The sequence below is a fragment of the Ornithorhynchus anatinus genome, chromosome 2 (assembly GCF_004115215.2).
Source record: "Ornithorhynchus anatinus isolate Pmale09 chromosome 2, mOrnAna1.pri.v4, whole genome shotgun sequence".
In the NCBI taxonomy this organism is placed as follows: domain Eukaryota; kingdom Metazoa; phylum Chordata; class Mammalia; order Monotremata; family Ornithorhynchidae; genus Ornithorhynchus; species Ornithorhynchus anatinus.
Window position 1 is genome coordinate 138728531 of NC_041729.1, and position 71141 is coordinate 138799671.

Genomic DNA, 71141 nt, shown 5'->3' on the forward strand with positions numbered 1-71141 from the left:
TAGCTTAAAGTCACCCCACAGGTTTGTATTGGACAGAAATTACCCCTTCCCTCCAGGACCCCAGAACCAAGGTGCAGTCTTAGACCAAGATTAGATCTCGGAAGGGTTTGTCCCTGGAGTCTGTCTCTGGAGTCCTGCTGGGATCCGCCTGGGGACATAAGTTTTCCCATCTTGCACCAGAAGCATCCAACCTTCCAGTCCAGCAGGAAAGACATTGCCTGGCAGACACTACAGGAGGAGAGATGGTTCACGGGACAGACAGTAGGAGATACCGGGAGGGTGAAAAGATGGGCACAGGAGACCAAGGGAAGCTCAACAGAGATAGTGGAAACTCCCAAGGCAGGACAGAGAGGATGGTGGGGCTGACGGAGAGGAAGTGATCCTAAATTTGAAACCCAGGGTTGGGACCCAATTTCCCTAGTGTTCCCCAGTTGAAAAAGTCCATACATTGTGCTTTGCGCATAAAAGGGTTTGCTTGTGTGAGTTTGATTTATGTGTTTGTGTAGCTTTGTGGCAGGTGAGTTTGCTGTGGTATGCTTGCTTTGTGTAGGTCTGGGTGAGGATGCGATGGGACACAGTGCCAGCTTTGGACCCCTCTAAATTTCCAGCTCCAGGAGCAGAATACATTTTTTCCCCTCTGCTGTTTGTGTGGACTCTGGTCCCAGCCACACTCAACCAGAATCTCTGACAATAACTGAGAGCTTCCAGAAAAAGCTGCAAGACCCCCTCAATTGGCTCTTGACAAACCATCAGCTCTTTAAAACTTGCCTGCCATCCCCAAACCCCATTCCACCCTCTCCTTCACTCCAAGTCCCATTCCCTTTTGGTCCCCCTTCCGGACTATATCGATGAATAGTTTGTAGTGTGTGTGTTTGTGTAGTAAGTAATTTGCATTGTGTGTGCTCCTCGGAAATCAAGGGATCACAGCTGTGGGTAATCTCATTCTACTACTCTGTTGTTTGCCTTGCTCCCCCTCTTGGCTGACCTGGCCGGCCTAGGGGTCAGGCAAAGAGAGGAGTCCCCTGCCTCGGGGTTTGCAACTTCTCCTATGGATCCCACACTAACCAACTGGGATCTAAATCCAAATCATATTGTGTTTTGGGGGCCGCCCCTCACCCTCCTTCTTTCCACCCTGTCCATCAGCATGTGCAGATCGAGACTAACTGGGATTTTATCCTCCTATGTAGCTGACTAGTTTTTATGGCAGTATTTGCCAACCAAGGGAACCTGGGAACCTCCCTTTCAGTGGGCTGGGACCTGAACATCTGGTTACTATCCATTTCCAGGTCCCACACATGCTCTGTGTAATCCAAGGTATCAGTGTTCTGAGATGGAGACCTTTCCCCCTGTATCTGGGCTCAAATCCTGGCTCCACTACTTGCCTACTGGGTGACCATGGACAAATCCATTCACTCATTCAATTATATTTATCACTTGACTTCTTTCTATCTTCTGTCTTCTATCACAAATCACTTGACTTCTTTAGACTTCAGTTTCCTCATCTTTAAAATGGCAATTAAATATTTGTTCCTGTTCCCCTTTAAATTGTGAACTCCATGTGAAGCAGGGACTGTGTCCAACCTGATTACCTTGTACCTACCCCAGTTCTTAGTACAGTGCTTGGCACTTAGTAAGCATTTAACAAATACTATTCTTATCATCATCGTTATCATCATTATTATCATTATCATTATTCAGACAACCCCTAACCCCAAAATGATCCTTTAACAGGAAGGTGAGCAAATGATACCTAAGAAATCCAAAATATGAAATGTGGGTTGGTAGATCTGGCAAAATGATAGTGCTCTGGTTCCCCCTCATCATCTCTGCTGCTATTTCCACCATTCTCAAATATAAAAACAACTACAAACTCAAGGGGGCCAGGGCAGGCAGCTGTAAGATGGTCTCCACTCCAACTTGGGAACTGAAATTCACATTTATCATAACACAAACTCAAACGCATCCATTCATAGGTGTACATGTGCGCATGCACACACGCGCGCACACACACACACACGCCACACACACACAATCTCTCTTTCTCTCTCCTCCCTCCATCCCACTCCCACCCAGATTTGAAATTGCTGCTCCTGAGAATGAATTTTATACATGTGTATGCCCCTTAGACTGTAAGCTTATCCTCTAGACTAAGATTGTTGTAGGCAGGGAATGTGTTTGTTATTTTGTTGTATCATACTCTCCCAAGCACTTAGTATAGTGCTCTGCACACAATAAGCCTCAATAAATACGACTGAATAAATGAAAGTCTTTGATGTGCCTGAGAAGTCTAATGGGTGATGAGAAGTCCCTTCCACTGTGCACACATGAAGGAAGACCTTGGGTGCTTTAATAATGGTATTTGTTAAGCACTTACTATCTTTCAGGCACTGTTCTAAGTGCTGGAGAAGATAAGTTTATCAAATTGGAACACAGTCCCTGTATCTCATAGGGATCAAGGTCTAAATAAGAGGGAGAACAGGTATTGAATCCCCATTTTACAGATGAAGAAGCCGAGTTCCAGAGAAGTTTAGTGCCTTGCCCAAGGTCAAACAGAAGACAAGTGGTGAAGCCAAGATAAGAGCCCAGGTCTTATGACACTCAAGTCCTCTGAGTCCCAGGCTCATGTCATGCCACTTTGATACCAGTTACTTGTAGTACTTGGGCAGGTGCCTGGTACTGATTTGGATTCTGTTTCTTTATAGCGTGCTCCTCTTGGAGCTTCTGCTCTCAAAAAATCACCTTGTTTCTAACTTCCATGTGCCTCTGCTGCAGCCTTTTTTTAATCACAAGACATCTTTGAGAATACCATGCTGTTGTGAGTCCCTGACAGAAGGGAGAATGTTGCAGGAGTTGGCTAATTTTACCCTATGAAAAGTTTGCTGATCCCCACAATTAGGAGGGGAGGAAGGAGGTTTCTCTACCCTTGAGTCCAGGTGGGTGGACTGTGGGTGGGAAACTTAAATCCCTCTGTTCTTTGCAGCATTGAGTTCATTGAGCCCTCTTGGAGGCAGAGCCCATAAGGTTGCTTCTCCTTTTGATGGTTCTGCAGGGGAAGGGAAAAGGAGACTCCTCCAAGTTTCTTAGGCTGCATGTGCAGGGGAATGGGAGAATGTACTGGCCAACCCAGAGCTGTTCTAGACTGGACAATGGATAGTAATAAGCACTGTGGCTTAAAGGAAAGAGCCCAGGCTGTGGAAAGAGGTCATGGGATCTAATCCCAGCTCTGCCACTTGTCAGCTGTCTGACCTTGGGCAAGTCACTTAACTTCTCTGTGCCTCAGTAACCACATCTGTAAAATGGGGATGAAGACTGTGAGCCCTACGTGGGACAACCTGATTACCTTGTATCTACCCCAGTGCTTAGAACAGTGCTTGGCACATAGTAAGTGCTAAACAAATACCATCATTATTATTAATAATAATAGTAATAATGGTAGTAGTATTTGTTAAGCTCTTACTATGTGCCAGGTACTATATTAAGTGCAGGGGTGGATACAAGCAAATCTGGTCAAACATAGTCCCTGTCCTACATGGGACTCACAGTCTCAATCCCCATTTTAAAGGAGAGGCAATTGGGGCCCAGAGAAGTGAAGTGAGTTGCCCAAGATCACACAGAATAATAATGATAATGTTGGTATTTGTTAAGCACTTACTATGTGCAAAGCACTGTTCTAAGTGCTGGGGGGGATACAAGGTGATCAGGTTGTCCCACATGGGGCTCACAGTCTTCATCCCCATTTTACAGCTGAGGAAACTGAGGCCCAGAGAAGTTAAGTGACTTGCCCACAGTCACACAGCTGGGAAGCGGCAGAGGGGTGGACATGGGATTAAGATAATATTAATAACTGTGGTATTTGTTAGGCACTTACTAAGTACCAGGCACTGTAGTAAGTGCCGGGGGAGGATTCAAGGAAATCGGGTTGGACACTGCTGCACAGGGCTCACAGTCACAATCTCCATTTTACAGATGAGACAACTGAGGCACAGAGAAATGAAGTGACTTGTCCAAGGCCACACAGCAGACAAGTGGCAGAGCCGGGATTAGAACCCAGGTCCTTCTGACTCCCAGATCCGCGCTCTATCCATTAGGCCACGCTTTTCCACGAGTCCTGCTCTGGGTGGGCTGCAAAGGGAAAGGATGGTGCCATTCATTCAATCATATTTATTGAGTGCTTACTATGTGCAAAGCACTGTACGAAGGGCTTGGAATGTACAATTCGGCAACACATAGAGACAATCCCTGCCCACTAATGGGCTCACAGTGCCACTAAGTCCTCAGTTAGTTTCCCATAGAGTCATGGCCCCAACCTACCTCAAATTCTGACTTTCTGGCTTCGTTCCTGGCCATGATATACCATTGTTGGGAATGGAGGCCGGCAGTGAAGGGTAGATGGGGGGAGGCAGTAAAACAGTCTTCTTGGGTACCGGTGGCTGTCTGTCTGTGGGTGTAATAATAATAATAATAATGTTGGTATTTGTTAAATGCTTACTATGTGCAGAGCACTATTCTAAGCGCTGGGGTAGATACAGGATAATCAGGTTATCCCACGTGAGGCTCAAAGTCTTAATCCCCATTTTACAGATGAGGTAACTGAAGCACAAAGAAGTTAAGTGACTTGCCCACAGTCACATAGCTGACAAGTGGTAGAGCCAGGATTAGAACCCATGACCTCTGACTCCCAAGCCCGTGCTCTTTCTATTGAGCCACGCTGGGTGTATGGATGATGCCACTCCTGAAATCTATCAATCAATCAGTGGCATTTATTGAGGTCTTACCTTGTGCAGAGCATTGTACTAAGTGCTTGGAAGAGTACAGAATAGCAATAAATCTATGGAATTTATTGAGCACTTACTCTGGGTTGGGCACTATGCTAAGCACTTGGGAGAGTAAAACACACTGCCTAACCACAAGGAAGCCTCCATGGGTGGTTCCTCTTGGACTCTAAACAAGTGACTCAGTTTCCCCTTATTGTCCTTCTCTGTCCCTCCCTGCAGGTGACAGAATTATCATGGCCACTCCCAATGGAACGTACAACAACCCACTGTCATTTATCCTGCTGGGAATTCCTGGCCTGGAGTCCCTGCAGCACTGGATCGGGATCCCCTTTTGCGGCATGTTCACTGTGGCTGTCCTAGGGAACTGCACTGTACTGATCGTCATCAAGAGAAACCCAGAACTCCACCAGCCCATGTATCTCCTCCTGGCCATGCTGGCCCTCAATGACCTAGGCATCTGCCCAACCATTGTCCCCAAAACATTGGGCATCTTCTGGTTCAACCTCAGGGAGATCCAGTTCAACTCCTGCCTAGCCCAGATGTTCTTTGTCCACGTCCTGGCAGCATTTGAAACTGGGATCCTGGTGGCCATGGCTCTGGACCGCTATGTGGCCATCTGCCACCCCCTGAGATACTCCAGTATCCTAACCCCCAACGTCCTCCTGGGGATGGGGCTTCTGGTGGTGCTGAGGGGTGTGTTCATGATTTTGCCCTTCCTTTTGCTCATTAAGGCGAGAGTGAACTCCTTCCGCTCCACGGTGGTCCCCCACACTTACTGTGAGCACATGGCCGTGCTGAAGCTGGCCACCGACGACACCAGGGTCAACAGAATCTATGGTCTGGCTGTGGTGTTCATCATCTTCTGGTTCGACAGCTCGTTCATCACCACCTCTTACACTCTGATCTTCAAGGCTGTCTTCCGGCTGCCAGGGAAGGAGGCCCGCCTCAAAGCATTCAACACCTGCACGGCCCACATCATCATCATCATGCTCACTTACACGCTGGCCCTCTTCTCCTTCCTGGGGCACAGGTACGGCCACCACCTCACTCCCTACGTCCACATTCTCCTGGCCAACTTCTACCTTCTGGTGCCCACCGTGGTCAATCCCATCATCTATGGAGCCAAGACCAAGGAGATCCGGGTTCGGGTTATCACCATGTTCTCCCTCCGAGGGACTCTATCCAAGATGTGACTCAGCTCTGTACCGCCATTTACTTCCTTTAGACTTGGAGAGGAGACAGAGTGGGGCTACTGGAAAGGGATCGGGGGACAAGACCTTGGAGTGGGGAGGAGACCATAAGCTTGATCTCGAGATCCAGAGAATCTATTCCTGTAGGTCTGGCACAAGGCATCTGGTCAACCCAGGCATGAGGTCTCTAATAATTATTATTAATAATAACAATGGTATTTGTTAAGTACTCATTATGCACCAAGCACTGTACTAAACGCTGAGGTAGATACAAGATAATCAGGTGGCATAGTGGATAGAGCATGGGCCTTGGAGTCAGAGTTCATGGTTTCTAGTCCCAGCTGAGCCACTTGTCTCCTTTGTGATCTTGGGCAGGTCACTTTGCTTCTCTGTGTCTCAGTTCCTTCACCTTTAAAATGGAGATTGAGACTGTGAGTCCTACGAGGGACAGAGACTATGTCCAACCTGATTTGCCTGTATCCACCCCAGTGCTTAGTACAGTGTCGTGCAGATAGTAAGCACTTCACAAATATCACAGTTGTAACTATTATTACTTGGGGAATGCCAACAGTGTTCTTTGCAGTCCTGAGGCAGTATCTTATGAGTGGAACTGCCTCATTCGGTCAACACCCCTGATGCCAAAGCCCATCCCCAGACTTTTTGCTATGTTTAATAATCCATCAGAAGAGGACTTGACTCTGTCCCTCCATGACATAGCCTTCATATTCAGAAAATTCCTTCCTTGGATTATCTCATACTCTCCTTCCTGAGGTCGTGTCAGATTCCTTCACTCCCGCCCCTGACTGTTCATGCACTCATCAGATGAGGTCTGCTTGGCCTCCTCATTAGCGTGTAAGCTTCCAGGAGGCAGAGACCAAGTTTTTTTTCTTTCTGTGGGTCCTCAAACAGCCTAATATACTGTGCTCCCACAGCAAGTTGTCAGTACAGTTTTTGATGAACAGTAGGTGTCCGGGTCAGAACTCTGTACCTAGTAGATGTTCAGTTCAGCACTGAAGCACACAGAAGGCACCACATGTGTCTTATCCTCAAAACACCTCTGCTGAGTCCCTCTTGGAAAGGCATCTAATAAATACTGATGGCTCTGATTCTGCTTCCTTTGTTTGATGCCTAAGTGACATCACCCAGCACATCACCGGGCCCTAGGATGTTCACTCTAGGAGATGATATGGGATGGCCCAATGTCAGGGAAATTTTCCCAGGACACTGGAGAGAGTTAGTCACCACCTAGAGAACCAGCTTGGCCTGGTGGAAAGACCACACGCCTGGAAACCAGAAAACCTGGGTTCTAATCCTGGCTCCTCTTCTCTTCTGTAGTATGACCTGGGGCAAGTCACTTTACTTCTCTGTGCCTCAGTCTCCTCATCTGTAAAATGGGGATTCAATACTTGTTCTCTCTCCTGCTATGACTGTGCTCCATGTAGAAAAGGGACTGTGTCTGACCTGATTAACTTGTAACTACTCCAGCACTTTGAACAGTGCTTGACATATAGTAAGCACTTAACAAATAAATTAATAATAGTAATAATGATAATAATACTAATGTCATAGTGCCGAGGTGCCGAGGTGACAGTAAGGGGAGTGGGGAGATGAGAGAAGGAAGATGCCTAGGGGAAACCATCCCCTCCTCCTCCATACCTTATCTCACCTTGGTTTCATGGACTCTGTCCTCTCCTGGTTCTCCTCTTACCTCTCTGGCCGGTCATTCTCGGTCTCCTTCGCTGGAGCCTCCTCCCCCTCCCATCCTTTAACTGTTGGAGTTCCTCAAGGGTCAGTTCTTGGCCCTCTTCTGTTCTCCATTTACACTCACTCCCTCGGTGAACTCATTCGCTCTCACGGCTTTGACTACCATCTCTACGCAGATGACACGCAGATCTACATCTCCGCCCCTGTCCTCTCCCCCTCCCTTCAGGCTCACATCTCCTCCTGCCTCCAGGACGTCTCCACCTGGATGTCGGCCCGCCACCTAAAACTCAACATGAGCAAGACTGAGCTCCTCATCTTCCCTCCCAAACCCGGTCCTCTCCCAGACTCCTCTATCACCGTGGATGGCACGACCATCCTTCCCGTCTCTTGGGCCCGCAATCTCGGTGTCATCCTTGACTCGTCTCTCTCGTTCACCCCACACATCCTATCCGTTACCAAGACCTGCCGGTTTCACCTCTACAATATCGCCAAGATCCGCCCTTTCCTCTCCACCCAAATGGCTACCTTACTGTTACGGGCTCTCGTTATATCCCGGCTAGACTACTGTGTCAGCCTTCTCTCTGACCTCCCTTCCTCCTCTCTCACCCCGCTCCAGTCTATTCTTCACTCCGCTGCCCGGCTCATCTTCCTGCAGAAACGATCTGGGCATGTCACTCCCCTTCTTAAACAACTCCAGTGGTTGCCTATCAACCTCCGCTCCAAACAAAAACTCCTCACTCTAGGCTTCAAGGCTCTCCATCACCTTGCCCCTTCCTACCTCTCCTCCCTTCTCTCTTTCTACCGCCCACCCCGCACGCTCCGCTCCTCTGCCGCCCACCTCCTCACTGTCCCTCGGTCTCGCCTATCCCGCCGTCGACCCCCGGTCACGTCCTCCCACGGTCCTGGAACACCCTCCCTCCTCACCTCCACCAAACTGATTCTCTTTCCCTCTTCAAAACCCTACTTAAAACTCACCTCCTTCAAGAGGCGTTCCCAGACTGAGCTCCTCTTCTCCCTCTACTCCCTCTGCCATCCCCCCTTTACCTCTCTGCAGCTAAAGCCTCATTTTCCCCTTTTCCCTCTGCTCCTCCACCTCTCCCTTCCCATCCCCACAGCACTGTACTCGTCCGCTCAACTGTATATATTTTCGTTACCCTATTTATTTTGCTAATGAATTGTACATCGCCTCGATTCTATTTAGTTGCCATTGTTTTTACAAGATGTTCTTCCCCTTGACTCTGTTTATTGCCATTGTTCTTGTCTGTCTGTCTCCCCCGATTAGACCGTAAGCCCGTCAAACGGCAGGGACTGTCTCTATCTGTTGCCGACTTGTTCATCCCAAGCGCTTAGTACAGTGCTCTGCACATAGTAAGCGCTCAATAAATACTATTGAATGAATGAATGAATAATAATAATAATAATTGTGGTATTTATTAAGTGCTTACTATATGCTAGGAACTGTATATGCTGGAGTGGATACAAGCAAATCAGGTTCGACATAGTCCTTGTCCTGCATGGGGCTCACAGTCTTCATCCCTATTTACAGATGAGGTAACTGAGGCACTGAGAAGTGAAGTGACTTGCCCAAGACCACTCAGAAGACAAGTGGAGCTGGGATTAGAACCCTTGACCTCCTGAATCCCAGGCCAGTGCTCTGTCCACTACTCCAAAATTTCAGAAGGACTCTGATGATGGGAAGCCCACTGTTTCTGCCAAATGTGAAGGGGAGGGGGTTTCACTACATATTAACCATTAATTCCTATGGCATATTTCTGAGGAGAAATACCGGAAACACTGGGCCCTTATTAATGTCTTCTTCTTCTTCTTGGTATTTGTTAAGGGCTTACTATGTGCAGAGCACTGTTCTAAACACTGGGGTAGATACAGGGTCATCAGGTTGTCCCACATGAGGCTCACAGTGTTAATCCCCATTTTACAGATGAGGTAACTGAGGCACAGAGAAGTGAAGTGACTTGCCCACAGTCATACAGCTGACAAGTGGTAGAGCTGGAATTCGAACCCATGACCTCTGACTCCGAAGCCTGGGCTCTTTCCACTGAGCCACGCTGTGGTTCCCAGAGGGCGAGTGTTCCTCCAGCTGTCTGGGGAGCTGGACTGGGCAGTAGGACTCCGGGAAACCCAGACAGCTCTCCCCTCCCAGGACATTCAGAGCTGGGAATACAAGGCTGCAGGGTTCCAAAGGCCTGAGTGATGATGCGTTGTGTCCAGTCCTGATCTCTCTGCCTCTCTGCAGTCTCTCATTTCCTCCTGCTTTCAATCAATTCTAGAATTTATCAATTCTAGCTTAATACAACCAAAACAGAACTCCTTATCTTCCTAACCAAACCCTGTCCTCCCCATCACTTTCCCATCATCACTGTAGATGGCATTACCATCCTTCCAGTCTCAAAAACCTGTCGCCTTGGCGTTATTCTTGACTCCTCTCGTTCACCTCACATATTCAATCCATTACTAAATCCTGTCAGTTTCATCTTCAGAACATTGGTAAAATCTGCCCTTTCCTTTCCATCCTCACTGCTACCGTGTTAACATGGTCACTTTCCTATCCCACCAGGATTTCTATATCAGCCTCCTTGCTAAACTTTCAGCCTCTTGTCTCTTCCCACTCCAGTCCATATTTCATTCTGCTGCCCAGCTCATTTTTCTACAAAAACATTCAGTACTTGTTTCCCCACTTCTCAAGAACCTCTAGTGGCTACCCACCCACCTCCAGAACAAACAAAAACTCCTCACCATTGCCTTCAAAGCAGTCAATCACCTTGCTCCCTCCTACCTCCCCTCACTACTCTCCTACTATACCCCTGCCAGCACACTTCGCTCCTCTAATGCTAACCTTCTCACTGTTCCTAGGCCTTGTCTGTCCTGCCACCAACCTCTCGCCCTACATTCAGCCTCTGGCCTAGAACTTCCCCCCTCCCTCAAGTCCCCACTTCAAAGTCTTATTGAAGGCACATCTCTGCCAAGAGGTCTTCCTTGATTAAGGCCCCCTTTCTTCTCCCACTCCCTTTTGCATCACCCTGATTTACTCCCTTCGTTCATTCCCCCTCCCAGCCCCACAACATTTATGTGCATATCTGTCATTTATTTATTTATATTAATGCTTGTCTCCCCATCTAGACTATAAGCTTGTTGTGGGAAGGGAATGTATCTGCTTATTGTTTTGTTGTACTCTCCCAAGTGCTTAATACACTGCTCTGCACCAGTAAACAATAAATATGACTGACTGAGTGACTGACTGAATGAGTGATGGTGTGTTATGTGATGGTGTGTGTGTCCTCACTATAAGGACGCCATCCATGGAATTGATTAATTTTAAAAGGTCCTCATATTTAGACTGGCTGAAGCCAGTCCCAGATTGTATGATTTTACTAATCAAGATAGAGGAACTGCCCCCAAGGAGCTGCCCAGAGAAGATGAGCTCTGCTTATAGAGTGATCGGCTGGGAAGGACAGGAGCAGGGCCCTCAGGAAATCCAAATTTCTGGGAATGGATCCTGGAGAGCGTAAACTCACTGGTGGTCCCCCAGGGTGGCCTATCTCATTTGGGTTGTCTGAGGTGGGCTCTTAAGCCCCCAGGCTATGATGCGCTCCTCCAATGACCTCACATTCGCCACCACCATCTTCCTTGTTGGCATCCCCAGACTGGCTGCCATGCACATCTGGATCTTATGCCCTTTCTGCTCCATGTTCTGCAAGACTGTGGCCAGAACTGACCCCCTGCTCTTGTAAGTCAAGATGGACCGAGACCGGTACAGGCTCTCATAATATCCCAGCTGGATTATTGTGTCAGCCTCTCTCTGATCTCCCTTCCTCCTGTCTCTCCCTGCTCCAGTCTATTCTTCACTCCGCTGCCCGGCTCATCTTCCTGCAGAAACGTTCTGGGCATGTCACTCCCCTTCTTAAAAACCTCCAGTGGTTGCTTATCAACCTCTGCACGAAATAAAAACTTCTCACTCTAGGTTTCAAGGCTCTCCATCACCTTGCCCTCTCCTACCTCTCCTCCCTTCTCTCTTTCTACTGCCCACCCCGCACGCTCTGCTCCTCTGCTGCCCACCTCCTCACCGTCCCCCGTTCTCGCCTATTCCACCGTCGACCCCTGGGCTACCTCCTCCCGCTGTCCTGGAATGCCCTTCCTCCTCACCTCAGCCAAACTAATTCTCTTCCCCTCGTCAAAGCCCTACTGAAACCTCATCTCCTCCAAGAGGCTTTCCCAGACTGAGCTTCCCCTTTTCCCTCTGCTCCCTCTGCTGCCTCTCAACGCCCCCTTCACCTCCCCTCAGCTAAGCCCCCTTTTCCCCCCCTTTCCCTCTGCTCCTCCCCCTCTCCCTTCCCCTCCCCTCAGCACAGTGCTCGTCCGCTCATTTGTATATATTTTTATTACCCTATTTATTTTGTTAATGAAATGTACATCCCCTTGATTCTATTTATTGCTATTGTTTTAATGAGATGCACATCCCCTTGATTTTATTTATTGCTACTGTTTTTGTCTGTCTGTCTCCCTCGATTAGACTGTAAGCCTGTCAATGGACAGGGACAGTCTCTATCTGTTGCTGATTTGGACATTCCAAGCGCTTAGTACAGTGCTCTGCACATAGTAAGCGCTCAATAAATACTATTGGATGAATCCAGAATCCCATATTGTTCTTCTTGACTGCGCTGTCCTTCCAAGGACCTGGTCCATTCCTGCTCCACCCTGCCCCAAGATGCTCTCCATCTTTTGGGTCAGGACACATACCATCAGTGTCTAGGACTGCCTGCTGCAGATGTTAATTGCCCGCTCCTTAGACTAGGAGCCCCATGTGGGACAAGATAAACTTGATAAACTTGTATCTTTCCCAGCAGTTAGAAAAGTGCTTAACAAGTAAAAAGCACTTAAAAAATACCATGGGAAACAGTGTGGCCTAGAGGAAAGAGCATGGGCCTGGGAGTCAGAAGGACCTGAGTTCTAATCCCTGTTTCACCACTTGTCTACTGTGTGGCCTTGGGCAAGTCATTTAACTTCTATGTTCCTCAATTATAATAATAAATAATAATAATAATGATGGCATTTGTTAAGCGCTTACTATGTGCATAGCACTGTTCTAAGCGCTGGGAAGGATAGAAGGTGATCAGGTTGTCCCACGTGGAGCTCAAAGTCTTCATCCCCATTTTACAGATGAGGGACCTGAGGTACAGAGAAGTGAAGTAATTTGCCCAAAGTCACACAGCTGACAAGTGACTGAGTTGGGATTTGAACCCAAGACCATTATCTATGAAATGGAGACTAATCGATCAATCAATTCTATTTACTGAGTGCTTATTATGTGCAGAGCACTCTACTAAGAGCTGGGGAGAGAGCAATACAACAGAACTAACAGACATGTTCCCTGTCCATAATGACCTTATAGTCAAGATGGGAAACAGACATTAATATGAAGCTTGTGAGCCTGATGTGGGAGATGGACTGTGTCCAACCTGATGAGCTTCTATGTGTCTGTACCCCAGAGCTTGTTAGTAAGTCCTCAACAAATACCATAAAAAAAATAGGACATGAACTTTGTCCAACTTGATCTTATACCTACCCCAGCACTCAGCACATCTTGTCTTTTGCCACTGAGTTGTCTTTGACAAATAGCAAGGTCATGGACACATCTCTCCCAGAACGCCCACCTCAATCGGCAATCGTTCTGGTAGTATATCCATTGAGTTTCATTGGTAAAAATACAGAAGTGGTTTACCATTGCCTCCTTCCACACAGTAAACTTGAGTCTTTGCCCTTGATTCTCTCCCATGCCACTGCTGCCCAGCACAGGGGAGTTTTGACTTGTAGCAGATTGCCTTCCATTCGCCAGCCACTGCCCAAGCCAGGAATGGAATGGATATGCCTCTGCCTGCCTCTCCCTCCTGTAGTTGAGACTGGTAGAGTACTAGGAACTCTCCAGGTGTGATCCTGAGAGGGGAGTTAAGCACATAGTAAGTGCTTAATAGATACCATAAAAAAATTAATAAAAGAAGCTCCTTTACCACCATGGAGCCAGGAGGTGTTGGTTGCTATGATTTTGTACCATTACTTAGGCAACTGACCTTCTGCTATATAAGTCAGTGTAATCCCCAGGATTAAGGGGAGCTGGTATTACTCAGGGGTGTGGATTTGGGAACATTTAATTAAAGTGGAAAACTTGGTCCCTACCCTTGAGGAGCTTGCAATCTAATACAGTAGTGGGGTAGAGTAGACAGGTAGATATAGATCTTATACAATTCTGGGAACAAGAGGGAAAACAAAGATATAACTGGAAAGTAGCAGCAGTAGAAGCAATGTGGTCTAGTGGATAGAGCACTGGCCTGGGAGTCAGGAAGACATGGGTTCTAATACCAGCTCTGTCACTTGTCTGCTGTGTGACCTTGGACAAATCACATCTTCTCCATGCCTCAGTTACCTCATTTGGAAAATGGGGATTAAGACTGGCACCCCCACGTGGAGGACAGGGACTGTGTCCAACCTGATTAACTTGTATCTACCCCAATGTTTAGAACAGAACCTGGAACATAGTCAGCACTTAAAAAATACCATAATTTTAAAAATTAGTAATTCCTTGATGTGCACAAAGCAATGTTCTCACTGCTAGGAAAGAGGTACACGGATGAGATGTAGACATGGTCCCTGACCCCCAAGGGCCTCTCAATCCAAATGTAAATTGGGAAAGGGTTGGCAACCGTCACATGATGATATTCGATTGTGGCATTTGTTAAACGCTTACTATGTTCCAAAAACTGTGCTAAGCTCTGGGGTAGACACATGGCAATCAGATGGTACACAGTCTCTGTCCCACACAGGGCTCACTGTCTAAGGGGGAGGGAGAGAAGCCTTTAATCCCCATTTGTCAGAAAACTGAAGCTCTGAGAACTGAAGCACCTTCCCCAGGTTTATACAGCAGACAAGTGGTGAAGCCAGAATTATTAACCAGGTCTCTTGACTTCCTGGCCTGTGCTTTTTCTGCAAAGTCACGTGGCTTCATAAGGAAAATACAAAAATATATGACAAAGGACCATGATGAATTTGAGTAGCAGGATTTCAGGCTCCTCTAGGCTCAAACTAACTGTCATAGAAGTCATCTTCCCAACATTCTCAAAATTGAGAAGGCCACAAATGTTGCTGTGTGAGTCCTTCTTGGGCTGGAGCAGGGCTGATGGGAGTCCCGTTGGCATGGGTTAAGTCTTAAGGCTGCTGAGACTGGAAATGACATAGTTGGAAATGGTGAAACGGCATGAGAGGAGGTGCTAGAGGACCCCAAATGCCAGTACTTCCCTTGCTTCATAGACAACTCAGCTCTGTAACCCTTTCACTCTCTCAACCCAATGATGATAATTGCAGAAACCACTGTGTGGCTTGGGGCAGGTATCCAAGGCAGCTGAGATTCAGGGTGAACTACAGATTGGTGTTGGAGAGAATGCCTATATGGCTACCTGCAAAACTGGCTGAACCATTCACCTCAGGCTGAGGTCAATCAACAGAATTTGTTGAGCACTTAACAGGTACAGGGCATAGTAACCACTTGGGAGAGTACAATACAACAGAATTAGAGAAACAGCATGGATCAGTGGAAAAAGCACGGGCTTGGGAGTCCGAGGTGGTGGGTTCTAATCTTGACTCTGCTACTTACCAGCTGTGTGACTTTGGGCAAGTCACTTAAGTTCTCTTTGACTCTGTTACCTCATCTGGAAAATGGGGATTCATTCATTCAATAGTATTTGATAACAATAATAATAATAATAATGTTGGTATTTGTTAAGCGCTTACTATGTGCAGAGCACTGTTTTAAGCGCTGGGGTAGACACAGGGGAATCAGGTTGTTCCACGTGGGGCTCACAGTCTTAATCCCCATTTTACAGATGAGGTAACTGAGGCACGGAGAAGTTAAGTGACTTGCCCACAGTCACACAGCTGACAAGTGGCAGAGCTGGGAGTCGAACTGATAATCTCTGACTCCAAAGCCCATGCTCTTTCCACTGAGCCACACTGCTTCCTCTGATAATGTTGGTATTTGTTAAGCGCTTACTATGTGCAGAACACTGTTCTAAGCGCTGGGGTAGATACAGGGTAATCAGGTTGTCCCACGTGAGGCTCACAGTTAATCCCCTTTTACAGATGAGGTAACTGAGGCACAGAGAAGTGAAGTGACTTGCCCACAGTCACACAGCTGACAAGTGGCAGAGCTGGGATTTGAACCCATGACCTCTGACTCCAAAGCCCGGGTTCTTTCCACTAAGCCACGCTGCTTCTCTAGCACTTGGAATGTACAATTCGGCAACAGATAGAGATAATTCCTGCCCAATGATGGATTTACAGTTTAATTGGATTAAGACTGTGAGCCCCAAGTGGGACAACCTGATTATCTTATATCTACCCAGCACTTAGAATAGTGCTTGGCACATAGTAAGTGCTTAACAAATACCAAAATTATTATTATTATTATTATTAATTAGCAGACATGTTCCCTGCCGCAGCAAACTTACAGACTACATTCCACAGTTCAGTGTTGGGTATGAGCAGCTGCAATAGACAACCGCTCCCGGAGTCTGTCTGCCCTCTGCCCCTGCCCTCTCAGCCTTCCACCCCCCCAGATGGAGCAGCTTCAGCCCCAGGGCCCCCTGGGGTGCAAAAGCCCTCAGTGAGGCTGGCAGCCCCATCCTCACCTCCAGCAGCAGGCTGTGGCAGGGACCACAGGGTTGGGCTGGCCGAGCAGGCAGTCACCTCCTCCCCACAGCACCAAAGGGCCTGTTATCATTTTCAGGGCTGGCCTCGGGTAAGCCATAATGGCAAAGACACTTGGGTGACCCAAGAGAGTCCCACTTGGACCAGCCACATCTTTGGGAGGGGAGAGAAATGTCCCGTGCCCTCTGGGGCTGGGATCAGAGAGGTATTTTCTTCCAGACTTAGGGACCTCAGGTTTCCACCACTCTAGGAGGCAAGATGCGGGCTGCACGAAGGGTTGGGAAGTGGGAGGCAGGAAGGAAGACCCCACTGAGGTAGATACAAGGTAATCAGATGGGCCCAGGTGGGGCTTACTGTCTTGGTCCCCATTTTGTAGATGGGGTAACTGAAGCCCAGAGACATGGAGTGAGTTGCCCAAAGTCACACAGCGGACAAGAGGCAGAGCTGTGATTGGAACCCACGTCCTCTGATTCCCAAGCCTGTGCTCTCGCCACTAGGTTCATGTAATGCTGTGGCACCTATGTGTACAAGCATGCATGGTTGGTGCAGAAATGCAGACATTCCTTGAGGGTAAATAAATTAGTCGGAGAATGCTTCCTGGAGGAGGGGTGATTTCCACAGGGCTTTGCTACTGAGGAAAACTGTGGTTTGTTGGATTTGAAGGTGAAGGAATTTCCAGGCAGAGGGAAGGGGCCAACCAGGAGCCACCAGTGAGAGAGATGTGACGCAGCATGGCCTAGTGGCAAGAGCCCAGGCTTGGGAATCAGATGATGTAGGTTCTAACCCAGCTCTGTCACTTGTGTGCTGTGTGACCTTGGGCAAGTCACTTCACTTCTCTGGGCCTCAGTTACCTCATCTGGAAAATGTGAACTAAGACTATGAGCCCCTCATGGGACAACCTGATTACCTTGCATCTACCCTAGCACTTAGAACAGTGTTTGGCACAAAGTAAGCAGTTAACAAATATTATATTATTATTATTACCCAACTGAGAGCTCAGCTGGGGTTAAACACGCACTCACTGATGAGAAGGAGAAAGTTTTTCCATGTTAAGTCTTTATTGGTGACGGGCACTGCCCTCAGACACTCCAAAAATGCCACCGTTGTTTCTGCTAAGAATATTAGAGAGATTCCCAAACCCAAATTATTATTTTTCTTTTTTAAGGCATCATGTCAGGAGAACTTTAGATCAAACTGGGTTAACGCACAGGTATTTTAGATTCATTTGATAAACTCGATGTAAACCACTCACCCAAACCACATGGCACCCCCTGGATGGCATCTAGCCAAGAGTTCTGGAGATGTTTGGAATTTCTCTTCCAAACATGTGAACATGTTTGAACACATGGTGCACATAGTGAACATGTGTGACTCATTGCTTGAACAGCAATGTACCAGAAGACTGGTGGATCGCACATGTGAGGACCTAGAGGTGTTTCAGAATTGTAGACTGGTAAGTCTCATATCCTTGACAAATATGTGGACTCGATAATTAAGTTTAGGGTCAGAGAGCCCAGCTTTTCTTGGGGAAAAGATAAAGTGCTTTCTGTAAGAGGAAATCCTGCCTTCCTTACAATTCCTCTACAGTCCATGAAATTCTTCCCGGACAGACAGCTGGGTAGGCAGTCTCGCAATTTCTGGTGCTAAGGGGCAGTAGGGTTGGGAAGCTCACAGAGTCCGGGTTTGTCCACACTGTATAGTGAACTGGGGAGAGGAGCACCCAAGAGTCTTCATGTAAAGAGAGCATTTTCCGTAGTGAATGAACATGCATACACAAACACACACACACATAAATATACATTTACACTCACACAGATACAACTCTCTTTGTTTTGTTGTGGTATTTTTAATGGTATTTGTTAAGCACGTCGGACACTGTATGCAAGATAATTTAGTTGGACACCATGCAGCGTGGCTCAGTGGAAAGAGCACGGGCTTTGGAGTCAGGGCTCATGAGTTCGAATCCCAGCTCTGCCACTTGTCGGCTGTGTGACTGTGGGCAAGTCACTTAACTTCTCTGTGCCTCAGTTCCCTCATCTGTAAAATGGGGACTAAGACTGTGAGCCCCACGTGGGACAAACTGATTCCCCTATGTCTACCCCAGTGCTTAGAACAGTGCTCGGCACATAGTAAGCGCTTAACAAATACCAACATTATTATAATTTAGTTGGACACCATGCATGTCCTGCATGGGGCTCACAGTCTTAGTCCCCATTTTATAGATAAGGTCACTGAGGCACAGAGAAGTTAAGTGACCTGCCTAAGGCCACATAGCATACAAGTGATGGAGCTGAGATTTTAACCTGGTCCTCTGACTCCCAGGCAGGCTCTTTCCACTAGGCCATGCTGCTTCTCCATTTAATATAGGGTTGGCACTGGAATCAGCATGTCTTAATGGAAAGAGCACAGGCTTGGAATTCAGAGGACATGGGTTCTAGTCTCAGCTCTGCCACTGGTCTGTTCTGTAGCCTTGGGCAAGTCACTTCACTTCTCTGTACCTCAGTTCCCTCATCTATAAAATCAGATTAAAACTGTGAACCCCAATGTGGGACAACCCGATTAACCTGTATCTACCCCAGTTCTTAGAACAGTGCTTGGCACATAGTAAGCACTTAACAAATACCATTATCATTATTATTATTATTATTACTATTATTAACAGCCAAGTCATCATGTGGGTTTGGGGGAGAGGGGGCTAGCTGTGACCGAAAAGACAAACATGTGACCAACAGAACCTTCCACACTGCTCAGCTTAGAAATAGTAAGATGGGGTATGGCTCCTACAGTCTCCTGCTTCACCTGATTCAAGTGTTGACCCACCTGCACGTGCACCTATTTACACTTACACACATAGAAATCATACATGAACATAGCCCATATACCTGCATATTTATGCACTTATACTCAGGTACGTATGTCATTCTGGCTCAGATCAATGATCCATTCAGTCTCTAAACACTTAAAGGGTGGAGATTGTGTCTTTTACCTCTATCAAACTCTCCCAAGTGCTCAGCACTGTGCTCTGCATGCTGTGGAGAGCCATTGCCATTATTGCCATTGTTCTTGTCTGTTTTATTGCCATTGTTCTTGTCTGTCCATCTCCCCCGATTAGACTGTGAGCCCGTCAAACGGCAGGGACTGTCTCTATCTGTTGCTGACTTGTTCATCCCAAGCGCTTAGTACAGTGCTCTGCACATAGTAAGCGCTCAATAAATACTATTGAATGAATGAATGAATGAATGAATGGATGCTCCATAAATATTATAAATTGATCGATATCCTGCAGGAACAAATCCAAACCTTACCATCTGCTTCGTGAAGTATTGTTTCCTATGATAAGTCTTGAACCTACCATCTTCTAATTAAATGAGTATCCCATTTTTTTAAGGGAGTGGGATTTGGTAAATAACAATTTTGTGTCCACCGCTCTACATTAGTGGTAGTAATAGTAGTAGCAATAGCAGTTGCAGTAATAGTAGTAGTAATAATAATAATAATTGTCGTAGTAAAATCGTTTATTGAAAATCTACTAATGTATTGCACAAATCCTCGGCAGGTACAAGTCAAGCAAGTGACACATTCCCTGCCTACAAGGAGCTTACAATCTAATGAGGAAAATAGACATGACAGAATTTCCAGAATTATCTAAACAAAGAATTGAATGCAAAATTGAATATACCTATAAACATAAGTGCTAGATATTAAGCAATTTCATTTTAATTATGTCTCAGTCATTATCTTTCTGGAAGGAAGAGTGCAATTTTTTCAGTCTCTCCTCAAAAGGAAATTATTCCATCCCCTTTATCAATATGGTAACTTTTTGTTGGGAAGTATAGGAAAATTGAAGGGGCGAAGACTAGAGGCATAGAGTCATAGATCAGTGCCAGTGTTTGGAAGTGATCAGAAGAGTCACAAGCAACACATCCACAGTGCAACATGAACCATGCCCATAGTATGTGGAAAAATCCAATGAGTCACCTACAATATCCTTCGTAGAGCAGCAACCCAGATGAGATTAGCCCGACCGGATAATAAACGAATACACCTATAGCTCAACATTAGAGTGAGCACACTGGAAGCCTCAATGAGGTCTTGTTCCTCCTACCCTCATATGTAGGAGAATTATGGCTCCCAGACAGACAGTCTCAGGAATTGAGGGGCCTGAAGAAGGAGAGTAGAATTAAAATGTTTATGATAATCAGTCTTACTGTGTGCAAAGCACTGCACTAAACACTTGGGGAGAGTACACTATAATAGACATGGTAGAGGTGATCAAGGATCAAGGAGCTGGTAGTCTACAGGAATGCCCAAAGGTTCATTGGGCATGATGGTAGAGGGTCTTGTTTGGTGTTAAGATATAACAAATAAAGTGTATGTGAATATAGCAAGTACAATAGTGTGTAATATCATGCCCAAGAGGAGAGTGGGTCCTGCATCAATCAATCGATCAATCAATCAATGACATATATTGAGTGCTTACTCTGTGCTGAGCACTCTGCACTAACCATCTGGGAGAGTACAATATGACAGAAATGGTAGACAGATTCCCTGCCCATAGTGAGCTCACAGTCCACAGGACTTTCTTGCATGCAAAAGATTGGGAGCCTAAATATGGAGGTGCTGTATTATATATAAAGAAGAGTTCTGGCAGATAGAGTTGGAAGGCTATTGGCTGAATCACTCAATTGATAGACTGTGGGGGAATAGCATGAGTGAAAGGCTGCGGGCAGGAGAGTGGAGAGTGAGGAGTGTTTAGAAAGTAAGGTTCAGTGGAATGAAGAACACAATGAGAAGCAGTGTGGCCTAGTGGATAGAGCATGGGTCTGGAAGTCAGAAGGAGCTGCGTTCTAATCCCAACTCCTCCACCTGATCGCTGTGTGACTCTGGGCAAGTCACTTCACTTCTCTGTGCTTCCGTTATGTCATCTGTGAAATGGAAATTAAAATTGTGAGCCCTATGTGGGACAGGGACTGTGTCCAATCCAATTTGCTTGTATCCATCTGTTCCAAGGTAAACCAGGGTACCCAACATCTCAAGGTCAAATGCTATCTTGTGACTGCCCAATCCATCAGAGTGGAATTTGGAAGTGTGGACGGGACACCGACCCTCCAACCCAAATGGATAGATTGATAGGCCAGGCCAAGAATACAGAAGGTGTCCCTGGCCTCCGTACCAACCAAATAAGTTATGGGGGCAAGGGGCAAGGATTGGATAAGCAGAGGCCGGAAGCTGAAATGACCTGGGAGCACAGGTAATAAATACCTGCCATCTTTGAAGAAGAGAGAGGCATGATATATCCTTGGCACGAGCCTCTGTGGGATCCCCTGTCCATAAGGAGTTTACATTTGAGAGAGGGAGGCAGAAAAAAATATATTAGAGATATGGATGGAGTGCTTACTATGTGCAGAGCACTGTACTAAGTGCTTGGAATGTACAATTTGGCAACAGTTAGAGACAATCTCTGCCTAAAGGCGGGCTCACAATCTAAAAGGGGGAGACAGCAAAGCAAAACAGAACAAAACAAAACAAGTCAACATCATCAAGATAAATAGAATCAAGGAGATATACACCTCATTAACAAAATAAATAGGGAAAAAAATAATGTATACAAATGAGCACAGTGCTAAGGGGAGAGGAAGGGGGAAAGAGCAGAAGGTGGGGGGGAGGGGAAGGGGGAGAAGAGGGAAAGGGAGGACTCAGTTTGAGAAGGCCTCCTGGAGGAGGCAAGCTCTCAGTAGGGCTTTGAAGAGAAGAGAGTTAGTTTGGCAGATGTGAGGAGGGAGGGCATTCCAGGACAACAGTAGGACATGGGCCAGGGGTCGACGGCAGGATAGGCGTGAAAGTGGACCGTGAACTTACTGTGTGCACAGCACTGTACTAAGCTCTTGGGAAGTACATTTCAGCAACACATCCCTGCCCACACTGGACTTACAGTCTAGAAAGGGGGAGACAGACATCAAAACAAGCAAAAAAGCATCAGTAAAAAATAAATAGAATTATAGCTATGTACTTATATAGTAATAATAATCATGGCATTTGTTAAGCGCTTACTATGTGCCAAGCACTGTTCTAAGCACTAGGGGGGGATATAAGGTAATCAGGTTGTCCCACGTGGGGTTCAAAGTCTTAATCCCCATTTTACAGATGAGGTAACTGAGGCACAGAGAAGTTAAGTGACTTGCCCAAAGTCACAAAGTGGCAGAGCCGGGATTAGAACCCATGACCTCTGACTCCCAAGCCTGTGCACTTTCCACTGAGCCACGCTGCTTCTCTAACACTTATACAGAGTGCTTTGGGGTGGGGGCGGGGCGTAGAGCAGAGGAAGGGAGTCAGGGTGATGGGGAGGGAAGGGGGAACTGAGGAAAAGAGGGGCTTAGTCTAGGAAGGCCTCATGAAGGAAGTGAGCCTCCAGTAGGGCTTTGAAGGGAGGAAGTGTGCAAGTTTGGCAGTTTTGAGGAGGGAGGGCATTCCAAGCCAGAGGAAAGACGTGGGCCAGGGATGGACGGCAGGACAGGCAAGAATGGGGCACAGTGAGAAGGTTAGCACAGAGGAGGAGAGTGTGTGGATATAGAAGGAGAGAAGGGAAGTAAGGTAAGTGGGGGCAAGTTGATGGAGAGCTTTGAAGCTAATAGTGAGGAGCTTTTGCTTGATACGGAGGTTGATGGGCAACCACTGAAGATTTTTGAGGATGAGGGTGACAGGCCGAGAGTGTTTCTGTAGAAAGGTAATCTAGGCAGCAGAGTGTAGTATGAACTGAAGTGCAAAGAGATAAGAGGTTGGGAGATCAGAAAGGAGGCTGATATAGCAATCCAGTCAGGATAGGATGAGTGATGTAACTGCTGTGGGGCTGGGGTAGGGTGAATAAAAGGTGAAAATCCAAGTGTAAGAGTGACAGAGAAAGGAGAAGGAGTGGGAGAAATGAGGGCCAAGTTGGGGAAGGCCTCTTGGAAGAGGTATGATTTTAATAAGGCTGTGAATCGTCTGTCAGATATGAAAGAGGATGGAGTTCCAGGCCAGAAGCAGGGCATGGGTGAGGGGTCTAGAGAAGTGGAGAAACAGGGAACACATCTACCAACTCTGTTATATTGTACTCTCCCAAGTGCTTAGTATAGTGCTCCACACACAGTAAGCGTTCAATAAATATGATTGATTAGTTGACTGATTTTAGTGATGCTGTGAAGTAGAACGGATAGGATTTGGTATTGGTTAAGTGCTTACTATGAGGAAGGCACTGAACTAAACACTGGGGTAGACACAAAATAATCAGTTTGGGCACAGTTCCTGTCCCACCTAGGGCTCACAGTTTTAATCCCCGTTTTATAGATGAGGCAGTTGAGTCACAGAGAAGTTAAGTGACTTGCCCAAGGTCATACAGCAGACAAATGGTAGAGCTGGGGTGGGAACCAAGATCCTCTGACTACCAGCTCAAGCTCTTTCCACTGAGCCAACCTACTGCTCTGGTTTCCCCCACTCCTCCCCCAACCCAACCCTGATTGTTTCCTTCTTTCCTTCCTCAGTTCCTGACCATTGTGGAAAGGGATTATGTTCTCTTGTGGTCACCTTCCTCTCTTGAGCAATTCAAAGTTGCTCTATAAATCTTCCCATCTGTTCTGGATGTGGTGACGCTGGCTCCAGTCTCCTTTGGACTCTGACTCAACCACCCTCCCCTGCCCTCCATTTCTCAGCAGGTCAGTCTGGGACCAGGCAGGTGAAGGGCAAAAGACAGAATGGGGAAAAGCGCAGCTCAGAAGCCTATGGATTCAGGTGAAAGTTAGAGTTGGAGTAGAGCTTGCTGGTCCTGATGGTTCCAGGATATTTCGACTATTGTTGAAGGCTGAACTGAAAGGAGGACTGATTTGAATCCTTTTTCCCAGTGAAATATTAGACAAGACGCTAGATCAAAAACAGTCCCCAAGGAAAGACCATCCTCCCAAGAGCAGTAGCGGAGGACCCAGCAGAAAGAAGACACTGCTGATCTGGCCTCTGTGAGGGAGAAGCTTCACCAGGGATAGAGCACTCTTGTGGGGTATGTATGCCATTGTATATGTGTGTATGTGTGTGTATTTGTGTGTATGTGAGCGCGTGGGTGTGCGTGAACCACTCTCTCCTCCTAGACACCCTGTTCAGCCTTAGTTTTGCTGGCATGACTCTCTCCTGTTTTACTTCCTGCTGCTCTGACTTCTCTTTCTCAGACCCTTTTCTTAGCTCTTCATTCTCTCACTCTTTAGTCAATCACTGGTATTTATTGTGTTCAGTGCAGTATATTAAGCAATGGGAAAAGTACAACACAATTGAGTCAGTAGATATAATCCCTGCCCACCAGGAGTTTACAGTTCACAGGGGAAGAAAGACATTGAAATTGATTACAGAGGCAAAAACTGAACTTTCCTTTGCCCCCCAAAGCAACTCCCTCTTACCATTCCCATCACAGACACCCCCATCCCCATTCTTTCTGTCCTCAAAGCTCACAACCTTGATGTCACTGTTGACTTAGTAGGAGCCATAGTATTTATTAAGTGCTCACTTGTGTTAAGCATTCGAAAGAGCATACAGGTAGGAACTAGCCACAGACTTTGTCCCTGGAGGGGTTTCACAATCTATCACTTTACTCCATCTTTCACTTTTCATATTTAGCCTGTCTCAAACTCCTGCCATTTTCCCTCTGCAGTATTGGGTGGATCAGTCCCTTTCTCTTCCCTGATCCAAATCTTCATCGCCTCCCAGCTGAACTGCTGCATCATCCTTCTTACTCAGTTTCCTTGCCTCCAGCTTCTCCCTTCATGAGTCTAGTCTAGATTCTACTGCCCAGATCATCTTCCTGAAATATTGTTCAGAACAAAACAACACTCTGTTCTTTCAAGGCCTCTGGCTTAGTGGAAAAAGCATGGGCTTGGGAGTCAGAACTCGAGGGTTCTAATCCCAGCTCCACCACTTATCAGCCGTGTGACTTTAGGCAAGTCACTTCACTTCTCTGTGTCTCCATTACCTCATCTGTTAAATGAGGATTAAGAATGTGAGCCCCATGTGGGACAACCTGATTACCTTGTATCTATCCCAGCTCTTAAAACAGTGCTTGCCACATAGTACCATACTACCAAATACCATAGTTATTATTAGTATGGCTATCCACATTATTCTATTCTGATCATTTCATTTGAGACTCCCTCCCACCTGTTTCTTTCTCACTTCTCCCCCTTTTCTTTTGCTCCGTCCCACCAATGATTCCTTCCTCTGCCCAAGCTCAACTGCTAGTTTTACTCTGCTTTGAAGTCGCCTTTCTTCAATCTATTGTTCATGTCATTCCTTCAAATGGAAACCTCTTGCCCCTCAAACTGGCAAACCACAGTTTGCCCTGCCTTCTAAGCCTCTTATCATAGAGCCTCTGTAATAAACGTAGAAAGACTTCTGAGCTTTGGAGGGGAGGCCGCTTCTCTGACTTTAGAAACCATTAGGCCTAACAGATAGTTCAGGATCTGCATGATCAACACATTTCTGGATGCTTCCTCCAGGAGATAACCCTTAAATAATCTCCCATTCCCCCAGATCATTCCAGTCCATCAACCATGCTTAACACTCATGTGTAGATCTGTGTATTCCATTTCTCTATGTTTTTTATGGTATTTGTTAAATGCTTACTATGTGCCTGGCAGTCTACTAAGTTCTGGAGTAGAAACAACATAATTAGGTAGGACACAGTGCATGAGTTGTATGAAAGGAGAGAAGGTTAGACTCCCCTTAAGAAGGATGGAAGAGGTCCTAGTAGCCTTTACAACACATATGGTTAAGGCATTCTCCGCCCCTGTCCTCTCCCCCTCCCTTCAGGCTCGCATCTCCTCCTGCCTCCGGGACGTCTCCACCTGGATGTCGGCCCGCCACCTAAAACTCAACATGAGCAAGACTGAGCTCCTCATCTTCCCTCCCAAGCCCGGTCCGCTCCCAGACTTCTCCATCACCGTGGATGGCACGACCATCCTTCCCGTCCCGCAGGCCCGCAATCTCGGTGTCATCCTTGACTTGTCCCTCTCGTTCACCCCACACATCCTATCCGTTACCAAGACCTGCCGGTTTCACCTCTACAATATCGCCAAGATCCGCCCTTTCCTCTCCACCCAAACGGCTACCTTACTATTACGGGCTCTCGTTATATCCCAGCTAGACTACTGTGTCAGCCTTCTCTCTGACCTCCCTTCCTCCTCTCTCGCCCCGCTCCGGTCTATTCTTCACTCCGCTGCCCGGCTCATCTTCCTGCAGAAACGATCTGGGCATGTCACTCCCCTTCTTAAACAACTCCAGTGGTTGCCTATCGACCTCCGCTCCAAACAAAAACTCCTCACTCTAGGCTTCAAGGCTCTCCATCACCTTGCCCCTTCCTACCTCTCCTCCCTTCTCTCTTTCTACCGCCCACCCCGCACGCTCCGCTCCTCTGCCGCCCACCTCCTCACCGTCCCTCGGTCTCGCCTATCCCGCCGTCGACCCCTGGGTCACGTCCTCCCGCGGTCCTGGAACGCCCTCCCTCCTCACCTCCGCCAAACTGATTCTCTTTCCCTCTTCAAAACCTTACTTAAAAATCACCTCCTCCAAGAGGCCTTCCCAGACTGAGCTCCTCTTCCCCCTCTACTCCCTCTGCCATCCCCCCTTTACCTCTCCGCAGCTAAACCCTCATTTTCCCCTTTTCCCTCTGCTCCTCCACCTCTCCCTTCCCATCCCCACAGCACTGTACTCGTCCGCTCAACTGTATATATTTTCGTTACCCTATTTATTTTGTTAATGAATTGTACATCGCCTTGATTCTATTTAGTTGCCATTGTTTTTACGAGATGTTCTTCCCCTTGACGCTGTTTAGTGCCATTGTTCTTGTCTGTCCGTCTCCCCCGATTAGACTGTAAGCCCGTCAAACGGGAGGGACTGTCTCTATCTGTTGCCGACTTGTTCATCCCAAGCGCTTAGAACAGTGCTCTGCACATAGTAAGCGCTCAATAAATACTATTGAATGAATGCATTGTCACCTTCTTCAAGGCATCTGACCAAGTTTTTTTATCCCTCTAGACTGTGATCTCATTGTCGGAAGGGAATGTGTCTGTTGTTTTATTGTACTCTCCCAAGGGCTTACTATAGTGCTTTGCACACAGTAAACGCCCAATAAATATGATTGAATGAATGAATGTCCTTCATGGGACTCACAGTTTTAATCCAAAGATCACACACAGAAGAAAAGGGGCGAAGCCGGCATTAGAATCCGTGCTCTGTCCACTAGGCTAGCCTGCTTTATTTATTCATTTTTCTGCTGACTTTTAGTTTTACCATTGACATCCGCATTTTACTCCTATTTCTTTTGCCTGGACACAATTTCAGTCTCCCTTTTTACCCCATTAGCTCCTTCAAGTCAAGGACCATGCCTCCTATCTTTATTGTTTGCTCGCAAGCACCTAGTACAATAAGCTGCACATAGTAGGGGATCAGTAAATACTGATGATAATGATCAGCAGAGAGTAAGCATTCAATAAATAACATTGATGATGATGATAATAATGATAATGATGGCATTTGTTAAGCACTTACTATGTGCCAAGCACTGTTCTAAGTGTTGGGGTAGATACAAGGTAATCAGGTTGTTCCATGTGGGGCTCACAGTCTTAATCCCCATTTTACAGATGAAATAACTGAGGCTCAGAGAAGTTAAATGACTTGTCCAAAGTCACACAGCTGACAGGTCGTGGAGCTGGGATTAGAACTCATGACCTCTGAGTCCCAGGTCTGTGCTCTTTCCAGTAGACCATGCTGATGTGGGGAGATAAAGTGATCTAAAGAAAAAAGGTTTTGGGTTGAAGGATCTGAATCTCCTTCAACTGGTAGAGTTCAGGGAAGGGAATTCCATCAGCCAGTCAACTGTATTTATTGAACACTTATTGTGTGCAGAGCACTGTTTTAAGCACTTGGGAATGTGACTGTTTATTGTTACATAGTATTGTCCTAAGCGCTTAGTACAGTATTCTGCATATAGTAAGTATTCAATAAATATGACAATGAATGAATGCAATATAACAATATAACAGACACATTCCCTGCCCACCATGAGCTTACAGTCTAGAGGGAGAGACAGACATTAATATACATAGATTACAGATATGTACATAAATGCTGTGGGGCTGGGAGGGGAGATGAATAAAGGGAGCAAGTCAGGGTGACGCAGAGGCAGTGGGAGAAGAGGAAAGGAGGGCTTAGTCAGGGAAGGCCTTATGGAGATGTGCCTTCAATAAGGCTTTGAAAGTAGGGAGAGTAATTGTCTGTCAGATATGAGGAGGGAGGGCATTCCAGACCAGAGGCAGGATGTAGGAAAGAGGTCAGTGGAAAGATAGACAAAACTGAGGAACTATGAGGTTAGCATTAGAGGAGTGAAGTATACAGCCTGGGTTGGAGTAGGAGAATAGCGAGGTGAGGTAAGAGGGGGCAAGGTGATTGAGTGCTTTAAAGCCATTGGTGAGGGGTTTCTGTTTCCCTCTTCAAAGTCCTACTGAAAGCTCACCTCCTCCAGGAGGCCTTCCCAGGCTGAGCCCTCCCTTTCCCTCTGCCCCTCCTCCCCTCATTGCCCCTACTCCCTCCTTTGCTCAACCCCCTTCTCATCCCCACAGCACTTGTGTATATGTATATATATTATTTATTACTCTATTTTATTAATGATGTGTATATATCTATGATTCTATTTATCTATCTTGATGGTATGATGCCTGTCTACTTGTTTTGTTTTTCTGTCTGTCTCCCCCTTTTAGACTGTGAGCCCATTATTGGGCAGGGATTGTCTCTATCTGTTGCCAAATTGTCCGTTCCAAGTGCTTAGCACAGTGCTCTGCGCACAGTAAGTGCTCAATAAATACTATTGAATGAATGAATGTTTGTCAGGGAGGTGGTTGGGTAACCACTGGAGTTTCTTGACAAGTGGGGGTGGCCTGAACCTTTTTGTAGAAAAATGAGCTGGGAAGCAGAGTGAAGTATGGACTGAAGTGGGGAAACAGGAGGCAGGGAGGTCAGCAAGGAGGCCGATACAGTAATAAAGGATAGGATAAGTGACTGGATAAATGTGGTAGCAGTGGGATTGTGAGTTGACATTGCTTTGCATTTGTTGAGGAATCGGCAACCCTCTGCTAAGAATGGATTCCTTCCTTACTAAGACTCTGGCTGAAACAGTGTGCCCTGCAGGGTTCAGGAGAATTAAAATGAAAAGATGAGGGAATGTCAGCAATTGGGAAATAAATACATTTAACAGGTTGGAGCCTTTTGGTTGGGAGTGCGTTATGTGGCGCTAAATGGGGGAGGAGGTGCTATCTGAGTTTGCTATCTGAGTTTGAGGGAGAAAAGCCTGAATTAATTTTGCATGATTGCAGGCTCAGGGAGGAGCCATCTGGGCAAGGCAGTCATAATCCTTCTGGGAGATGGATTGAGGGAGAGGGCCAAGGAAATCTGTGGAAAGAGTAGGTGGGGTCAGAAGGAGATAGGGGAGGGAGAGATCAAGGTTGAAGTTGAAGCAAAGGGGCACCTGTTTACAGTGATGATGCCCTTAGTCTGGTACTGAGAAAAAGTTCTCCTCCAAAAGGCATTGTTTGGCACATCCAAATTCCCCAAAAAGAGCTAGGCTGACAGAGGCAGTCTGAGATGGGCCCCTGGAACAGAAAGTTCATCTCCAGAAGACCCACCCTGACCGTTTGGTAACACAAATTCCCCCCTCTACACTGGAAGCTCCTTGTGGGCAGGGAATATGTCTACCATCTGCGTTGTACTGTGCTCTCCCGAGCACTAAGGATAGTTCTCTGCACACAACAAACACTTGATAAATGTCACTGATTGATTGATTAATCTGGTCGGACACACAGAACCAGATGCATGTGGATAGAGCACAGGCCTGTGAAGCAGAGGGTCATGGGCTCTAAGGTCATGGGCTCTAATCCAGGCTCTTCCACATGTATGTTGTGTGTCCTTGGGCAAGTCACTTAATTTATCCGGGCCTTATTTACCTCATCGGTAAAATGGGGAGTGAGACTGTGAGTCCTATGTGGGAAAGGGACTGTGTCCAATCTGATTAACTTATATCTATGACAGCGTTTAGAACAGTGCTTGGCAGACACTAAGCAACTGACAAGTACCGTAATTATTATTATTATAGGAAACAGGAGAGGCTTTGGGAGCCGCTGCACCCGACATGGGGGATCCCAACCAGAGCAGCCTCTACCCAGCCTCGTTTACCCTGCTGGGCATTCCAGGCCTGGAGGAGGCCCACACCTGGATCGCCTTCCTCATCTGTCTCATGTACGTTACGGCCCTTGCAGGTAACAGCATCATGCTCCTGGTCATCGGGAGGGAGCCCGGCCTCCACTCCCCCATGTTCTTCTTCATCTGCTTCCTGTCAACCACCGACATCTTCCTGTCTTCGGCGACCATCCCCAAGATGCTTGCTATCATGTGGCTCCAGGCTAGAGAGATCAGTTTTGACTCCTGCATAGCCCAGATGGTTTTCATCCACTTGTTTACAGGGGTAGAGTCCGGGATCCTGGTGGCCATGGCATTTGACCGCTACATGGCCATCTGCCGCCCCCTGAGATACAGAGTGATCTTGACCGACAGGCTTGTGGTCAAGCTGGGACTGACAGCCCTCTTGAGGCCTCTGCTGATCGTCCTTCCTTTCATCTTGCTCATCAAGCGTCTCCACTTCTGCAAAGCCACCATTCTCCCTCACTCCTACTGTGAGCACATGGGCATCGCCAAGCTGGCATGCTCGGATATCAGAGTAAATGTTGTGTATGGGCTAACTGGAGCCCTGCTGGTCTTTTCTGTGGACTTAGTCTTGATTGGGCTATCCTATTCCTTGATCCTCCGGGCAGTTTTGAGACTTCCCACCAAAGAGGCCAGGGTCAAAGCCTTCAGCACCTGTGGCTCCCATGTCAGCGTCATGATGGTGTTCTACACTCCAGCCCTGTTCTCCTTCCTGACCCACCGCTTCGGCCACCACGTCCCCCGCTTTGTCCACATCCTGCTGGCAAATTTCTACGTTGTCCTGCCGCCCATGCTCAACCCCATCATCTATGGTGTGAAGACCAAGCAAATTCGCGAGAGCATCCTGAGAACTTTCCAGAAGAAGAGAAGCAACTAACTTTAGTTCCACTAGGTTCACTGACTGGCTGCCATCTGGGGAAGGAGAATGTAGGAGAGTATGTGGGTGAGGGAAGGGAGATGGGTGTGTGTGCAGGAATGTAGGAAGAACTTCAGAGGAAGTGAGGAAAAACCTGTCACTGAAGGACTTACATGACACAGCTGAGACCTGTCTAGAGGTTACAGCAATCTGTGGAAACTCATCTCCTTGGTAAAAATTACAACCTCCCTCCCCGTCTCCACGGTACCCCTCCAATTGCAGCTGCTCCTTCTCTTCCCTCCTCCATTCCCTCCTTATGTGTTTCCCCCTCTGAACTGTGACTTTGTGGTAACTTTCCAGCACTTACCAAGATGGTTATGTTCCACATCCCCAGTGGATACCTGGTGATGTTTCTAGCAGTGTGGACATATGCGTTTTGTTTTGGAAAGTCAGTCCAATCATGAGCACAGGTTCACAGGGATACACCTCTAGCAGCCTCCACTCTAAGGGTGGCCACAGACCCATAAGCACTAAGTAGAGGCTCCCTAATTACTGGAGGAGAGGGCATTAATAAAAAAAAAAAAGTTTTCCTTCCATCTGTCTTATGTTTGGTTCTTCCAACTGCCGATGAATGGTTGGGAGGGGCGTGCACATTTTGGAAAGAGAGAATGATGAGGCCTATGGTAATGGTGGTGGAGAGAGAGGAAAGAACCTTCTATGGGGTTCCAGACATTGGCTCTTGCTCAGAGAATGGAGATAACTCTGGGAGACAATTTCTCGGGAATCCTTAGGCCTTTTCAGTCTGGTTACAATTAAATAGAGGCTCATCACTCAATAGGCAGAGAGGAATCACCTGCTTTGAGTCCACAGAGATCATTCACGAGGCAGAAATGAAATATCCCGGATGGTATTTCTGGGTCCTGAGAGTCTTCCTCAAGACCAGAAGAAAGGATGTTTAACCTGAAGGCAAGAACTCTAGCTCAGGGTTAGTTTTAGATGATCCACCACCCCCACATTCTTCATGATACCACCACATTATACTACACCAGCATAGTAATGCAGTGATGTCACATACAGCACTTTGTAGAAATCTTTCTCCCGGGCCACCTCACCAGTCAAGCTGTCTTGGAGAGAAACTATGTGGTAGCCATCTTTGAAAAGCCCACTATCATGGCATCTCTGAGAGAAGTCACAAAAGTCTCACATCTTTAAGAAGGGCATCGGCCTTGCCGATTTTGAAGAAACCACGCAGTAGTGAGGAAGTAGAGTGACCAGAACCTTGCATTTTCCCCCTTCTCTCTCTGACCTTCCCCTCTGAGCTGTTTCACCTCTAGACCTACTTGAATGCCTCAAAACAAGAAAACTAAATACTGCTGAATGGGTTACTCAAGATGGGCACATCACATATCCTCTTCCCTGTGTCTATTTTGCCTGTTTGATCAGGGAGATTAGCATATCAACTCATGACAGGATGAAGCTGCTCCTCTGATAGTGAAGACAGGACCCCTGGCCCACTTATCAGTAGTATTTGATCACCAGGAGAACAAAGCATGGCAGAAAATTGGCCAAATTAGAAATTATTGCTGCCCATCTTAAAATATGTATCACATATTGAACTCTCTGATCACTTGTGGATGCTGAGCCAAATGTATGTATGGAAGCCCTGTATTGCATAAAGTTGAGCTGGCCTTGTCTAGAAGAGGAAACTGTTTCTGTCAACCACCCACCATTCCCTACAAGAGCTAGGGGAAGTACTAGTAAAATAATAATAATAATTGTGGCATTTAAGAGCTTCCTATATGCCAAGCATTGTACTAAATTCTGGGGTGGATACAAGCCAATCCGGTAGGACACAGTCCCTGTCCCCTGTGGGGTTCACAGTCTCAATCCCAATTTTACAGGTGAGGTCACTGAGGCACAGAGAAGTAAAGTGACTTGTCCAAGGTCACACAGAAAACATGTGGCAGAGCCAGAATTTAGAATCCATGTCTTTCTGACTCCCAGGCTCATGCTCTATCCACTACATCATACTGCTTCTCTAAAAAAACTTGCCTCTGACATACCCTCTTGAACACAACCAAACTCCATGAGATGTTCTTTGAGACCAGCCATATTTGAGAAGGGCCCGTAGGCTGCCATCTTGGAGAGAAGCCACTCAGCAGTCACGCTTGAGAAGGGCACTGGTGTTGCCATTTTTGGAAGGTCTTATTCTGCCCCCACCCTTTCCCCATAGTACAACTTCCTGAGGTAATAGCTTACCCTGCTTGCTATCTGAAGGCTGCCCTCTTCTGCTCACTGGCCACTATTCATTCATTCAATAGTATTTATTGAGCGCTTACTATGTGCAGAGCACTGTTCTAAGCGCTTGGGATGAACAAGTCGGCAACAGATAGAGACAGTCCCTGCCGTTTGACGGGCTTACAGTCTAATCGCGGGAGATGGACAGACAAGAACAATGACACTAAACAGCGTCAAGGGGAAGAATATCTCATAAAAACAATGGCAACTAAATAGAATCAAGGCGATGTACAATTCATTAACAAAATAAATAGGGTAACGAAAATATATACAGTTGAGCGGACGGGTACAGTGCTGTGGGGATGGGAAGGGAGAGGTGGAGGAGCAGAGGGAAAAGGGGAAAATGAGGGTTTAGCTGCGGAGAGGTAAAGGGGGGATGGCAGAGGGAGTAGAGGGGGAAGAGGAGCTCAGTCTGGAAACGCCTCTTGGAGGAGGTGATTTTTAAGTAAGGTTTTGAAGAGGGAAAGAGAATCAGTTTGGCGGAGGTGAGGAGGGAGGGCGTTCCAGGACCGCGGGAGGACGTGACCCAGGGGTCGACGGCGGGATAGGCGAGACCGAGGGACGGTGAGGAGGTGGGTGGCAGAGGAGCGGAGCGTGCGGGGTGGGCGGTAGAAAGAGAGAAGGGAGGAGAGGTAGGAAGGGGCAAGGTGATGGAGAGCCTTGAAGCCTAGAGTGAGGAGTTTTTGTTTGGAGCGGAGGTCGATAGGCAACCAGTGGAGTTGTTTAAGAAGGGGAGTGACATGCCCAGATCGTTTCTGCAGGAAGATGAGCCGGGCAGCGGAGTGAAGAATAGACCGGAGCGGGGCGAGAAAGGAGGAAGGGAGGTCAGAGAGAAGGCTGACACAGTAGTCTAGCCGGGATATAACGAGAGCCCGTAATAGTAAGGTAGCCGTTTGGGTGGAGAGGAAAGGGCGGATCTTGGCGATATTGTAGAGGTGAAACCGGCAGGTCTTGGTAACGGACAGGATGTGTGGGGTGAACGAGAGGGACGAGTCAAGGATGACACCGAGATTGCGGGCCTGCGGGACGGGAAGGATGGTCGTGCCATCCACGGTGATAGAGAAGTCTGGGAGAGGACCGGGTTTGGGAGGGAAGATGAGGAGCTCAGTCTTGCTCGTGTTGAGTTTTAGGTGGCGGGCCGACATCCAGGTGGAGACGTCCCGGAGGCGGGAGGAGATGCGAGCCTGAAGGGAGGGGGAGAGGACAGGGGCGGAGATGTAGATCTGCGTGTCATCTGCGTAGAGATGGTAGTCAAAGCCGTGAGAGCGGATGAGTTCACCGAGGGAGTGAGTGTAAATGGAGAACAGAAGAGGGCCAAGAACTGACCCTTGAGGAACTCCAACAGTTAAAGGACGGGAGGGGGAGGAGGCTCCAGCGTAGGAGACCGAGAATGATCGGCCAGAGAGGTAAGAGGAGAACCAGGAGAGGACAGAGTCCGTGAAGCCAAGGTGAGATAAGGTATGGAGGAGGAGGGGATGGTCGACAGTGTCAAAGGCAGCAGAGAGGTCAAGGAGGATCAGAATGGAGTAGGAGCCATTGGATTTGGCAAGAAGGAGGTCATGGGTGACCTCAGAGAGAGCAGTCTCGGTAGAGTGGAGGGGACGGAAGCCAGATTGGAGGGGGTCTAGGAGAGAATGGGAGTTAAGGAATTCTAGGCATCGATTGTAGACGACTCGTTCTAGGATTTTGGAAAGGAAGGGTAGTAGGGAGATAGGACGATAACTGGAGGGGGAAGTGGGGTCAAGAGCGGGTTTTTTTAGGATGGGGGAGACGTGGGCATGTTTGAAGGCAGAGGGGAAGGAGCCCTTGGAGATCGAGTGGTTAAAAATAGAAGTTAAGGAAGGGAGGAGGGCAGGGGCGATGGTTTTAAGAAGGTGAGAGGGAATGGGGTCCGAGGCGCAGGTGGAGGGGGTGGCACTTGCGAGGAGGGAGGAGATCTCCTCTGAGGATACTGCAGGGAAGGATGGGAAAGTAGGGGAGGGGGTTGTTGGGGGAGGGGAGAGGCGGAGGGGTGACTTTGGGGAGCTCAGACCTGATCGTGTTGATTTTCGTGAGGAAATAGGTGGCCAGATCATTGGGGGTGAGAGATGGGGGAGGGGGAGGAACAGGGGGCCTAAGGAGAGAGTTAAAGGTCCGGAACAATCGGCGGGGGTGACGGGCATGGGTGTCGATGAGGGAGGAGAAGAAGCTTTGCCTGGCGGAGGAGAGGGCAGAGTTAAGGCAGGAAAGGATAAATTTGAAGTGTGTGAGGTCGGCTTGGTGCTTGGACTTTCGCCAGCAGCGCTCGGCAGCTCGAGCATAGGAGCGTAGGAGGCGGACGGAGGAGGTGATCCAGGGCTGTGGGTTAGTGGAGCGAGAGCGGCGGAGGGAAAGGGGGGCGAGAGAGTCGAGATGAGTAGAGAGGGTGGAGTTGAGAGCGGAGACCCGCTCGTCGAGAGTGGGAAGAGAGGACAGGGCGGCAAGGTGAGGCGAGATGCTATTGGAAAGACGGATGGGATCGAGAGAGCGGAGGTCTCTGTGGGGCAGTAGCAAAGATTTGCATGGGGAGGGAGTGTGAGAGATGAGGCAGGTGAGAAGGTCACTAGAACTCTGACCTCCACCATCTTAGCTGAAGGGAGTAGGAGAGTGATTGGGCCTGAAGCATTTGAGACTGTGACTGAGAGGGTTATGGGGGTGAAGTCTGTGGGGATTTGGGTTGCAAACCAGGGCGAGGATTGGGTCTGTGAATGTGGGACTCATGGGGTGGAGCTGGTTATCAGTGGAAGAAGAACAGAGATGTTTTGGCTACAGTCTTGAGGTTGGCACTCTAACTCCCCTGGATTCTTGGAAGATGGGGGAAGCAGCATGGCTCAGTGGAAAGAGCCGGGGCTTCGGAGTCAGGGGTCATGGGTTCGACTCCTGGCTCTGCCACTTGTCAGCTGTGTGACTGTGGGCAAGTCACTTAACTTCTCTGTGCCTCAGTTACCTCATCTGTAAAATGGGGATTAACTGTGAGCCTCGCGTGGGGCAACCTGATTACCCTGTATCTACTCCAACACTTAGAACAGTGCTCTGCACATAGTAAGTGCTTAACAAATACCAACATTATTACTGAGGTAGGGGAGAGATGGAACAGAGTTGGGTAACCAATAGTCGCATGAAATAAATGTTGAGAGAAGGAGTTGCTCCTCTGAAGCCTAGTTACAGGTGGGTCCAGGTAGACTTTCAAGCTCCTTGGTGAGCAGCTGAAAGGGGAAACTGGGACACCAACTGATGAGGAGTGCAGAGATATCAGAGAAAGCAGAGAGATAATCCTGAACTGATAGTGAGAATAATGATGATAACTGTAGCATTTAAGTGCTTTCTCGGTGCCCAGCTCTGTGCCAAATACTGGGATGCCACACCTGTAATATGTGCTGAATAATTGGCTAGGGGATGGGGAGCAGCTACGGAAAACAAAATCAAATTAAAAGCCCAAGATTGATTTTGAGGGGGTGAGAAGGTGGTATCAGAGGGAAGTTTTTGAACAACAGCACTCATTCATTCATTCATTCAATCAATCAGTCATATTTATTAAGCACTTACTGTGTGCAGAGCACTGAACTAACCACTTGGGAAGGTAAAACACAACAATAAACAGTGACATTCCCTGCCCACAAAGAACTCACAGTCTAGAGCTGGGAAGACAGATATCAATACGAATAAATAAAACTACAGATATATACATAAGTGTTGTGGGGCTAGACAGAGGGGGAAGAACAAAGGGAGAAAGTCAGAGTGAGGCAGAAGGGAGTGGGAGATGAGGAAAAGTGGGGCTTAGTCTGGGAAGACCTTTTGGAGGCGATGTGAAGGCTTTGAAGGAGGGGAGAGTAAATGTCGATTTTGAGGAGGGAGGGCATTCCAGGCCAGAGGCAGGCAGTGGGCCAGGGGTCAACAGCGAGACCAACGACTGTGAGAAGGTTAGCACTAGAGGAGTGAAGTAAGCAGGCTGAGTTGTAGAAGGAGAGAAGCAAGGCAAGGTAGAAGGGGGCAAGGTGATGGAGGCCTGGCCCTTCAATGGGCAGGGACTGTCTCTATCTTTTGCCAAATTGTACATTCCAAGCGCTTAGTACAGTGCTCTGCACATAGCACTCAATGAATACTATTGAATGAATGAATTAATTAATTAATTAATGGAGTGCTCCTGAACTACTGTGAATCCCCCACCCCTTAATCAATTCTAGAAAATAAAAAAAATAGACAACTGCTTCTCTTTTTTTATGGTATTTGTTAAGTGCTTACTATGTGCCATGCACTGTTCTAAGCACTAGGGAAGATACAAGGTAATCAGTTTGAAAACAGTGCATGTCCCACATGGGGCTCACAGTCGTAATCACCATTTTACAGGTGAGATAACAGGCATAGAGAAGTGAAGTGACTTGCCCAAGGTCACACAAAAGACATCCTACTTCTTTGCTGATGGACTGTTAGGTCACATGTTAGGTCACATGTCAGTTGTTTAATGGTACCATTCCCACAAATTTGTCCAACTAGCATCTTACCACATTGGGAAGAACTGAAACAGCCAGAGGGAGGAGAATGTCTTCTGGGGCTGGGTCATCAGCGGTGAAGTCTTCTGTCCAAAGAGACTCCTAGGGCATCACACATGGTGGACAGATCTAGCAGGAATCTTAAAGCTAGTTGGCTAAAGTGGGCAGCAAAGATCGCTGGGTCTTTGAGGGGGTTACTCTGGCTGCTTAGAAACAACACTGGGGCCAGTGGAGACGTATGGTGGGATGAATCACCTAAAACTGCAGGCTACATTCCCGGGGGGGATGTCCTGATGAGGGCTTGTAACCCTGGAAACCCTGGACAGAGTTTCTGCAGAGATATTGTGAAGTCTTCTAATACGACAATGCCCAATTTTAAAATTCCAGCTCCCAAAGAAAGTCATAGTTCAGACATCTTGTATCGAACCCAACGTCTAGACTATGCGCCTCTCTTTCCAAAGGCCCCTCTCTTTCCTCAGGCCTGGAACTCCTTCCCCCTTCTTATCCAACAGTCCACCATTCTCTCCAGCCTCAAAGCCCTCCTAAACATCATGTTTGGCACATAGTAAGTGCTCAGCAAATATCATTATTATTGGTATTAGTATTATTCCTAGCAGATTGTTAGTGCTCCATAAATTCCACTGATTGATTGGAATGAAGAAAACTCGTTCAGTCCCATACTTGCAGTCTGAGTCAATCTATCAATCAATTATATTTATTGAGTGCTTACTGTGTGCCAAGCACTGTACTAGGTGCCTGGAAGAGAATAATAGAGTAGAGCTGATGTTGTGTCATTATTCCTGATGGATCATCTGGACAGTCACCATGTCAGAGGCATCTTGAAGGGGGTCCCCTGCATGGTACTGGGCAGGAAGCCCGGGAGAGACTTCATTCGTTCATTCAATTATATTTACTGAGCACTGAGAGACCTGGCTCCAGAACACATGGAGTGGGGGAAGAAGGATAAAGGGAGGATTTAAAACCAGGGCTCAGATATCTGATGAGAAGGGGAAGGAGATGCCAGGCCCACAGCAAACCTCTGTGTGGTGCATGTGCCTGCCTCATTTCCACCAGCACCCCAGACCCAGGGACACCCTGCTGTGTTAGACTGAGCTCTCCATGCATGGTTCAGTGATATCTAGGGGTGAGACATTGTACAGGAAGGTGTGGGGGGGTGGCGGGGACCAGTGTCAGCTCCATGATGGAAGCAGCCTGGGGCTCATCAATCTGCCACAGAGCCTGATTCCCAGGAAGGCAAGGGAAACCGTACACTTTGCTCATCTAACACAAAGCACGATCTCCTCCTTCTTGCCATTGATCTCTTACCCCTCTCTTTCCTCAGAACTGGCACTCCCTCCCCCTTCTTATCCAACAGTCCACCATTCTGCCCAATTTCAAAGCCCTCCTAAAATCACAACTTCTCCAAGAAGCTTTTCCTGACTAAACCTTCATTTTCCCAATGAGCCTTCCCCTCTGTGTCACCTAAGCAATTGGCTGTGGTTCCCTTCAGAACTCTGATACATACCCCAGCCTCACAGCACTGATATGTGTAGCCTCATACTCTACTCTTTCTCCTGTCTGTATTTTATCTCAATGTCTACCCCTGTAGACTGTAAGCTCTTTGTGGGCTGGGATCTTGCCTATCAACTCTACTGTAGTTTCTTCAGGGTTTAGTACAGTGTTTTACACACAGTAAGTGCTCAATAAATACCATGATTGATTGACTGAGACAACAATGCTACAAATGGTAATAGCAGGAGAATGGAAAGATGAATAAAGGAGGAATGAAGTAATATATACTAAAAGGCCGAGGGCTGTTGTATTAGCATAAGTGACTTCTGTCTTGACATGACCTGGGGGCTGGAATTAATTAGGGAAAACTTTCTGGAGAAATTGGAATTTCAGGCTTCAAAGATGGGGAATGCTTTGGTCTGGAAGATTTGAAGGAGGATGGGACTCCAGTCACGGGAGAGGGTGTGAGAAAGGGGTCAATGTCAGGAGAGTCAAAAGCAAGAGATACCAGAAAAAGTTGATCTTGGGGGGAATTGAGAGTGAAGCCTGGGGAGTACTGGGTAGGCAACTTGAAAGAACATGGGACTTGTACTTAGGACACTTGAGTTCTAATCTAGCTCTGCCACTGGCCTGCTCTGTGAACTCAGACAAATCATTTACCCTCCCTGGGCCTCAATATTTTCATCTGGAAAATAGGATATAGCAATAGTAATAATAATGCCATTTGTTAAGTGCTTAACTATGTGCCAAACACTGTTATAAGTGCTGGGGTAAATACAAGGTAATCAGGTTGTCCCATGTGGGGCTCCAGTCTTAATCCCCATATTACAGATTTGATAACTGAGGCCCAGAGAAGTTAAGTGGCTTGCCCAGAGTCACACAGCTAAGTGGCGGAGTCAGAATTAGAACACATGACCTCTGACTCCCAAGCCCACGCTCTTTCCACTAAGCCATGCTGCTTCTCCTGATACCTGCTCAGTCTTCCTCCCTCTTAGACTGTGACCCCAGGGTATCCAGTCTGCTGATCTGATTATCTTGAAGCAGAGTGGTCTAGTGGAAAAAGCCTGGACCTGAGAGTCAGAGGACCTAGTTTCTAATTTCAGCTCTGCCAACTTACCTGCTAAGTGATCTTGGGTAAGTCACTTAACTTCACTTCGCCTCAGTTCCCTCATCTGCAAAATGGGGATTCAATACCTGCTTTCCCTCCTACATGGACTGTGAGCCTCTTGTGGGGCCTGATTACACTGCGTCTTCCCTAGCGCTTAGTACACTGTTTGGCACATAATAAGCACTTAACAAATATTACAATTATGATTATTATTATCTTGAATCAATTCCAGTCCAAGCAGTTTTTGACACTTAGTAAGTACTTAATCTAAGAACAGCCACACGGTAAAACCTGAGGCACCAAGCGGGAGAGCTTCTCATCCAGGACCACAGAGTGTGTCAGGCTCAGGCACAGGATGAGAACTTGATTCCCCCGAATTTCCCCCTCCCCATCTGTACAGATGCTTTGCCTCTTGGCTAGCAAGGGGTGAGTTCCCTACCCTCTAAGCCCCTAGCCTTCCTCAAGACCCTGTGGATCCCCTCCTGGATGTCTTTAGTCCGCACCCCATAGACGATAGGGTTCAGGGCAGCAGGGATGACGTAGTGCAGGACATTGAGGAGGACGGGGATGTCGGCATGGACTCTCTTCTTGACCACATTGGTGAGGACCAGGACCAGCAAGACGGTGCTGAAGAAGAGGATGAGGATGAGATGGGACCCGCAGGTGCTCAGGGCCTTGGCCGCTGCCCCCTCAGCCTTCAGACGCAGCACGGCACGAAGGATGAAGGCATAGGAGAGGGCAATGAGGATCAGGTCTGAGCCCAGCAGGGTCCAGCCCACCACAAACTGGTAGAGTTGGTTGAGGGTAATATTTTCACAAGAGAGCTGTGACACAGACAGGTTGCCACACAAACAGTTCCTAATGGTGGTGTTCCCACAGTAGTGTAGCCGGGCAGAGAGGATGGGAATAGGCAGCAGGAGCAGGAAGTTGCGAGCCACGATGAAGATGGCCGCCTTAGCCACAAAGTGGTCAGTGACGATGGACGGGTACCGCAGCGGGTGGCAGATGGCCACATAACGGTCATAGGCCATGACCAAGAAGGTACAGGACTCCATGGCCAGAAAGCTGTTTACGATGAGCATCTGCAAGAAGCAGCCTGCAAAGCTGATAGACCACCAACCCAACCAGAAGATGGCCAAGACCTTGGGGATGACAGTCAGACAGAGAACAAGGTCCAAGAGGGAGAGGAGGCTGAGAAGGTAGTACACGGGCTGGTGCAGAGACTCCTCCAGCCGGACAGTCAGCAGGAGCAAAGTGTTGGCCCCCAGGGCCACGATGAAGAGCAGGGCCAGAACCAAGGAGAGCCCGAGCTGATGGCTCTGGGCCCCAGGGAGGCACATGAGGTGGAATTCGGAGGGCTGAGTGAAGGAGTTGTTGCTGAGAGATGACATGGTGGAATAGCTGAGCTGAGCAGGCTTCGTTCTGAGAACCTGGGCGAGCAGAGACAGATGTAAGTTCCTCATCTGCCATAGCCACAAATAACCCAGTGGTTCAGTGACTCGCCCACTTCTGCTCCTAGCTTTCCTGTGCCCAAGCTGAATCTTCCACAGAAACTCCCTCCTTGGTCCCTGAACATTGCATTTCTAACTCATACTATATTTACTCCTTTTGCTATGCACACAATGTCCACCAGTACAGTGCTTGGCACACAGTGTCAACCATTCAGCAGTATAAGAAGCAGCATAGTGTAGTGAATAGAGCATGGGCCTGGAAGCCTGAAAGTTATGGTTTCTAAACTTGCTCTGCCACTTTTCTGCTGTGTGACCTTGGACAAGTAATTTCATTTCTCTTGGCCTCAGTGACCTCATCTGTAAAATGGGGATTGAGACTATAAGCCCCATGTGAAACAAGGAATGTGTCTAACCCTAGCACTTAGTACAGTGCCTGGCACATAGTAAGCACTGAACAAATATCAAAATGATTATTACTATCATTTATTATTAGTATTATGGCATTTATAGAGTACTTACTGTATGGAGAACACTGTACTATGCACGTGGAAGAGTACAGTATAACAAAGTTGCTAGACATATTGGTAGACACAGCAGGTGTAGACATTCAGGTCAGTACCCTGAACACAATAGGTTTTCAGTGCAGTGTTCTGTACCCTCTCAATTTTGTGCCTGGAGAGTTTCAAGTACCCTACCAGTTTTGGCTTTGGGAGGGAGAGGCATACTCATTCAATTCCTAGGCTTTTAACGAGTAGACGGCAATTTGCTACAAGTCAAAACTCACCTATGTTAGGCAGCAGTGGCATGGGAGAGTCGAGGACGGAGATTCAGGTTTATTATGTGGAAGAAGACAATGCTAAATCACTTCTGTATTTCTATCCAGCAAACGGTATGTATACACTACCAGAACGATTGTAGAGGGAAGAGGAGCATTCTGGGAGAGATGAGTCCATGGAGTCGCTCTGGCTAGGAGACGACTTGACGGCATAAGATAAGACAGTGTTCTGCACTCAGCAGATTCATGCACCCTGGATGGTGCTCTGCACACAATAGACACTCAGTATAGAACAGTAGGTGCTCAGTAGGTGAGTCTAATGAGGAAAAGGAAGACTAAGAAATGAGAAATGACCTCAAATTCCCTCCCTGAAAAGCCGTGGGCCCAGAGAGGTGCTGCCTGAATCTCCTACTTTATAAGTTTCATCTTGGCCCTTAGCATACCTCCAAACTTTTATCTACAGTCTTCTAAAAGAATGATTGACTCTCACTATTTTACTAATAAGATGACTGCACATTTGGGATCATTTCACTTCTCTGTGCCTCATTTACCTCATCTGTAAAATGGGAATTGAGTAGAGAAGTAGTGTAACTCAGTGGAAAGAGCCCGGGCTTGGGAGTCAGAGGTCATGGGTTCAAATCCCAGCTCTGCCACTTATCAGCTGGGTAACTGTGGGCAAGGCAGCGTGGCTCAGTGGAAAGAGCATGGGCTTGGGAGTCAGAGATGATGGGTTCGAATCCCAGCTCTACCATGTCAGCTGTCTGACTGTGGGCAAGTCACTTAACTTCTCTGTGCCTCAGTTACCTCACCTGTAAAAGGGGTATTAAGACTGTGAGCCTCATGTGGGACAACCTGATTATCCTGTATCTACCCCAGCGGTTAGAACAGTTCTCTGCACAGAGTAAGCACTTAACAAATACCAATATTATTATTATTACATCGACAAGAACTATGTTCAACCCAATTTTCTTGTATCCACCCCGGCACTTACTACAATGCCTGGCACAGAGTTAAGTGTTTAACAAATACCACAGTTATTATTATTAATAGTTAGTATTAATGTTATGGTATTCATTGAGTCCTTACTGTGTGGAGAGCACTGTACTAAGCACTTGGGGGAGTACAACAAAACAGAGTTGGTAGACATGTTCCGTGTCCACAATGAGTTTACAATGTATCAGGATGAGGTTACAGTCCAGAAACTTTTCATAAAGAAAATTGTTCACTCTTATGAGCCCAGAACAAGAGAAACCTACTCAGCAGTTTTCCAGTGGTTGCCCTCAGATATAATTAACAGGAAGTCTTATTGCGAGCAAACACAAGCTACTGAAGCAGATTAAGGAACTAGCTTCTCTTCAGTATGATTGAACCAACTACACAGACCTCAACTCCCTTCAATTTGATCCTGCTAGCTTTTTTGCTCTGCTTCCTTTTAGCTCAGCTGAATAACTTTAAATATATCTGACAGCATGAAAAAGAATCCTTTCCTGCTTAAAGTACAATCAATTAATAATAATAATTATGGTATTTGTTAAGCCCTTATTGCGTGCCAAGCACTGTTCTAAGCTCTGGGGAAGATACAAAGTATATAGGTTGTCCCACGTGGGGCTCACAGTCTTAATCCCCATTTTACAGATGAGGTTAACTGAGGCACAGAGAAGTTAAGTGACCTGCCCAAAGTCACAGAGCTGACAAGCTGCAGAACAAAGATTAGAACCCGTGACCTAAGAAGATCCAAATGGGAAGACTAAGCTGGGATTTGTGGCATAACGCCTGCCCCCTTTTGCCACCAACCATATTTTTAATGATTCTTCCTGGCCCCCAGGCCCTGAAGGCTTACAGTTATAGGCATAACATCACTGCGGCCCTGCCCTCGAGGGCTCAGTGTCCCACAGGCACAACATCAAGGTGGCTCTGCTCTGGACCAGCTCTGCTTCCTTTTAGCTCAACTGGGTAACTTTAAATATATCAAACAAAGCATGGAAAACAAACCTCTCCTACTTAAAATGCAGGCATTCAATCAATTAATGGAATTTATTGAGCACTTACTGGGCACAGAGCACTTAACTAAGCACTTGGGAGAGTGAAATACAACAGATTCGGAAGACACGTTCCCTACCCACAGCAATCTTAGTTTAGAATTGATCAATCATCAGTCAATCAGTGATATTTGTGGAGGGCCTACTTAATGCAGAGTGCATACTAAGCACTTGGGAGAGCACAGCAGAGGCTACACAAGTGCTGTCTTCCCTCAAACTGCTCATATTGACCGAGGGAGTCAAATGGACAAAAATTACTACAGATAGTGGGGGTGGGAAGAAGGGTAGTAGTGCAAATCTATCGGGACAAATTAACTTAATAAATAATGGTATAAACAAAAGGGAATCAGTGAGGCCCAGTGGAAAGAGAACAGACCAGGGATTCAGAGGACCTAGGTTCGAATCCTGGCTCTACCACTTGGCTGTTGTGTGAACTTGGGCAAGTCACTTTACTTCTCTGCGCCTCCAATACCTCTTCTGTACTATGAGACTGTCAGCCTCATATGGGACCTGGACTGTGTTCAACTTGATTAGCTTATAATAATAATAGTATTGATGGGTTTTGTTAAGCGCTTACTATGAACCAAGCACTGTTCTAAGCTTTAGAGCACTGTCCTAAACCCTGGGTTATATCTATCCCATGCTTAATACAGTAGTTGGCACATAGTAAGTGCTTAAGAATACCATTAAAAATATAGAGGGCATAAGTGGTGAGGATAGGAATAGAAAGCAGAGATGCTAAGCATGGCTGTTGGGTCATTGTGGAATAACTGGGGAAAGCTGCCTGGAGGAAGTGAGCTTTTAGGAGGGCTTGAAAGGAAAAGAGAGTTAAGGACTGGTGGATCTTGGTGGGGAGGGAATTCCAGAGTAGAGGGAAAGCACGAGTGAGGAGCTGGAGGCAGGAGAGTCAACAATGAGGTATAGTTAGAAGGTGAGCTTGGGATTTCAAAAATTCCAGATTTTGAGAGTTTCTTTTGAAAAGGCCTACATAGGAAGACAGGGGTGGGAAGCGACAGACCCCAGACAGTCAAGGAAATGAAAGTTCTTCCACTGAAACCCAGGGAATTATCTCCATCCCATAGCCCACTAAAAGGAATCAAAAAGGCTGAGATAATTTTCACTGATTTCTAAAATGCACTTCTGAATGTGATTATCAGCAATTAGAGGCTGACTAGGTAGGAAAGCTTCCCTCCACAAAGCTGGGGACTTCAGCATTAGCTCAAGACAAATGTGGAAAACAAGAAATGAACTCCAGCCTTCCTTAGGTGAATTGTCAGGGAGGCTGGGGTGAAGTGTCACAAGCATTGGAAGGAGGGCAACGACTCCTTGCAGGGGGCAGGAATATGCAGTGTCTTTCTTTCCTCATCTGCTTAGAAGGAACTGGTTGAAGTTTAATCTCCAATGTCTCTGCTTTCTAGTCTTCTGGTTGTGGGCAGGGAATGTGTTCACTAATTCTATTGTACTGTAAGCTTGCAAATAGTACAGTGCTGTGCACATAGTAAGCACTCAATAAATACCACTGATTGATTGATTAAGTGATTCTGCTTATGGCCCTGGATCACTTCAACCAGTCCCCACAATCAGGGGCTATTTGTCCAGCAGGGCTGAGACTCTACTACAACCAATCTTTCCAGGTACCTGCTGGACTGGCCTCTCCCTCCCAGTTCTGAAAATTATCTCTCTCCAGATGGAGTTCTCTCCAAGAGAAACCACATGGCCTGGTGGAAAGGACACAGGCCTGGGAGTCAGTAGACCTGGGTTCAAATCCTGTCTTCATCACTTGCCTGCTGTGTGTCCTTGGGCAAGTCACACAACATCTCTGTGATTCAGTTTCCTCATCTGTAAAATGGGAATGAAATACTATTCTCCACCTCCCAATAAGGCAGAGTGCTGAATTAATAGCACTATGTCAGCTGTGTGACTGTGGGCAAGTCACTTAACTTCTCTGTGCCTGTTACCTCATCTGTAAAACGGGGATTAACTGTGAGCCTCACGTGGGACAACCTGATTACCCTGTATCTACCCCAGTGCTTAGAACAGTGCTCGGCACATAGTAAGCACTTAACAAATACAACATTATTATTATTTCTCTGCAGTTCTCCATTCCCAGGTCTTGGTCCCAAGCCCATTCACCTCTGAGCCTCTCTTCTCTCAGCCCTTCACTTTCTGTGTCAGGCTTCCCTGTCTGCCACTCCCTGAAATGCCCTGGCTGGACTTTCATTGCTGCCTGGGATTTCCTAAGACCACTTTCCTCCCACTCTGAGTCCATTCCTGGAAGCAGGTTCTTTGCTGCTGGGGGGAAGGGAGGAGAAGGGAATGGGGAGCTCAACTGCATTCTGAAGAAGGAAAAGTAGGAGGAGGAAGGGGGAAAGGATGAGGAGGAAGGAGAGGAAGTCATAAGCAGAAAAGAATATTGATGGGGAAGAGGAGAGAAAGGGAAGAGAAGTAGGAAGAAAAGGGAAGAGAGAAATGGAGGAGGAGGAGGAGGGACAGCAGCAGAAATGTACCTGTTGTCCCCTGCTGGTTCAATCTTGGGAATATGAGCCCAGTTCCAGGGCCTTTGTCTTCAGTTCCAGGGCCTTTGTCTTGGGTCACTTTGCCTGGAGATATGAGAGAGGGGTAGAGATAGTGTCCAAGAGGAAAGGCAACTATCACCTATGTCATTTCTTTCTACCATGTGCCAGGTTCTCTACTAAGCCCTGGGGTAGATACAAGCTAATCAGACATAGTCCTATCCTACACGGGGCTTAGAGTTTTAATCCCCATTTTACAGGATGAGGTAACTGAGGCAAAGAGAAGTGAAGTAACTAACCCAAGCTCTCACAGCAGACAGGTCGCAGAGCTGTTATTAGAACTAACTCCTAGGCCTGTTATCGAGATACTAAGCCACTCTGTTTCTCATTTGAATTTAAAATCCTGGAGTCCTTGGGCTGATTGGCCTCTGTGGAAGCATCTTATCCAGTCCCTTGCCTCTAAACAGAACAGACTCTTCTCCAGGTAAGGTAGCTCTCCCTGCTGAGGGGGCTCTGCTGAGAAGCAGCGTGGCTCAGTGGAAAGAGCCCAGGCTTGGGAGTCAGAAGTCATGAGTTCGAATCCCAGCTCTGCCACTTGTCAGCTGTGTAACTGTGGGCAAGTCACTTAACTTCTCCGTTCCTCAGTTACCTCATCTGTAAAATGGGGATTAATTGTGAGCCTCACATGGGACAACCTGATTACCCTGTGTCTACCCCAGCGCTTACAACAGTGCTCTGCACATAGTAAGGGCTTAACAAATACCAAAATTATTATTTAAATCATTATTCCTTGCTCCTGCATGCTCAGCACCTCACTGCACTTATTAAAAACAAGACCTTGAACCTGAAGGAATCAAAAGGGATGGGATTTCCCTCTGACACACTGGGTGGCCTTGGCTGATTCACTTTCACTCTTTGTACACCAGTTTACCAAATTTATAAACCGGGAACAAATAATCTCTGCCCTTCCCTCTCCCTTCTTTCATGATTTCTTCCTTGGCCTCCCCCCGCATGTCATCTCTCCATTCCAGTTCAAGTGAAATCCAGGGTGGGTATTTGTTGACTGTTATATTGTACTCTGCCAATAGCTTAATTGAGTGCTCAGCACACGGTAAGCACTCAATACATTTGATTGTTAGCACTTTAGGTTCCTAGAAGGGGAGAGAGAAATCCTGGAGATTGTTGCCATTATTCTGGGGAATTGGAATGAGCAGAGGGGCTGGACCATGGGTTTATTGTACTTTCCAAAGTGCTTAGTACAGTGTTTTGCACACAGTAAGCACCCAGTATAAACCAGTGATTGTTGATTGACAACTCTTGTTTTTCTGAGCAGCCCTCAGAGCTTCTGTCACCATCACAACTGACAACCAGCCTGGGCTCATTGTTGCCCCTAGAATTCCAGGTTAGAGCTCTTGTTCTGTCTGATTAGGTCTAAGGTCTGGCTGCCCAGAGGCAGGGGCATGATAAGTCCAAAACAGAGCTCTCCAGCTGAAGGAGTCCCAGAATTGTGCTTTTTCAGCTTATACTGAGTGGTCTGGTTGTCTTTGCCAGGCTTTAAACCCTGTTGGCCAGTTTTCTCTGGAGGTCCTCTTTGCCTCATTTCAACCACTAGCCATTTCTCCCACCTAAGCCCCAGTCATCCCCTTCACTCCCTCTGTCCCATCTGGCCAGGAGAACCACTGAAGTGGCTGCATACTCACATACTACAAGCTGACTTCCTGACAGCTGACTTGATGCAAGGTGACCTGCAGCAGACTGACCTGTTACAGGCTGACCTGATGCAAGGTGACGTTATCAGGTGGACCTGGCCAATTTCCTCTTCTTTCCACCATTCCTGTGGATATAGAGGATCTCTCTGTCCCGGCTCAACCACCTATCCATTTCTCCCACCTGAGTTCTAGTCATCCCCTCCCCTCCTTTTGTCCCACCTGGCCTGAAGAACCTCTGTAGTGGCTTCACACTTCACAGACTGCAAGCTGACGTCCTGATAGCTGACTTGCTGCTGCCTGACCTGCTGCCAGGTGACCTGCAGTGGGCTGACCTGCTCCAGGCCAATGGGCTGCCAGGATGACCCTGCTGCAGGCTGATCTTCTGCAAGATGACCTGCTACAAACTGACTTACTGCAAGCTGCTCTACTACCATCTGAACTGTTGCAGGCTGATCTGCTGCAAGCTGACTTGCTGCAGTCTGACCTGCTGCAAACTTACCTGCTCTCCTCAAGCACCTACCTCTGGGATGGAGACTGCTCCCTGGGCCCAGGCTTTTGCCTGGACCCTGCGAGGTTCTTTATGGTGCTCAGACCCTGTTGGGACCCTCTGGTGGCTGAGCAAGCTGTGCAGCTCTGTGCCTGGGGACCAAAGCACCACCCGCCTTCTTTCTAGACTGCCACGTGAGCTCCACCCTGCAAGAGATGAAACTGAGCAAAGTCCAGATCAGGCCTGGGGACTGGGGAAGAAACAAGGGTTTCATGTCAGAGTCTCAGCCAAGGGGGGTGCACATCATGGCTTCAGAGATGAGTCTGTCTGACAGGGATGGGCAGGAAATGGGAGCACGAGAATGTTATCCTTGGAGTTCTCCATGCTGCTGCTGCTGATAAAAATAATAATGATAATAATAGTATTTGTTAAGCACTTACTGTGTGCCAAGCTCTGGAATCTCTGTCTTAGTTACTTCTCCAGGCAAGTGGCCCACCCAATCTTTCCTAGACCAGCCATACCCTTTTTGTCAGTTCCTTGACCCTCCTCAAACAGTCAAACAATCAGTGGTATTTATTGAGCACTTACTATGTGAAGAACACTGTATTAGACACTATGAAAGAATAAATAAGTGGGAAATAGACACAGTTCCTGTCCCTCAGGGGACTCACAATCTGAAAATAAAAAGGGGGAAAGGGGTCAAACTACTAAAACAACATGAACACAAAAACAAAGATCAGTAGGGTAGGGTTCTGAGGTTAAAGGAAGAGAATTTCAGACTCTTATGATTCATAGCCCACACCACAACCAGTGTTGACCACTACAATAGTAGCAGTCGCCACCATCTTTCTGAGGTTTTGTGGAGGCAGTGACAGGCAGTAGCTACTCTTCTCTATCCCACTGGGGTGGTGGAAGGCAGATCAAGATGAAGATTCCTGCTTGATGTGGTGGAGTTCCACTGCAGGCAGCATGGTGGTATGTAGAGGAGGATGCTGAGGGCCCTGAAAGCTGTCATGTGCAGATGGCTGGTCCCTGTGGGTGTCAGGCAGCTGACTGATGGATAGGTCTGAGATATGGCCAATGGTGCCTTAAATCCACCAGGGTAGCCTGTGGTGCACAGAGCATGCTGGGATCAGACCTCCTAGAGCGGCAATGGAGAGGTAGCTGGCACTTTGGTCAAATACATTTTACCTTTCCCCCTAAGCTTGCATTTTCCCCTAAAGCCCCAAATTTTTATGGCTGATGCCTTTGAACCAGATTCCCCCCACCATCCCCTCCCCAACCCCTCACCCTCTTCAAGCTGGGTCTAGCTCAGAACCAGTTTTGCCTCCTGCTGGACCAGTATGTAAGACTCTCCTATCCGTTACCAAGACCTGCTGGTTTCACCTCTACAATATCGCCAAGATCCGCCCTTTCCTCTCCACCCAAACGGCTACCTTACTGTTACGGGCTCTCGTTATATCCCGGCTAGACTACTGTGTCAGCCTTCTCTCTGACCTCCCTTCCTCCTCTCTCGCCCTGCTCCAGTCTGTTCTTCACTCCGCTGCCCGGCTCATCTTCCTGCAGAAACGATCTGGGCATGTCACTCCCCTTCTTAAACAACTCCAGGGGTTGCCTATCAACCTCCGCTCCAAACAAAAACTCCTCACTCTAGGCTTCAAGGCTCTCCATCACCTTGCCCCTTCCTACCTCTCCTCCCTTCTCTCTTTCTACCACCCACCCCACACGCTCTGCTCCTCTGCCGCCCACCTCGTCACTGTCCCTCGGTCTCGCCTATCCTGCCGTCGACCCCTGGGTCACGTCCTCCCGCGGTCCTGGAACGCCCTCCCTCCTCACCTCCGCCAAACTGATTCTCTTTCCCTCTTCAAAACCCTACTTAAAACTCACCTCCTCCAAGAGGTGAGACTGAGCTCCTCTTCTCCCTCTACTCCCTCTGCCATCCCCCCTTTACCTCTCCACAGCTAAACCCTCTTTTTCCCCTTTTCCCTCTGCTCCTCCACCTCTCCCTTCCCATCCCCACAGCACTGTACTCGTCCGCTCAACTGTATATATTTTCATTACCCTATTTATTTTGTTAATGAATTGTACATCGCCTTGATTCTATTTAGTTGCCATTGTTTTTACGAGATGTTCTTCCCCTTGACTCTATTTATTGCCATTGTTCTTGTCTGTCCATCTCCCCCGATTAGACTGTAAGCCCGTCAGATGGCAGGGACTGTCTCTATCTGTTGCCGACTTGTTCATCCCAAGCGCTTAGTACAGTGCTCTGCACATAGTAAGTGCTCAATAAATACTATTGAATGAATGAATGAATAAGACATCCCCTCTGGAAAAAAGTTCCTTAGCCCCTGGCACTAAACTGCTCAAATCCCCTACACCTGAGGTGGGTGGGGAGGGGATATTCCAGGGGAACTAAGGCCATAAAAAAGAAGTAGCAGAGCAAAGAGAAAAAACACACAGGCCTGTGAGTCAGAAGGCCATAGGTTGTAATGCCAGCTCCACCACTTGGCTGCTCTATGGGGAAAGTCATTTCACTTCTCTGTGCCTCAGTTAACACATCTGTAAAATGGGGATTGAGACTGTGAGCCCCACATAGGACAGGGATTGTGTCAAACCCTCTTCCCTCCTTCAAAGCCTTATTGAAGGCACACCACCTCCAAGAGGTCTTCCTAGACTAAGCCCACTTTTCCTCAACTCCCCCTTCCTTCCGCATCACCTTGACTAATTCCCTTTGCTCCCCCCACCCCACAGCACTTATGTATATATGTATATATCTATAATTCTATTCATTTATATTGATGCCTGTTTACTTGTTTTGATGACTGTCTTCCTACCCCCCTCCCCCCAGATTATAAACCCTTTGTGGCAGGGATTGTCTCTCTTTGTCGCTGTATTGTATTTTCCATGTGCTTAGTACAGTGCTCTGCACACAGTAAGTGTTCAATAAATATGACTGAGGGAACGAAACCCAATTTTCTTGTATCCACCTTAGCACTTAGTGGAGTGTCTGACCCTTGGTAAGCACTTCAAAATATCATTATTATTATTATAATTACCCTTCTTAAGGCATCTGTAAAGGGCCAGACTCAGATCTTATTCCAGGGAGCTGACCTGGGAGCTGCTGAGACCTGTAAGAGGTAGGGGAGCCAGGGGAGTGATGAGTCTCAGGGTCTGAGCGCTTAAGAGTGATAATAATTTTAATATTTGTGAAGTGCTTACTGTGTGACAGGCACTGTACTAAGCACTGGGGTAGTTATTAAGCAAATCATGTTGGGACTGTGTCCCTGTCCCACATGGGGCTTCCAGTCTCAATCCCCATATTACAGATGAAGTAGCTGAGGCCCAGAGAAGTGAAGTGATTTGCCCAAGGTCACCCAGCAGACAGGTGGCTGAGCCAGGATTAGATTCCATGACGTTCTGACTCCCAGACTCTTGCTTTACCCACTATGCTTACTAGTGGGGAGGTGACGTCTATCCCTGTCATTCAAGGATTGGTTTGTGTAATCAAGTCAGATCGTCCAGGTCTTGTAAACTAGCTCACCGCTCAGGCTACAAAGACGGGCAGTCAGGTTGTTTTGGAAGGAACTCTGGATTGTGGATCCTTCTGGAAGAAGGGAGAATCACATTCTGTAGAAGTCTGGAGTAGTAATAGTTTTCAATAATAATGGATTGTGTGCAGAACAATATATTAAGCACTGGGAGAGAATCCACAGGTCCCGATCCCTTGGGCTCACAATCTAAAAGCAAAAGTGGGGAGAAGGGTCTGAGGCAGACAGGTCAGGAATGATGAAACATTAAACAAAGACAAATACACAAAATAAAAACATAATCAGTAGGCTGCTGTGACTAGAGGGGCAGAATTTCAGCTCACCGGGGACCAGAGTCCATGACACACCCTTAGCCACAGGGATTACCACAGCAGCCCAGGTCTTCCTGAGATTTTGTGGCCTTCTGATGGTGTTCTCTTTCTTGCTGGTGGAAGGCAGGATGAGAATGAATCACTTCAGTGGAGGAGAGGAGAGGCTGTGTCAGTTCCCAGGGAGGCAGCATGGCTGTCTCTCTGGTGGTAAGGAGTGTCAAAGATACAGTGCAGCTGCTTCTCTCTAACACCTGGGCAGTGGTAGTTTACAAGACCTGGAAGATCTCACTTGATTACACAAACCAATCCTTGAATTATAGGGACAGATATCACATCCCTATTAGTAAACATAGTGGTGGTAGGACTGATGCTCAGGTGCCAGTCTTAAGAGAATCCAGGATGGCCTGGACCTGATTCTGATATCCTGACCTCCCACAAAGCCTGTTGGTATTACTGTATCTGGTCTGAGGAAGCTGTTACCTAGGCCTAGGGCCCCACAATCCTAGCCATTCCATCCTCACCCCCTCACTTTCCTCAAGACCCTGTGGATCCCCTCCTGGATGTCTTTAGTCCGCACTCCGTAGACGATGGGGTTGAGGGCAGCAGGGATGATGTGGTGAAGGACATTGAAGAGGAAGGGGATGTCGGCATGGACTCTCTTCTTGACCACATTGGTGAGGACCAGGACCAGCAAGACGGTGCTGAAGAAGAGGATGAGGATGAGATGGGACCCGCAGGTGCTCAGGGCCTTGGCCGCTGCCCCCTCAGCCTTCAGACGCAGCACGGCGCGAAGGACGAAGGCATAGGAGAGGGCAATGAGGATCAGGTCTGAGCCCAGCAGGGTCCAGCCCACCACAAACTGGTAGAGTTGGTTGAGGGTAATATTTTCACAAGAGAGCTGTGATACAGACAGGTTGCCACACAAACAGTTCCTAATGGTGGTGTTCCCACATTAGTGTAGCCTGGCAGAGAGGATGGGGATAGGTAGCAGGAGCAGGAAGTTGCGAGCCACAATGAAGACGGCTGCCCTAGCCACAAATCGGTCACTGACAATGGACGGGTACCGCAGAGGGTGGCAGATGGCCACGTAGCGGTCATACGCCATGACCAAGAAGGTACAGGACTCCATGGCCAAGAAGCTGTTTATGATGAGCATCTGCTAGAAGCAGCCTGAAAAGCTGATGGACCACCAGCCCAACCAGAAGATGGCCAAGACCTTGGGGATGACAGTGAGAAAGAGAACAAGGTCCAAGAAGGAGAGGAGGCTGAGAAGGTAGTACACGGGCTGGTGCAAAGACTCCTCCAGCCGGACAGTCAGCAGGAGCAAAGTGCTGGCCCCCAGGGCCATGATGAAGAGCAGGGCCAGAACCAAGGAGAGCCCGAGCTGATGGCTCCAGGCCCAGGGAGGCACATGAGATGGAATTCGGAAGGCTGAGTGAAGGAAATGTTGCTGAGCGATGACATGGCAGAACAGCTGAGCTGGGCAGGCTTCTTCCTGAGATCCTGGAAGAACAGAGACAGATGTAAGTTCCTCATCTGCCATAGCCACAAATAACCCAGTGGTTCAGTGACTTGTCCACTTCTGCTTCTAGCTTTCCTATGCCCAAGCCGAATCTTCCACAGAAACTCCCTCTTTGGTCCCTGAACATTGCATCTCTAACTCATACTGTATTTCCTCCTTTTGCTATGCACACAGTGTTAATCATTCAATGGTATAAGAAGCAGCATGGCGTAGTGAATAGAGCATGGGCCTGGGAGTCTGAAAGTTATGGTTTCTCACCTCAGGTCTGCCACTTGTCTGCTGTACGACCTTTGACAAGTCACTTCAATTCTCTTGGCCTCAGTGACATCATCTGTAAAATGTCAGATGAGACAGGGACTGTGTCCAACCCAATTTGCTTGAATTAGAATACCCCAGCACTTAATACAGTTCTTGGCACATTGTGAGCACTTAAAAAATATCACAGTGATTATTATCATCATTCATTATTAGAATTATGGCATTTATTGAGTGCTTACTGTACGGAGAACACTGTACTATGCCCGTGGAGGAGTACAATATAACAGAGTTGCTAGACATATTGGTAGATACAACAGGTGCTGAATCCAGTGCACTACACACAGTAGATGTAGACATTCACGCCAGTACCCTGAAGGCAATAGATATTCAGTACAGTTTTCTGCACCCTCTCAGGTTTGTGCCTGGAGAGTTTCAAGTAATGGACCAGTTTTGGCTACAGGAGGGAGAGGCATACCCATTCCATTCCTAGGCTTGTAATGAGTAGAATGCAATCTGCTACAAGTCAAAACTCACCTATGCTGGGCAGCTGCAGCATGGGAGAGAGTCAAGGACGGAGACTCAGGTTTATTATGTGGAAGAAGGCAATGGTAAACCACTTCCATATTTCTACTCAGAAAACACTATGGATACACTACCGGAGCGATTGTAGATGGAAGAGGAGCATTCTGGGAAAGATGTGTCCATGGAGTCGCTCTGGGTAGGAGACGACTCGACGGCATAAGACAAGACAGTGCTCTGCAGTCAGCAGATTCAAGCAGCCTGGACGGTGCTCTGCACACAATAGACACTCAGTACAGAACAGGAGGTGCTCAGTAAATAGTGATGTTAATGAGGAAAAGGAAGGCTAAGAAATGAGAAATGACTTCAAATTCCCTCCCTGAAAAGTCGTGGGCCCAGAGAGGTGCTGCCTGAATCCCCTACTTTATTAGTGTCATCTTGGCCCTTAGCATACCTTCAAACTTTTATCCACAATCTTCTAAAATTATGATTGAATCTCACTATTACATTAATAAGATGACTGCACATTTGGAGGCATTTCACTTCTCTGTAAAATGGGAATTGAGACTGTGAGCCCCACATGGTCAAGGACTGTGTCCAACACAATTTTCTTGTTTCCACTCCAGTGCTTTCTACAGTGCCTGGCACAAGTAAGTGCTTATCAAATGCTACAGTTATTATTATTATTACTATTAATATTATGGTATTCACTGAGTCCTTACTGTGTGGAGAGCACTGTACTAAACACTTGGGGGAGTACAACACAACAGAGTTGGTAGAGATGTTCCCTGTCCAAGGTGAGCTTACAATGTATCGGGATGAAGTTACAGTCCAGAAACTTTTCATAAAGAAAATTGTTCATTCTTATGAGCCCAGAACCAGAGAAACCTACTCAGCAGTTTTCCAGTGGTTGCCCTCAGATATAATCGATAGGAAAGCTTATTAGCAAGCAAACACAAGCTGTTGAAGCAGATTAAGGAACTAGCTTCTCTTCAGTATGATTGAACCAGGCACACAGACCTCAACTCCCTTCAATCTGACCCTGCTAACTTTTCTTCTCTGCTTCCTTTTAGCTCAGCTGAATAACTTTAAATATATCAGACACAGCATGGAAAAGAATCCTTTCCTGCTTAAAGTACAGACAATCAATTAATAATAATGATTATGGTATTTGTTAAGCATTTACTGTGTGCCAAGCACTGTTCTAAGCTCTGGGGAAGATACAAAGTAATCAGGTTGTCCCACATGGGGCTCACAGTCTTAATCCCCATTTTACAGATGAGGTTAACTGAGGCCCAGAGAAGTTAAGTGACTTACCCAAAGTCACAGAGCTGACAAGCGGCAGAGCCAGGATTACAACCCATGACCTAAGAAGATCAAAATGGGAAAACTAAACGGGGTTTGTGGCATAAGGCCTGCCCCCTTTTGCCACCACCCATATTTTTAATCATTCTTCCCAGCCCCCCAGGCCCTGAAGGCTTACAGCATTAAATAGGTGAACTCATCCACTCTCACGGCTTCAACTATCATCTCTATGCAGATGACACATAGGTCTACATCTCTTCCCCTGTCCTTTCCCCCTCCCTTCAGGATCGTATTCCTCCTGCCTCCAAGACTTCTCTACCTGGATGTTTGCCCGCCACCTAAAACTCAACATGGCCCAAACTGAGCTCCTCATCTTCCCCCAAAAGCCCTGTCCTCTCCCTGACTTCCCTATCACCGTGGATGGTACGACCATCCTTCCCGTCTCTCAGGCCCGCAACCTCGGTGTCATATTTGACTCGGCTCTCTCATTCACCCCCCACACATCCAATCCGTCACCAAAACCTGCCGGTCTCACCTTTATAATATCGCCAAGATCCGTCCTTTCCTCTCCACCCAAATGGCTATCTTACTGTTACAGGCTCTCATAATATCCCTGCTGGATTATTGTTTCAGCCTTCTCTCTGATCTCCCCTCCTCCTGTCTCTCTCCGCTCCAGTCTATTCTTCACTCTGTTGCCCTGCTCATCTTCCTGCAGAAACGCTCTGGGCATGTCACTCCCCTTCTTAAAAACCTCCAGTGGTTACCTATCAACCTCCCCATGAAACAAAAACTTCACACTCTAGGCTTCAAGGCTCTCCATCACCTCGCCCCCTCCTACCTCTCCTCCCTTCTTTCTTTCTACTGCCCACCCCGTAGGCTCCGCTCCTCTGCTGCCCACCTCCTCACCATCCCCCGTTCTCGCCTATCCCACCGTCAACCCCTGGGCCATGTCCTCCCACGGTCCTGGAATGCCCTCCCTCCTCACCTCTGCCAAACTAATTCTCTTCCCCTCTTCAAAACCCTACTTAGAGCTCACCTCCTCCAAGAGGCTTTCCCAGACTGAGCCCCCCCCTTCCCTCTGCTCCCTCTGCTCCCCCTCTTCAGCTCCCCTCAACTAAGCCCTCTTTTCCCCCCTTTTCCTCTGCTTCTCCCCCTCTCCCTTCCCCTCCCCTTAGCACTGTACTCATCTGCTCAACTGTATATATTTTCATTACCCTTGATTGTACATCACCTTGATTCTATTTGCTATTGTTTTAAAGAGATGTTCATCCCCTTGATTCTATTTATTGCTATTGTTTTTGTCTGTCTGTCTCCCCCAATTAGACTGTAAGCCCGTCAAAGGGCAGGGACTGTCTCTATCTGTTACCAATTTGTGCATCCCAAGTGCTTAGTACGGTGCCCTGCACATAGTAAGCCCTCAGTAAATACTACTGAATGAATGAAATAGACACAACATCACAGCAGCCCTGCCTTCGAGGGCTCAGTGTCCCACAGGCACATCGTCTTGGCGGCTCTGCTCTGGACCGGCTCACAGTGTCATACGGGCAGAACATTTTATTAATGGTATTTATTGAGCACTTACTATGCACAGATCACTGAACAAAGCACTTAGGAAAGTGCAATACAACAGATTTGTCAGACACCTTCCCTGCAACAATCTTACTTAGAATTGATCAATCATCAGTCAATCAGTGATATTTGTGGAGGGCCTATTTAATGCAGAGTTTATACTAAGCACTTGGGAGAGCACAGCAATAGCTAGACACACATTGTCTTCTCTCAAACTGCTCAGCGTTGCCTGAGGGAGTTAAATAGACAAAAATTACCACAGGCAGTGTTTGTGGGAAGAAGAACAGGAAGTAGTATAAATATATCAGGATAGATTAACTTAATAAATAATAGTAGAAACAAAAGGGAATCACCGTGACCTAGTGGAAAGAGAACAGACCTGGGAGTTAGAGGACCTGGTCTAATCCTGGCTCTGCCACTTGGCTGTTGTTTGACCATGGGCAAGTCACTTTACTTCTCTGTGCCTCCATTACCTCATGTGTAAAACCGGGATTAAGACTCTGAGCCTCATGTGGGACTTGGACTGTGTTCAACCTGATGAGCTTGTATCTACCCCAATGCTTAAAACAGTGGTTGGTATATGGTGAGCATTTAAAAAATATCATTAAAAAATACAAAGGGCATAAGTGCTGAGGATAGGAATAGAAAACATAGATGCTAAGCATGGCTTTTGAGTCACTGTGAAATATTGGGGAAAGCTGCCTGGAGAAGGTGGGCTTTTAGGAGGGATTGAAAGGTAAAGAGAGTTAGGGCCTGGTGGATCTTGGTGGGAAGGAAATTCCAGCTATCGGGAAAGCATGAGTGAGGAGTTGGAGGCAGGAGAGTTAAGAGTGAGGTATGATTGGAAGTTGAGCTTGGGAGTTCAAAAATTCCAGATTTCGAGAGCTTCTTTTGAAAAGGTTTACATAGGAAGATCGGGGCTCCCACCCCTCTTAGGAATGGGACAGACCTTAGTCAAAGAAATGAAAGGTTTTCCATTCAAAACCATAGAATCATCTCCATCTCATAGACCACTAAAAGGAATAAAAAAGGCCAAGATAATTTACAATGATTTCTAAAATGCACTTTTGAACATGATTGCCAGCAGTCAGAAGCTGACAAGATAGGGAAGCTTCACTCCACAAAGCTGGGGACTTCAGCATTAGCTCAAGACAAACCTGGAAACATAGAAATGAACTCCAGCTCTTCCTTAAGTGAATCGTCAGGGAGGCTGGGGTGGGATGTCACAGGCACTGGAAGGAGGACATCGACTCCGTGTAGTGGACAGGACTATGCAGTGTCTTTCTTTCATCATCTGCTTAGAAGGACCTGGTTGAAATTTAATCTCCAGTATCTCCATTCTTCTACTCTTCTAGATTGTAAATTCATAATAATAATGTTGGTATTTGTTAAGAGCTTACTATGTGCAGAGCACTGTTCTAAGTTCTGGGGTAGACACAGGAGAATCAGGTTGTCCCACGTGGGACAATCCCCATTTTACAGATGAGGTAACTGAGGCATAGAGAAGTTAAGTGACTTGCCAACAGTCACACAGCTGACAAGTGGCAGAGCTGGAATTTGAACCCATGACCTCTGACTCCAAAGCCCGTGCTCTTTCCACTGAGCCACGCGCTGCTTCTCAATTCATTGTGGGAAGGGAATGTGTCCACTAATTCTGTTGTATTGTAAGCTCCCAAATACTTAGTACAGTGCTGTACACATAGTAAGCACTCAATAAATACCACTGATTGATTGAGTGAGTGATTCTGCTTATGGCCCTGGAGCACTTTGACCAGAGCCCACAATCAGGGGCTATTTGTCCAGCAGGGCTGAGACTCTACTACAACCAACCTTTCCAGGCACCTGCTGGAGTTGCCTCTCCCTCCCAGTTCTGAAAATTATCTCTCTCCAGATGGAGTCCACGTGGCCTGGTGGAAAGAACACAGACCTGGGAGTCAGTAGACCTGGGTTCAAATCCTGTCTTCACCACTTGCCTGCTGTGTGTCCTTGGGCAAATCACATAACATCTCTGTGATTCATTTTCCTCATCTGTAAAAAGGGAATTAAATACTATTCACCACCTCCCCATGAGGCAGAGTGCTGAATTAATATCACTATTATTTCTCTGCAGTTCTCCCTTCCCAAGTCTTGGTCCCAAGTCCATTCCCTCTGAGCCTTTCTCCTCTCAGCCCTTCACTTTCTGTGTCAGGCTTCCCTGTCTGCCATTCTCTGAATTGCCCCGGCTGGACTTTCACTGCTGCCTGGAGTTTCCCAAGACCACTTTCCTCCCAGGCTGAGTCCTTTCCTGGAAACAGGTTCTTTCCTGTTGGGGGGAAGGGAGAAAGGGGTGGGGAGCTGAACTGCATTCTGAAGAAGGAAAAGCAGCGGGAAGGGGAAAAGGATGAGGAAAGAGAGGAAATCATAAGTAGAAAAGAAGATTGAGGGAGAAGAGGAAAGGAAGAAAAGTAGAAAGAAAAGGGAAGAGAAAAATGGGGGAGGAGGAGGAGGGTGAGGGAGAGGAGGAGGAGGAGGAGGGACAGCAGCCGACATGTACCTGATGTCCACAGCCATTTCAATCCTGGGAATATGTGCCCATTTCCTGGGCCTGTCTTGGGTCTCTTTGCCTGGAGACATGAGAGTTGGGTAGAGATGGTGTCCAAGAGGAAAGGCAACTATCACCTATGTCATTTCTTTTTAATGGTATTTATAAGCACTTTTCATTCATTTCATTCAATCCTATTTATTGAGCGCTTATTGTGTGAAAAGCACTATACTAAACGCTTGGAATGTACAATTTGGCAACAGATAGAGACAATCCCTGCCCAACAATAGGCTCACAGTCTAAACGGGTGAGACAGACAACAAAACAAAACAAGTAGCCAGGTATTAATAACATAAAGAGAAATAGAATCATAGATATATATTCATTCATTCAATGGTATTTATTGAGTGTTTACTATGTGCAGAGCACTGTACTAAGCACTTGGAATGTACAAATCGGTAACAGATAGAGACAGTCCCTGCCCTTTGATGGGCTTACAGTCTAATCGGGGGAGACGGACAGACAAGAACAATAGCAATTAGCATGAGCTGAAAAGCACAGTTCTGGGACTCCTTCAGCTGGAGAGATCTCTTTTGGACCTCTCTATCAGGTCTCTGCCACTGGGCAGCCAGACCTTAGCCCTGCTCAGACAGAACAAGGTCTCTAACCTTGTTAGTCCAGCCTGACACAGAAAATGAAGGGCTGAGAGGAGAGAGGCTCAGTGGGAATGGGCTTGGGACCAAGACTTGGGAAGGGAGAACTGCAGAGAAATAATATACACATCATTAACAAAGTAGAATAATAAATAATATATACAAATATACACAAGTGCTGTGGGGAGGGGAAGGGGGTAGAGCAGAGCAAGGGAATAGGGGCAATGGGAAGGGGATGAGGGGCAGAGGGAAAGGAAGGGCTCAGTCTGGGAAGGCCTCCTGGAGGAGGTGAGCTCTCAATAGGGCTCTGAAGAGGGGAAGAGATTTAGTTTGGCAAACGTGAGGAGGGAGGGCATTCCAGGTCAGTGATAGGACTTGGGGCAGGGCTAGATGGTGGGGGAGGCAAGAATGAGGTACCATGAGGTTAGCGGCAGAGGAGCAGAGTGCACGGGATGGGCTATAGAAGGAGAGAAGGGAGGTGTGGTAGGAGGGGGCAAGGTGATGGAGAGCTTTGAAGCCAAGAGTGAGGCTTCTTTTGTTTTGTGCGAAGGTTGATAGGCAACCACTGAAGGCTTTTGAGGAGGGGAGTGACATGCCCATATGTGCCAGGTTCTATACTAAGCCCTAGGGTAGATACGAGCTAATCAGGCACAGTACCTACCCCACAAGTGGCTCAGAGTCTTAAACCCCATTTTACAGGATGAGGTAAATGAGGCAAAGAGAAGTGAAGTGATTTGCCCAAGGTCTCACAGCAGACAAGTGGCAGAGCTGGGATTAGAACCCAGGTCCTTCTGACTCCTAGGCCTGTTATCTATATACTAGGCCACACTGCTCATTTTAACTTAAACTCCTAGAGTTCTTAGGCTGACTGGCCCCCCTGGGGGTATCTTATCCAGTCGCCTGCCGCCAAACAGGATAGATCCTTCTCCAGGTCAGGCAGCTCTCCTCTGCTGAGGGGGCTCCAGGAGAGGATTTCCTTCTTCCTTGACCCTGCCCGCTCAGCCTCACTGCACTTAGGAAAAACAAGATCTTGAGCCTGAAGGAATCAAAAAAGCTGCGATTTTCCTCTGACTCATTGGGTGGCCTCAGGTGATTCCCTTTCCCTCTTTGTATACCAGTTGACCAACTTGTAAACCGGGAACAAATAATCTCTGCCTCTGCCTCCACCTTCTTTCATCATTTCTTCCTTTTCACCCCCTCATCTCTCCATTCCAGGTCAAGTGAAATCCAGGGTGGCTATCTGTGGATTGTTAGATTGTACTCTCCCAAGTGTTTAGTACAGTGCTCTGCACAAGGTATGCGCTCAATAAATTCGATTGAGTGAACACTTTAGGTCCCTAGAAGGGGAGAGAGAAATCCTGGAGATTGTTGCCATTATTCTGGGGAATTGGAATGAGGTTGGACTACAGATTTACTGTACTTTCCCTAGTGCTTAGTACAGTGGTCTGAACACAGTAAGCACCTAGTATAAACCAGTGATTGACTGATTGACCACTCTGGTTTTTCTGAGCAGCCCTCAGAGCTTCTTTCACCATCACAACTGGAAACTAGCCTGGGCTCATTGTTGCCTCTAGAATTCCAGGTTAGAGACCTTGTTTTGTCTGAGCAGGGCTAAGGTCTGGCTGCCCAGTGGCAGGGGCTTGATAAAGAGGTCCAAAAGAGACCTCTCCAGCTGAAGGAGTCCCAGAACTGTGCTTTTCAGCTCATACTAAGTGGTCTGGTTGTCTCTGCCAGCTTCTAAAACCATCCTGCCCAGTTTTTTCTGGCGGTTCATTCATTCATTCAATAGTATTTATTGAGCGCTTACTATGTGCAGAGCACTGTACTAAGCGCTTGGGATGAACAAGTCGGCAACAGATAGAGACAGTCCCTGCCGTTTGACGGGCTTACAGTCAAATCGGGGGAGACGGACAGACAAGAACAATGGCACTAAACAGTGTCAAGGGGAAGAACATCTTGTAAAAACAATGGCAACTAAATAGAATCAAGGCGATGTACAATTCATTAACAAAATAAATAGGGTAACGAAAATATATACAGTTGAGCGGACAAGTACAGTGCTGTGGGGATGGGAAGGGAGAGGTGGAGGAGCAGAGGGAAAAGGGGAAAATGAGGCTTTAGCTGCGGAGAGGTAAAGGGGGGATGGCAGAGGGAGTAGAGGGGGAAGAGGAGCTCAGTCTGGGAATGCCTCTTGGAAGAGGTGATTTTTAAGTAAGGTTTTGAAGAGGGAAAGAGAATCAGTTTGGCGGAGGTGAGGAGGGAGGGCGTTCCAGGACCGCGGGAGGACGTGACCCAGGGGTCGACGGCAGGATAGGCGAGACCGAGGGACGGTGAGGAGGTGGGCGGCGGAGGAGCGGACCGTGCGGGGTGGGCGGTAGAAAGAGAGAAGGGAGGAGAGGTAGGAAGGGGCAAGGTGATGGAGAGCCTTGAAGCCTAGAGTGAGGAGTTTTTGTTTGGAGCGGAGGTCGATAGGCAACCACTGGAGTTGTTTAAGAAGGGGAGTGACATGCCCAGATCGTTTCTGCAGGAAGATGAGCCGGGCAGCGGAGTGAAGAATAGACCGGAGCGGGGTGAGAGAGGAGGAAGGGAGGTCAGAGAGAAGGCTGACACAGTAGTCTAGCCGGGATATAACGAGAGCCCGTAATAGTAAGGTAGCCGTTTGGGTGGAGAGGAAAGGGCGGATCTTGGCGATATTGTAGAGGTGAAACCGGCAGGTCTTGGTAACGGATAGGATGTGTGGGGTGAACGAGAGGGACGAGTCAAGGATGACACCGAGATTGCGGGCCTGCGGGACGGGAAGGATGGTCGTGCCATCCACGGTGATAGAGAAGTCTGGGAGCGGACCGGGTTTGGGAGGGAAGATGAGTAGCTCAGTCTTGCTCATGTTGAGTTTTAGGTGGCGGGCCGACATCCAGGTGGAGACGTCCCGGAGGCAGGAGGAGATGCGAGCCTGAAGGGAGGGGGAGAGGCGGTCCTCTCTGCCTCAGATCAACCACCTAGCCATTTCTCCCACTTAAGCCCCAGTCATCCCCTTCGCTCCCTCCATCCCCTCTGGCCAGGAGAACCTCTGTAGTGGCTCCATACTAACATACTGCAAGCTGACATCTTGACAAATGACCTGCTGCAAACTCATCTGCTACCAGGCTGACCTGCTCCAAGCCAACTGACTGTCAGGATGACCCTGCTGCAGGAAGACCTGCTGCAAGGTGACCTGCTCAGACTGATCTGCTGCAAAATGACTTACTGAAAGCTGCTCTGCAACCACCTTTATTGCCATTGTTCTTGTCTGTCCGTCTCCCCCGATTAGACTGTAAGCCCGTCAAACGGCAGGGACTATCTCTGTTGCCGATTTGTTCATCCCAAGCGCTTAGTACAGTGCTCTGCACATAGTAAGCGCTCAATAAATACTATTGAATGAATGAATGAATGAACCACCTGAACTGTTGCAGGCTGATCTGCTGCAGGCTGACCTGCTGCAAACTTACCTGCTCTCTCCTCCAGCACCTACCTCTGGGATGGAGACTGCTCCCTGGGCCCAGGCTTGTGGATGGGCCACTGCGAGGTTCTTTATGGTCCTCAGACCCTATTGGGACCCTCTGGTGGCTGAGGGAGCCATGCAGCTCTGTGCCTGGGGACCAAAGGACCATCCCCCTTCTTTAGAGACTACTACGTGTGCTCCACCCTGGAAGATACAAAACTGAGCAAAATCCAGATCTGGCCTAGGGACTGGGGAGGAGAAGAGGGATTGATGTTAGAGTCTCCGCCATGGGGTGTGCATATCATGGCTTCAGAGATGAGTCTGTCTGACAGGGAGGGGCTGGGAATGGGAGGAGGAGAATATTATCCTTGGAGTTCTTCATGCTGCTGCTGAGAAAAATAATAATTATAATAATAACAGTGTTGGTTAAGCAATTACTGTGTCCAGAGCTCTGTACATAGTGCTGGGGTAGATACAAGATAATCAGTTTGGACACAGTCATGGGTATATGTGAGGCTCAGAACCTACCTTTTTGACTGTGAGATCCCAAAGAGGGGAAATACCTGATAACACCTGTTCTAAGTGCTGAGGTAGGTACAAGTTAATCAGTGGGACTGAAAAATGAAGATTTAAAATAAATCTCTTAAAGTAGAGAAGAATAAGGGATGATCAAAGATCTCTCTACAAAGTACTATGGAGATTCTGGCAACCAGCCCCAGGGAGCTAGGGCAGTTGTGAGCCAACCAGGAAATCTGGATCTTCTCTGAATTTGGCCTGCATCCTCAGTTCTGAGGCTAACTTGGCTCTGCCCTTGCTAGACCCAGGATAACCTGGCTCTGGCTCTACCAAGAAGCATCCTGGCTGAGAGGATAGAGCCCAGGGCTGGGAATCAGAAGGCCTGGGAGTCATTAGGAACTGGGTTCTAATATCACCTCCCCCACTTTAAGCAGGTCCAGTCAAGTCATTTGCAAACTATACTCAACATACAAGCAATGAAGTTCTGGAACAAAGTCAAGTCTCCTCACTTGGAAGATATTCTCATGTTAAAAATAAAAATAATAATAATGGTGCTACTTGTTAAGTGCTTACTCTGTGTCAAGCACTGTTCTAAGTGCTGGGATAGATAGAAGGTTATCAGGTTGTCCCACATGAGGCCCACAGTCTTCATCCCCATTTTACAGATGGGGTAACTGAGGCCCAGAGAAGTTAAGTGACTTGCCCAAAGTCTCACAGCTGACAAGTGATGGAACTGGGATTAGAACCCACGACCTCTGACTCCCAAGCTCTTTCCACTAAACCATGCTGCTTACCCTGGGTGGGCTGTGTGAAGAGAATGAATGAGAGCAAACAGCTCCTGGACAGAGAGCAAGATTTGGAAACCAAAAGCAAGAAGGGCAGTGGAAGCATGTTAAGGATACAATAAGACAAAATCTCAGACAATGTTGCATCCCAGAGGATGACTGACAGTTGTTGAGGAGAGCTCAGCCTGGTACACTGCTATGAAGAAAGAAGCTACTTTCCTTAAGCAAAGGTTCTTTGATTATTAGAACTCTGAGGGACAGGACCATGCTTAAATCCTAACTGTGTATTCTCTATCAGCACTTAGTACATTATTCTGCACGCGGTAAAACTTAATCAATACTATTACTACTGCTACAGATTCTGGGGGAAGGGAGACACATATTTAATCCCCATTTTACAGGTGAGAAAACTGAGGCATAGGGAAGTTAAGTGACTTGCCCAAGGCCACACAGTGAAGAGTTAGAGTAGGGATTAGAACACAGGTCCTCTGACTCTCAGGACTGGGCTCTTTCTGTTAAACCTCCCTCCTCCACCCCCATATGCCAACATATTTGTTCCCAATCACTGAGGTTCTAAAACAATTCAGACCAGGCCCAGAGAAAATTAGGCAGAAGACCTAAAAGCAATGAACATCACACTCTGTTCTTTCTAATCCTTTGTATTTTGTCTTTCTTGTGAGGTGATCCCCAGCAGCAGGGGGGAAATCACTTCTGGAATCCATAGCAGTTGGAATTTCTGCCTTAGTTACTTCTCCAGCCAAGTGGCCTACCCATTAAATACATTTTACCTTTCTCGCTAAGCTTGCACTTTCCCTCCAAACCCCAAATTCTTATGGCTGATGCCTTTGAACCAGATTCCACACCCCGCTCTGACCCCCCACCCTCTTCAAGCTGGGTCTAGCTCAGAACCGGTTCTCCCTCCTGTAGGACCAATACATAAGACAGCCCCTCTGGAGAAGAGTTTCTTAGCTCCTGGCACTAAGCTGCTAAAATCCCCTGCACCTGAAGTGGGTGGGGAGGGGGTGTTCCAGGGGAGCTAATGCATAAAGAAGCAGCAGCAAGGCATAAAGAAAAAAGCACAGGCCTGCGAGTCAGAAGGTCATGGGTTCTAGTGCCCACTCCACCACATGGCTGTTGTGTGGGAAAGTCACTACACTTCTCTGTGCCTCAGTTACCACATCTGTAAAATGGGGATTGAGACTGTGAGCCCTCATGGACAGGGGCTGTGTCAAACTCTCTTCCCCCCATCGAAGCCTTACTGAAGGTGCATCTCCTCCAAAGGGCCTTCTCAGGCTAAGCCCCCTTTTCCTCAGCTCCCCCTCCCTTCCGCATCACCTTGACTCTCTCCCTTTGCTCCCCCACACCCCACAGCACTTATAGATATATATATATGTGTACTTATCTGTAATTTTATTTATTTATATTGATGCCTGTTTACCTGTTTTGCTGACTGTCTTCCTGCTCCCCTCCCCCCAACACTATAAGCCCATTGTGGGCAGGGATTCTCTATTGCTGTGTTGTACTTTACAAGTGCTTAGTACAGTGCTCTGCACATGGTAAGCACTCAATAAATATGCTTGAAGGAATGAAACCCAGTTTTCTTGTATCCACATTAACAACTACTAAAGTGCATGACCCATGGTAAGCACTTCAAAATATCATTATTATTATTATTATTGTTATTAAAGCATCTGCAAAGGGCCAGCCTCAGGTCTGATTCCAGGGAGCAGACCTGGGAGCTGCTGAGAGCTGTAGGAGGGAGGAGAGCCAGGGAAGTAATGGGTCTTGGAGGCTGAGAGCTTAATATTGATAATAACTGTGGTATTTGTAAAGTGCTTACTGTGTGCCAGGCACTGTAACCACTGGGGTAGTTACAAGCAAATCAAGCTGGACCTGTGTTCCTGTCCAACATAGTCTCAATCTCCATTTTACAGATGAAGTAGCTGAGGCCCAGAGAAGTGAAGTCACTTGCCCAAGGTGACCCAGCAGACAAGTGGCAGAACCCATGACCAGAAGCAGCGTGGCTCAGTGGAAAGAGCACGGGCTTGGGAGTCTGAGGTCACGGGTTCGAATCCCTGCTCTGCCACTTGTCAGCTGTGTGATTGTGGGCAAGTCACTTCACTTCTCTGTGCCTCAGTTATCTCATCTGTAAAATGGGAATTAAGACTGTGAGCCTCACGTGGGGCAACCTGATTACCCTGTATCTACCTCAGCACCCAGAACAATGCTCTGCACATAGTAAGCGCTTAACAAATAGCAACATTATTATTATTATCTGACTCCCAGGTTCTTTCTTTATCGACTATTCTTACTAGTGGGGAGGTGATGTCTGTCCCTGTAATTCAAGGATTGATTTGTGTCATCAAGTCAGATCGTACAGGTCTTGTAAACTAGCTCACCGCCGCCAGGGGCAATCAGGTTGTTTTGGAAGGAACTCTGGAGAATGGGTCCTTCTGGAAGAAGGGAGAATCACATTCTGTACATGGCTCAGTGGAAAGAGTCTGGGCTTCGGAGTCAGAGGTCATGGGTTCGATTCCCAGCTCTGACACTTGTCAGCTGTGTGACTGTGGGCAAGTCACTTCACTTCTCTGTGCCTCAGTTACCTCATCTGTAAAATGGGGATTAACTGTGAGCCTCACGTGGGACAATCTGATTTCCCTGTATCTACCCCAGTGCTTAGAACAGTGCTCTGCACATAGTAAGCACTTAACAAATACCAACATTATTATTCTGTGGAAGTCTGGAGTAGTAATAGTATTCATTAAGAATGGACTATGTGCAGAGCACTATATTAAGCATTGGAAGAGAATCCACAGGTCCCTGTCCCTTGGGCTCACAATCTAACAGCAAAAGTGAGGAGAAGGGTCTGGAGGCAGTCAGGTCAGGAATGATGAAACACAAACAAATACACAAAATAAAAACATAATCAGTAGGCTGCTGTGACTAGAGGAGCAGAATTTCAGGCTAACAGGGAACTAGAATTCGGGACACACCCTTAGCCACAGGGATTACTGCAGCAATCCCAGGTTTTCCTGAGATTTTGTGGCCTTCTGATGGTGTTCTTGCCTTTCCTGCTGGTGGAAGGCAGGATGAGATTGAGTCACTTCAGTGAAGAAGAGGAGAGGCTGTGTCAGTTCCTGGGTAAGTAGCATGGCTGTCTCTCTGGTGGTGACGGATGTCAAAGATACACTGCAGCTGCTATTCTCTAACCCCTCAGCAGTGGTGGTTTACAATACCTGGAAGTTCTCACTTGATTACACAAACCAATTCTTGAATTACAGGGACAGATATCACCTCCTTACAAGTAAATACGGTGGTGGTAGGAGTGGTGCTCAGTTGCTAAGAGAGTCCAGGAAGGTCTGGACCTGATTCCGATATCCTGAACTCCCACAAAGCCTGTTTGGGTTACTGTATTAGGTCTGAGGAAGCTGTTTCCTAGTCCCAGGGCCCCCCAGTCCTAGCCATTTCACCATCAGCCCCTCACTTTCCTCAAGACCCTGAGAATCCCTTCCTTGATCTCCTTAGTCCGCACTCCATAGACAATGGGGTTCAGGGCAGCAGGAATGACATTGTGCAGAACATTGAGAAGGACGGGGATGTTGGCATGGACTCTCTTCTTGACCACATTGGTGAGGACCAGGACCAGCAGGATGGTGCTGAAGAAGAGGATGAGGATGAGATGGGACCCGCAGGTGCTCAGGGTCTTGGCCGCTGCCCCCTCAGCCTTCAGACGCAACACGACGCGCAGGATGAAGGCGTAGGAGAGGGTGATGAGGACCAGGTCCAAGCCCAGCAGGGTCCAGGCTGCTATGAACTGGTACAAACGGGTGAGGGTGATATCACTACAGGATAGCCTGGACACGTGCAAGTTCGCACAAATGCAGTGCTCAATGACATTTGTTCGACAGTAGTGTAGCCAGGCGGAAAGGATGGGGACTGGGAAGCTGATGAGGGTGTTGCGAGCCACGATGAAGAAGGCCGCCTTAGCCACAAAGCGGTCAGTGACAATAGACGGGTACCTTAGCGGGTGGCAGATGGCCACGTAGCGGTCATAGGCCATGACCATGAAGGTGCAGGACTCCATGGCCAGGAAGCTGTTCATGACAAACATCTGCAAAAAGCAGCCTACAAAGCTGATAGATCGCCAGCCCCACCAGAAGATGGCCAAGACCTTGGGGATGACGGTGAGACAGAGCACGAGGTCCAGGAGGGAGAGGAGGCTGAGGAGGTAGTACACGGGCTGATGCAGAGACTGCT

The 71141-nt window shown here is 47.5% G+C and overlaps 4 protein-coding genes, 1 non-coding gene and 2 pseudogenes across 5 annotated transcripts in view; 3 read left to right on the forward strand and 4 right to left on the reverse strand.

Annotated features, from left to right (window-relative positions):
- The first annotated feature begins 5008 nt into the window (after positions 1–5008).
- Positions 5009–5968, forward strand: LOC100075608 (olfactory receptor 52A1-like). The gene has a single exon (XM_001507036.1). The coding sequence runs from the start codon at positions 5009–5011 to the stop codon at positions 5966–5968; it is 960 nt and encodes a 319-aa protein (XP_001507086.1).
- Positions 5969–13490: 7522 nt separating this feature from the next.
- Positions 13491–13628, reverse strand: LOC114809573. The gene has a single exon (XR_003757349.1). It is a non-coding gene; the product is annotated as a small nucleolar RNA SNORA7 (small nucleolar RNA).
- A 12454-nt stretch (positions 13629–26082) lies between these two features.
- Positions 26083–26189, forward strand: LOC114809492 (annotated as a pseudogene).
- Positions 26190–30572: 4383 nt separating this feature from the next.
- On the forward strand, positions 30573–31520 carry LOC100085164 (olfactory receptor 52J3-like). The gene has a single exon (XM_001515499.2). It carries the CDS (start codon positions 30573–30575, stop codon positions 31518–31520), a length of 948 nt encoding a protein of 315 aa, XP_001515549.2.
- A 9821-nt stretch (positions 31521–41341) lies between these two features.
- Positions 41342–42316, reverse strand: LOC100088210 (olfactory receptor 56A4-like). The gene has a single exon (XM_029046852.1). The coding sequence runs from the start codon at positions 42314–42316 to the stop codon at positions 41342–41344; it is 975 nt and encodes a 324-aa protein (XP_028902685.1).
- Positions 42317–50791: 8475 nt separating this feature from the next.
- Positions 50792–55222, reverse strand: LOC100092496 (annotated as a pseudogene).
- A 15134-nt stretch (positions 55223–70356) lies between these two features.
- LOC100091020 (olfactory receptor 56A3-like) overlaps positions 70357–71141 on the reverse strand; it is a 945-nt gene continuing 160 nt past the window's right edge. Inside the window, exon 1 of the mRNA XM_001519956.3 lies at positions 70357–71141. This exon is cut by the window's right edge and continues 160 nt beyond it. Coding sequence (XP_001520006.3) covers positions 70357–71141 — 785 coding nt within the window.

What these genes read in the sequence shown, in the direction of transcription:
- LOC100075608 (XM_001507036.1), top strand. Translation starts at nt 5,009, where the DNA reads ATGGCCACTCCCAATGGAACGTACAACAACCCACTGTCATTTATCCTG.
- LOC100085164 (XM_001515499.2), top strand. Translation starts at nt 30,573, where the DNA reads ATGGGGGATCCCAACCAGAGCAGCCTCTACCCAGCCTCGTTTACCCTG.
- LOC100088210 (XM_029046852.1), bottom strand. Translation starts at nt 42,316, where the DNA reads ATGTCATCTCTCAGCAACAACTCCTTCACTCAGCCCTCCGAATTCCAC.